Genomic DNA, 59,196 nt, shown 5'->3' on the forward strand with positions numbered 1-59,196 from the left:
AATGTATGGATGATATGAGGATAACAATAGTGTGGGGAAATGTGAGTGGTAGATGAGGTTGTAACAAGTAGAGGGTGCACATAGTGTATGTATGCATATTGTGGAAGATAGAAGCAACTGGGGATTTTGCTGTAGGTGGGTATACTGAACTCAAGACCTAATTTATTGCTTCTATAAGTTGTGTTGGAACAACTGTAGCTGCCATTCTCAAGGGCAAGATTCTAGTTGGGCTTGAAGACTGGAATCACCTAAGCCAGTTTGTATTTGTACTCATCTATTTTGAGTTTTGTGTTTGAGCATAAGATGTTCCCCTGTAGCTTTTATACTAGCCAGCGACAAAGCTAGGACTACTGGAATCTTAGCGTGCGACTGTGAAGGAGATGCAGGGTGGCTATTGGTGAAAAAATGAATGAAGTGGGAATGCACGGGTGCAAAGATGGAGTGGTTGCATGGTTGCATGTGCTCCTAACTCAGACTCAGTTGTTCTAGATATTGTGGAAGGGGAACAAATGGAGATAAATGAACCAGGTGATTTTCTCGAACCACAAAATGATCACACTCTTCAGTTGGTCCCTGGGGCAAAGGAAGAAACAGTTTTAGGGGATGACAACCCAGACTTTAAAAAAAAATGATTCTGAAATTCTCCTAATGTTAGAAACAAATGATGGAGTTGTATGCATGGGGATTACAAGGGATGTTGAAAGTTACTGTAATGCAAAGGGGTGAATGATATGCAAGGGGCTAACCATGCGATATACAACAGTGCAGGTAAGTTGCAACATATGTGTTGTTTATGAAAGTGTAACAACTATGGAAACTAGCTGTTGTGAAAGAAGCGTGAAGTGCAACAGTAATAGCATATAGTGGATATGTGCAACAGTGAAGTGTGTGCAAAGTGTAGTGAGTTAGAGTGAGTGTTGGGATTGACAGAAAATAGAGATAGTGAGGATTGCAAATGTGTTTTGCAAAGGAGTGTGTGTGAGGATTGGAATGAAAAATAAGATGTCCTCCGAGAAGGATTACACAAGTTTTGAACTGTCCAGGAATAACATGAGCAGTTGCAGAAGTTGCCTCAAGAGCCAAAGCACCAGGCCACTGAAATAGGAAGCCAAGTGTAGCTGATAATAATATAGCAAACGTGTTAGGGAAACTCCAATCAAAGAACAACGCCCCGAGGGGTCAAACCAAGGCATCAAAGCCACCAAGAACAACAATGTAATTGGTGTTGCCTTCCACATCAAACACCATTGCAGTCTAGTTTTCATGTTGCTGCAATCAGGACTAGAGAATCTTGTTGACTGCATTAGGGATTATCTATGCTAATGCTATACAAGCCCCAAAGAGATGGGATTGTGAATCTGTAACAGTTTACCACAGCCATGCACGTACATTACACAGTCAGTGTCATTACCTTTGAGCAGAAAACTTGTTTGCTAAACAGCCAAAATTTAGCCAATACAATAGTTGGAGTAACTGCAGTCTTAGTCATCTGATAGAATCCCACACTATTGCACTTTAGGCTGACATTAGCAAGGCTATTGAAGAGAGACATGACAATTCCTAGAGCAAATAAAGAAGAGAATGGAGTACATTTTGCAGAAGGGGCCACAGGGAGAAGTGACAATACCTTTAAGGTCACCATAAAGAACCGGCTCACTAAATAGTGAATGAACGTAAGAAAAATGGGATGATTGAATCCAACCTTGCTGAGTACCATTTTGTTCACCATAATATTCCCAACTGAAACCAAGAAATTGAATGTGAGTGCCACCTTAGGTCCACATATCCTTTGTTGTTAACATTTTGCACCTTCTGATGTGTGGAGCCCACTAAAAAGTGAAGACCATAACTCTTCAAGAGCACGACCTCTTTCACCAGCATCAGTGTCTTTACGCTTGAGGATCTTCCTCACATCTTTCCTTATAAAGAAATTGACCATCCTCGTGCTTCAAAGCATATGCAGGTGAATGAAGGATGTTGGTTGGCTCCAGTGTATTACCTTGATACTAATGGCAGAGGTATATCGGATGGCAAAATCACAGAAATAAGGAAACCAAAAGGAAGATGGGCAATACATTAAGTCTTGCAAAACAGAGAATAGAAATATGAAATCGCAGATGTACAAAAAATGATGCCTGTGAAAGGCCAATGGTAGGTTTGCAACCAATCTTTTTTTTTTTTAAATGACGTTGGCTTAATGGGTACAGGGTAATAGACCAGATGAGGCTTCACATCAGTTGCATATTGGCAATCAATGAAACCAAAGATCATACCAGAAGGAAACCTCAAGTATGATGAACAATCAAAATGCAATTAAAGAAGGAATACAATACAGGGAACACAAGGAAAATATATATCCAAAAGATCAATCAGGTGAAAGGAGCAAACCTACAGCCAAATCAATGATCGCATATCAACCCCAACTTACAGGAGAATGTTGGACGATCGTGGAAAATTGCAGATGAGTTGATGGGTGGATAAAATACAGAACATATAACACAACACTCAGACACCTATGAATAATATGCAGAATTATCATCAAAATGAAGAAACGAAAATGCTATCAAAATTAGGTATCAAATATAAATTGGGACCTGAAATATAAACTAAACATGCTAAAAAGAAAAATCAAAAGATCTAACGAGATGTAGGGGGGTAATCGAAAGCACAAAAGAAAGAAAAAAAAACAAAAAAGGAAAAAAAAAATAGAAACCAAACATTAAATGGGAGCTTAAAGGTTAAAGCAGGAAATCAAAGTCCCTGTGACCATCTGGATCGATTGGTCATTCGACTAAAAATGAAAATTCGATAATCAACAAGTAACAGAAAGGAATTAAGAATGCAAAATAGAAAAGGAAAGCACGAAAATCATGTAAAAATAAAACTGGAAAAAGATGTTGGAGTTCTAAGACTCCCTTGATATCGCACGGAGGTAGATCGACATCGCCATAGGCAATTCGATGCTACCGAATGTGCTTTAAGGGGATAAAAGTAGGAAAATTAGATAAAAAAATCAAAATAAAAGGAAGAAGGTTACTTACTTGACTGATGGATTTCTGAAGGAGGGAGGTGTGCGAAGAACACCTTTTCAGAGTGTTGCTGTAAGAGAAAGCTCCTTCGTGAGGCCAAAAGAAGGAGGTAGTGGAGAGAAGGGGAAAGGGAGAAGGAGAAGGATCATGAAATGGTGAGGCAGAGAATGGATGATCCGAGAAGGTGCCCTGCAGTTTTCTTTTATAAGAGAAACCGTTGGGAATTTTATGAATTGGGTATGAAATTTTTTGAAAAAAATCATAAGGGCGGCTCCTTTTCAAAGATTTTCTAAAAGGGGTTTTTAGCAAAAATCCATTTTCAAAGAGGGGTTTCTAAAACTATCTTTTATGTTTTTTCTCTTTTTTCTATTTTTATTTTTTATTTTTTCTTTGTATTTTTTATATGTATATATTTTTTTGTGTTTTTGAAATAAAAACTCTAAAACTGTGGAGAAATAAAGGGTTTTAAACTATTTTTGCTAAAAATTTTAAAAATATTTACAGAAGAAGGGTTTTATGAGAATTTAGGGTTATTCTTTGGAAATTTCTTCAGAAAATGGGTTTAGATCCGAATTTTGAGGAGATGTTCGAGTTCTGAACCTCAAATTGGGAAATATAGAGTAGTGAATCCAAATAGATAATGGATGAACTGTCTGAGCCTTTCAAAAATTATTTTTGGGTTTTTTATAAATTCAGTTTGAAGATTAGATAAAGAGGCTCAGATTCAGGTTTTGACACTGGATCCGGACCCAAAATTGAGTTAGATATAGAAAATGATTTTTGATTCCAATGAATTTGAGAAATAACTTGAATTTTAGCTCAAAATTGACTCAATTACTCATAAAATTGGGGTCAGGGGAAAAAAGAGAATATTTACAAATTTTTGAAAAATATGGAGTGTTCACAAACAGCGAGCTACGAATCTTGCCATTATAGCCTATAACGGTGAGAGTATCTCCCGTTAAAACAACCTTGATGTTAAAGATTGTGACACCGTTATTAGTATTTTTAGTTCCGGCAAGATTCTTCATTGGTGTTCGTTTACCCTTTTACAATGAGCTATAAATGTCATCGTTATTACTTAACAAAGGTCAATTCTTTTCGACAACTTATCAGTGAGAATTCTCACTGTTATAGATCTATAACTGCATGAAATAGGTCAATAGAAGTAAGATATGTCGCCACTATTAACTTGCATCCTTGTCGAGTGCGGCAATCTGGCGTTGTTTTGTCTCATGTTGTGGAGAATCATCTAGTTACAGCAAAACAATAGAAGACTTTTAAAGACCCAATGTGACCTCGCTAGCATCGCCAATGCAGCAAAACGAGAATTGATCATCAGACTTAGCTTCAAGCAAATGAACGTTCCTATATTTCTTTCTCAGGCCTCTTTCCTTACCTAGTGATATCTCATCACTCCCTCAAAATTGATGCAACTCTTTCTGTACATCAATAAAATTACTTGTTTTTTCCTTAAAAAAAAAACCATTAAGGTGCGTCTTGCAACTCTCCAAGCCCCAGGTTGCATGATGAGTTTCAGGTCTTCGTCTGTGGCGACGACTCTTATAAAAAAAAGGTCATTTTTAAGAGAGGAGAACCTGAGGTTTTGGATCGTTGGTCATAAGGCAGTAAGTCTATCACAGACAAACTAGAAATCCAGTCGTCTAGTAGACAAGCCAGCAGAAAACCCTACTAACAACATAGTCTGTAAAGGAGATACCATGAAGTTTTGAGTGGATTGCGGAACAAAGAGTTCACCCTAAGAGGTTGAACGTGAGAAGCAGGGGAAGAAGACACTTCTTCAATGATATCAGCCCATGTTTTTCTTGGTGGAGAGGGAAGGTCGGTGGTAGGAGGAAGGTTTATCCATAGTCATTTTTTAGATAATTAATGTTGCTATATATAGGGTTCTTTGAAAGGAAGTCCTTGCGTTAGGTCACAAAGATATATACGTGCACGACCCGACACATGAAGACGTGAGTACTTTTTGAAAATAAGACATACTAGGGGGTAAGGAATTTTTAATTTTTAATCAATACAAAATATTTCTGATATTTAATATGTAAAAATACATTTTTATTGAAATGTTACTAAAAATCACGAAAAAGCATTAGACATGTCCGTGTCCGTGTCAACGTATCAAAGCGTTTCTGGTCTTGTCACCAGGAACACGCAGCCTAAATGACGGGTCAGTGTGAGATAGCCTTGCATGAAAAGAGTGTTTTAGGGTTCATGTTCTTCTGAACTTGTCTCTGCACTCGTCCAACATATGAAGAGTGATAACTTCATTTGGGCATGGGGTTGTAGAACTCGTAGTGGGTTAGACGAGGTTGCTTTTTTTTCATACTCTTTCCTTCTTATATTTCAGATACTTCCAATCATATGTTGAAGTATTGGGGTGTAATATTTTAAAAGAGAAAAGATTTAGGCTATGTTTGGGAGCATTGCAATGGGATGAATACACGGTTTCAGTGTTGTCAAAATATTGTTTTGCAATGACGCTTCGCAGTTGTGTGGCCTTTGGGCTAGTGCTGCGATGTTTATGAGGGATGAACCAACGAAGGGCTCCCCATGGTTGGTAGGAGCTGTTAGTGCAGGTCTCCCTTGTGGTGGGACGTTGCAGGTTCAAAACCCCAGTTGTACTTTGAATAGTAGCTGGTGGGGTCTCCCTTACCCCAGCTTGCCAATGTATGATGTTAAGAGATGGAGTTGATAAAAATATTCTTTCTTAAAAAGTTGTTGAAATGTGGTGTTGGAATTGCCAACACCATTCTCAATGCATTGTTTCAGCGACGCCACTGGTCCCAAACGAGTATGAGAACACGGCCGAAACCACAACATAACTACCAATTCAAGGCTCCCAAATTAACATAGCCTCAATGCATATGGATTGTTTTCTATTACTTGTTATTGCATCATTTCCGTTATAACCACCAATTCAAGGCTTCCAAACATAGCCTTAATGCATATGGGTTTTCTATTACTTGTTATTGCATCATTTCCGTGGTTTTATTGAATAAATATGATTCACTGATGGGCGCTGTAATGGCGCAGGTGCACCTGGAGATTACCTGCTTCGCTGGGAACTTTAAAAAACTTGTTAAGAAAGCACACACAGTGCTCATCTTGCCGGCCACGGATGGTTAACTTTTCCTTTTTGCTTTTGCTTTTGATACGCATTTCTTTACCTTCATTTAGGAGGAAAGAAGCCTTTAACCCAACCAATAGGTTTAGGAATAGGAACTGCAGTGATTGCTTAATCATGCCCACAAAACTCTCCTTTTTATTTGGACCCATGCTGCCTGCCTGCCTGCACAGGTATCTCTCAAAGGCATTGGTAGAGAGACATTGTGTTTGAAGGTGAGGGAAGGTGTTAGCCATGGGCGTCCTTGCAGCACTTGCTCGAAATCTAGATACTCTATTAGGGTAAGAATGCAACTGAAACCTGGACTCTCTCTCTCTCTCCTTATATGTATATTTGGTTTATTTATTTGGTACCATCGGTAATACGATACCGTCTGCTAGATTTCTTGCACAAACTCATATATGAAGGTGTCTTTTGCTTAATCTAGACCTGTTGGTCTATTTATCATTACCTGTTTAGTGGAAAAACATGCTTTCAATCAAATTATTTCAAACAAAAATTGATTCTTTTTTTATTGGAGATTTTATTGCAACATGGGCAGTAGATTTTTAATCGATTTTAGAAAGATATGCATAAAAAGCTATTAATCCGAATGCTTTCACTAAATAAACTTTAGAGATTGCATGTTTAAGGTTTGACCTATAAAAAAACAATAAAATATTAAGAACTAATGTGCTAAGTATTATGGTAAGAACGACAGTACCATATATAGCCACAAATATCTGGTATTTTGAAAATATCATGATATTAACATCAAAATATCAGTTATATTAATTGTAAATATTAACTATGAAATATTGCAAACATTTCAAAATACCGCTTATAGCATAAATATTGTTATATTATCAGAATGATATAGTTAAATTTTGAAACAGTACATACTTTACATATTGTAAGTATATATTTTCCTTTTTTTTGTTTATTTTATTTTTGTGAACTTTTCTAACTGTTTCTTTATATTTTCAAAAGGATAATTCTATCAAAACCTATTATTTCTTATCTTTCTAAAATTTCCTTTTACATATTTAAAAATTTTAAACATCCGAGATTTTCTGAGATTTTTCTCAAGAAAAGACTGGTTGAAAATTTGTTGGGAATGATATATGTGTGTGTGTGTGTGTGTGTGTGTGTGTGTGTGTGTGTTATTTGAACACAGCAGCGTCTCACGGTTCATTCTGTGCATTTGGTTTATTATTGACAGGCCGTTGGTGATGCTCATTTATCCATTGTAAGTCTCTATGATCCCTCCTGTTCGTTCTTGTTTCCACCTTTCTTCAGATGAAACAAACACAGCATATGCCTTATACATTTTTTTAATAACCTATGCATTTGTTTATTCTTACGATTCACAAAAACTTTGAAAAGTCTAAGCTCGACTTTTGTGGAGCTTGGCGTGTGCCACATGGATTCGACCATCCATGGACTGCTCTAAGCCTCTGCGTGTGAGTCCTGCATGGGATGAAAACATTTTCCATGTGTTGCCAAAATATTACTGTCAATTTTTGCTAAAACATATACATATATTTGTTTAGTGAGAAATGAGTTTTGAATCATATAATTTTGACAAATTAATAAGAATGTTTTTTAAGGGCTTAAAATATGAATGGTCTGCAATAAAATTTCATGACTCAAAAAATCATATTTTTGGATCAAAATAACACAATTCAAGGCTTGATCCTTAGCAAGCAAACCTTCATTTAGACTTCTATGTGGTTAGATTGAGTTGCTAAAGCTTTAACCTATGATTTTTAGCTCAATAGTTTCATATAATTTGATGCCATCAAAGGCACCAAATATATTTAACCTTATAATATATATGAGTAATGATAGGGTTCACCCGGAGCACCTACTCCCACCTAATAGAAGCTTCAATAATTTTTAAAAAAATTGAGTTTTTTTTTCATTGATCAGACGCTATAGATATGATATACAATCATTATTTAGTGGAAAACATGTTTTAAATCATGTGATTATGGCATTCATGTAGGTATTTTAAGATCTTCAAAAAATCAATGGCTCACAATTTACCAAAATTTTATGCCTTAAAAAACCTAATTTTATGTCTAAAAAACATGATTCTTATCAAATAAACTATGTTAAGTACATCTATAAGGTCTGATGGATAAGTTGTAGCCTACAATTATGATTTTTAGTATGTGAAAGTAAGTGCTCCCGGCGCACCATAGAATTACCATTCTGTCCTCTTTTTTTCATTCTGCCCCCATAGACCCCACAATTTGAAGTGTTTTATGATAGATCTGAACCGTTAGATGTGTTTAGCATGCTCGATTTAGTGGGAATCGACCCTTGCATCATATTTTTGAAGAAAAATGTATTTTTATGAGTCAAGAAAAATTGATACCTTCATAGCCATTTATTTTGGATCACCATAAAAACCTGTATACAGGTCAGATTTTGGCGATCCAAAAGCCGGTTCACACTAAACAAAACCTATAGATCACACATCTATGTGTTAGTTGTGAAAAAAAATAACGAAAACTATGATTTTTATGGAGCCTAACAGGGCAGAACGGGCGCATTACTCGTGTATATATATTGGCAGAGCCAGAGATCTAAATTATGGTGGGCACAGGTGACGTGCCGAGCCCAAACAAGTCAATCTCGCTGGTTTGGCTTGTTTACCAGCCCTAGTGTCTGTGTGTGTCTGGCAATGGACCGGCTGGCAGAGAGTGGGTGGGTGGGCACTGCCCACCCTAACCCTAGCCCCCTTATTTGGAATTTCTGGCTCAGCCCACCTTGGCTCATAGGTAGCTCTGCCCATATATATATATATATATATATATATATATATATATATATATATATATATATATATATATATATATATATATATATATATATATAACGTTGGGTTTAGAGTTGTCCAAAACATCGTTTTGAGAATGGTGTCGATTCTTTAAAAAAATAAAAAATGGTTTTTAAATATTTCTTTGAGATACACAGAGAGAGAGAGAGAGAACGGTCTTGAGGTTGCCACCTACACTAACAGTACAGTGTTTTGGCATGACACCATCGCTCCCGAACAACGGAGTGTTTGGGAAGCCACAACACACTGCTCCCAAACAGCAGAGGCTGTTCGGAAAACCACAACGATCCTAAGTTACCCAAGCCTTTTCTCTTAGCTCATCCAGGCTCACCATATGCAAAGAGGTTGGATCCTGGTTGAATATCAACTGGGTACATGTCCTCATCAGAACTATAGATGGCTAAACTAGATCTTGGTATGGATGTCTAATTCTTATCTTATGGATCCTGGTTTAACAAAAAAGGATTGGTGTCATTAACTCGTAAATATGCCACTTTTTTGAGTTTTGGGGCCTAATAGTGCTTACATCCACAGGGATACTAATCTTAATTAATTCGTTGACCCTGGATCGATATCCACTCATCCCCACTTGCACCATATTTGGTCAGATCATACTTGTCAATGTATAGGAAAATTTGATATGGCTGATTTCAACCTAAGATCCAACCCATTGAAAGATCTATTGGACCATATTGTAGAAGAAAAATGATTTACTGACAGTGAGAGACTAGTTTGGGGGGGGAAATATCACCAGGAACATGTTCTGCCACCTGTTTTAGACTAGATTTTTACCAAAATCTGGTGAAGGAACATACTTGTTTGGAGTCTGGAGAGTCCTAACATATTAACTTAATATGATTAATAAAAAACCTAATATGATTAATAAAATAATTATCTTCGTTAAATTTAAAAACTAATGAATTTGGTTTTACTTCCAAAACCAGTAACCAAAAGCACAGTTCAGATGAAAAGCAGTAGACTAGCTAAATAAATAAATGACATGATCAGTTGTCAGATAATAGAGAATTGCGGACAGATTAGTCTCATGCAATTCTACTTTTACGTTGCTTTTCCATAATTAAGATTGCCAATGTTATAGTTTTTATGTTTTGTTGATTAATTTGCAATCAGGTACTCGTCGATTCGAGCAATCGAGACCCCGTCGGCCCTAGATGATCAACAGTGGCTCACATATTGGGTGCTGTACTCATTAATAACATTGTTTGAGCTTTCATGCTGGAAATTCCTAGTTTGGTAAGTAAAATATTATGTAAATTTTGTGAGACTGCTGTTCATTAAAATGTAAAGGACAAAGTAGATAACTAGTGATGAATTTGTTAATGTAGTTTCAGTTTGCGATAGTGGCCCATACAAGAGTTGGGACTTTTGTTGGTGTAAATGAGCAAGTGTGAGTTGTGTCTTAACTCTAAAATCCTTCTGACAGGTTCCCTCTTTGGCCTTACATGAAGCTACTAATGTCCTTATGGTTAGTGTTGCCCATATTCAATGGAGCAGCTTACATATATGAGAATGTTGTGAGGAAGTATTGGAAGATTATGGATCACCCAAGCTCCAACATTACAGACGGACAAAGGAAGGTGTTGCAGATGATGACCCTCGATGGAAGGAGATCAGTTGAACAATACATTCATAAATATGGACCTGAAGCCTTTGAAAGGGTCGTCAGAGCGGTAATGACCAACAAAAATATATGCTAATGAAAATATAAACAAAAAAGCAAGCTTGCACAAGGCACACAACACACACATGCACGTGAATCGGTGGGGGTCGCCCGCGGGGTGGTTGTGAACGCACTGGATCAAACCCCGCTGGTTCACAGGTGCGTCCGTAGCTTTCAAAGGTGCGCCACATAAGCCATGGCCCCACCCGCGGTTTGCCTCACTGGAGAGCATTAAGTGGCCTGGTTCTAGGCAAGAGCTCCTCGTCGTAAAAAAAAAATACCTTGAATAAAACTTCACAGTTAGATATACATACTATCTAGCAGAAATATAATTATAATTCACTTTCTTTTGAGCTTTTTTTTGGGGTGGTTGTGACCCTAGATGTGATCTACATGGTTGTTTAGTAGAAAACAACTTTTAGATCATGATACCATAACATGTATGCCGTTTTTTCAAGATCTTCAGAAAATCAATGGCCCACAATGTACCAAAATTTCCTAATTAAAAAAGGTCATATGTTTACATTAAAAAAATACGATGCAAGGCAAATCCTAAAAAAAAAACCATGTTGAAGACATCTGTAGGATCAGATTGATTCAATACAACATGCACCTATATTTTTTTATAGTGCAGACAGTCGATTGTACAAAATATGTATCCATCCAAGCGGACCTAAGCTACACCTTTAGAAACATCCTCTAACCCATACATTAAAATGGCCTCACATATAACATTGCCCAACTGAGTCATTAAGTTTCGACTCAAAACTGAGGTCCAGTTAGCTCGACTCACTAGTACATTCAATCCAACTTGTCTGCCAAAAGATAAATGATTTTGCATTCTTTGAATTGTTATCTTTTTTCCTTGCAGGCCGAGAAGGAAGCGAGGAAACGATAGCCCTGATGCCAAGATTTGAAGATTCCATGCTACATATTGTATCTATTTTCTCATTTTCCTTTTACATTGTAATATTCTTTTCTTCTGTTTCCAACTCCTTCCTACGTCTAAAAAAGTATTAATACCTCTCTCTCTCTCTCTCTCTCTCTCTCTCTCTCTCTCTCTCTCTCCAGTTTGTTGCCCCCGTGTGTAGGGGTGGCAATCGGGTCGGGTTGGCGGGTCAGCATACCTCAACATGAACCCCACCCGTTTATTAAATGGGTCGGCTGTGGCAAACACGAACCCAACCCATTTATTAAACGGGTAACCCAACACGACACCGTTAACCCGTTTAATAAACGGGTCGGCGGGTCGGGTTCGGGTAAACATGTTGGTGGGTCAGGTTCGGGTAAACGGGTTGACCCGCCCACCTAACCCATTTATTAAACAGGTCAGGCGGGTTGGCGGGTCAGGTTTGAGTAAACGGGTTGGGGGGCGGGTCGGAGTCGGGTAAACGGGTTGGCGGGCGGGTTGGCGGGTCAGATTCGGGTAAACGGGTTGACCTGCCCACCTAACCCATTTATTAAACAGGTCAGCCGGGTTGGCGGGTTGGCGGGTTGGCATACCCCTAACATGACCTGACCGGCCCGTTTAATAAACGGGTTAGGCGGGTCAACCCATTTACGACACGAACCCATTTAAGCCAAACCCGAACCCGGCTAAGAAGCGGGTTGGCGGGTCGGGTTGGTGGGTCGTCGTGTCAGATTTTGCCACCCCTACCCGTGTGCAACTGCAATGCAGAATTTGAGAAAATTTTGGAGGGATCTCTGTTAGATAGGATGTACATGTCGACTGTAGCAAAAAGTATAAATAAACACACAGAACCCAGCCAGACATAGGGCTGGGAAATCAACCGAGCAACTCGTGCCTCAGCTTGATTTGGCTTGACCTATATCTGCTTGTGATCAGGTTATAATTAAGCATAAACAAGTTGAGCCTCAACACAAGATGTTTGGCTCGGCAAGACTCGACTAATACAAAGCTCGTGAGAAAACAATATCTATAGTAGAGTTACCGGAAGCGCCATAGGGAGTGCGGAAAAAATGGGAAGTGTGCTCACTTTTCCCTCGCTTTCTCTTTTTTTTCATTTTTTTTGTATTTTTATTACTTTTTTCCTTTTTTTGCTTTTCCCTCGCTTCTTAGGTCGCTTTCGGTTCGCTTTTGAAACAATTCCTGATTTGCTTCTAAGTCGTCCCACGTTTCCCGCTTTTTAAAATTTTGAAAGTGCCTCGCTTCCGCTTCCCGCTCTCAATTCCTCGACTGGCAACTCTAATCTATAGCATATATAAGTGTAATGTGTCACGAAAACCATGTTTTTAAGTTGGTAAGAGTGTGACAAGCAAGAGAGTTTTTTTTTTTAGTCTCACCATTTTAGACTTTGGCAGGTTTGCAATGCCCTGTGATTCTTGGATTTTCTCAAGACCATGTGATTGTAAATCACAATCCCAACACTTTCTTAAGATAATGAAACATGAAAAAAAGTACAACTTGTGATTGTGATTGCCAGCTATGATCACTCTCCTTGAGTCTTGTGAAAGTTTGTCACAAGATTGACCATTGCCCTTGTAACCAACAATCACAGCTTCTACTTTCTCAGCTGTGATTGTTCATCGCCACTTGTGACCAATGCAAACATGCCCTAAAAAGTCATGTAAAATTTTCATATGAGTCAGCTCAAGCTTGGCTCAGGTGGACATGAGCCCGAACCTGAGCTGGGCCCTGTAGTAAATGAGCCAAGCCCAAACACAAGGTGAGTGAATTGAGCACGGACGCACACCTGTCTTGGGGCTGTCCCTTTGTCCAATATCTTTTTTCTTACACATGGAAGGACAAGGGACTCTATTGGGGGCCTAACACTCCGTTAAGGTCATTGATTGTGGCGCAGGAAATCATGAGAATGGGCTTAAAATGGCTGCTTGTGGAGGTGTGTGTGGATGGAGAGGAACAACATGATTTTTCATCGGTTGCAGGTTCCCTTACAAGGCCTGTTACTATCCATTAAGGAGTTGTTGCGGGAGCGTGCTCAGCTGAAATGGATTGGATCAGATTTACTTAGGGTCAGGGAATGTGGTCTTGGTCACGTACCAGGGAATGAACGATCTCATTGCTCTCTTGACAGCATGGGACGTTTCCAGAGGTCTACACTCAGATGTCCCTGTTTTTCTGTAGCAGTACTCTGTTTTTTCTGCAGCAACTGTCTTTCTATGGAATGGGTTGTATCTGTTCCTGTTTTGGTTCTCTGTTTTTTCTGTGGCAGCAAGTGATACCTCATCTATAACACAATTCTTCCTATATGTGAATGAAATCCCATTTATTTCTTTAAAAAAAAAATTTGTACAAGCACACAAACACACCTCAGCAGACATAACTAAGCACAATCCAGTATATTAATATGCATACCATAAGTACAAATAAAGTAGAGAGAGGTAAATATCTAAAACGATAAAACAAGCCTATTTGTCTTTTCACGAAATTATTTTTCCAACATCCACACGTGAAAATCTCCAAAATAGGACAACAAAAGGATGGGAAGAATGTGAACTGTCCAAAAAAGTTTCACATGCTCATTTGATGCTTCTTACTTGTTTCGCTTAGTCATTGTCGTATTATTGATTAAAACAGACGCATACAATTCAAATGTGAAAGTACAAAGAGGAATTGCATTTACTGGAAACAGTAGAGAATATAATCAACCACCTAATCATGATCATATCCATGAGATAGATGGCAAGGAACTACATGGTTTCCCTTCTGATAAGAACTACTTAATTTCTTTTTCTTTTCTTTTGATGATAAGAACTACTTGATTTCCTGCTTAAAGATAAGGATGTACCTCTAGGGTTCCACTCATTTGGTAAGGGTGGCTTGTGAATGTCACCAAATTCATAGGATGTCACAAATTCGAAACCCATGGGAGCATCTCTTGCTGCAAGGTTAAAACTGGGCGCATGATTCCTAGGCCAGAGGTAACTCAAGGGTTTTACTAATCAGAGGCCCGCTAATGCACTGTTGTTTGGGGGAGGGAGAGGAGTTGCTTTGACCTAGCAAAAAAATAGACCAAACCTTGACATGTTGTGTGTTGCTATTATCATTAGTAGCCTTAATCAAGTTTCCTTTAAGAACAGTACTTTTTAAAAAATGCAGTCATTTTTTATCTTGGTAGTAAATATTTGCAAATGGTCAAATATGAGGACTAATATAGCAGAGCAGTAATATCTGATTTGCCTTTCTCTCAAAAAAATATAGCATAGCAGTAATATCTAAACCAAAGGGGAAGTACAGGCATAGTTACAAATATTGGTAATTGGATTTGCTCAGCATGCAAAAGAAAGTCTGGTGATAAATTGAAACTTTTTTTGGAGAAAAATATCAAGTTTTTTCATGATTAAATTATGGAAAATTCAGGATGTAAATTTGAAACCATGAAAATTATGTACTGCAGATAAGTATTTTGAATTCATCAGGATGCTACAAGGATTTTACATTTTTGTGAAAATATCCCAACAAATACAATAAACTCAAATTATCAGGAATATTCCTGACATAGGTCACACATTTTATATTAGCAGGGCGGCCATTGCTTCGTTTGCTTATCCTAAAAAGGAAAAAGCAAACAGTTAGTGAACAAAATCACAACTAATGTCGTACTTAGACAGTTTATTGGTAAGATAGACGCAACAAATTCTCATCTCATATAAAGAAATCATTGACTCTAAAATTTAGTACATTGCCTTTTAACTTTCTTAAATAACTAGCCCACAATGTTTACCTCGCATGCAAGGTGCGGGCCCATTAAGTGACCCCATTCTCAGTGAGGTTCCTCGTCATAAAAAAAAAAAAGGCTAGTTCACGATGTAGATCTGTACATTTTCCATAATCTCCCATTTCGAGTATTATTTGAGTGTCCCTTTAGCACCAACCCTTATAACGAAAATAACTTGCTGTGATAAACAGTTGTACTGGACTAAACATCATGTAAATGGACAAAGAGAGCTCTATAAATGGATGTTAGTTATGCTAATTGAAAATTTGTCTTCTTTCACACCTGAAAATGTTTCTTTATTTTCTTATTTCCACTTCTTTTTTTTTTGGTGGCCACCTATTCATGGTTCTATTCTCCTTTTTGCTCAGTGGTCTAACAAAAAAGACAATGACTGTTAGTCTGTTTCTAAAGAAAGATCATGATTCCTTATTTTTCCAAATTATGTTTGGCATAACATCAGCTTTTAGCTTCTTTTAATCAAGAAAATGGCTTGTTTACCAAGTTGACAGGACATCACAAGTTAGAACCCCTCGAAAGCCGTCTATCGCTGCAAGGTTCAATTTGGGCATTCGCCCCGCGGGCAGGGGACCTCAAGGGTTTTACCAACCAAAAGCTTGCCACTGTGCAGCCAAAACATCAAGAAAATATAACCCCACATTGAAATTTAGACAAGCAGGCAGAGTTGATGACCCCAGGAGCCTCTTGGTTAAAACAGCACAATGGTACAGCCTCAGATCGCAGTTTCATCTCATTATGTTTCTATCAATCAGCATTATGTATTTTCCACCGAGGCCATGCGAAGTGGGGGATCACATGAATCATGACACCTAATGAACAGGGTCCCACTTGGGGATTCCTACTGCAAGGACCCTCACAGGATCAAAGTAACTTCTCTGCTATTTTTTTGGGTGATATGGGCACATTACACCATATATAGCAACCAATCATAGCCAGACATTGAGATCCATGATTCATGCATGTCCTCGTTCAGAGATGGATCAGATGTTATTTTGGAGGCACCCATGGTCAATATCTTTATCTGTACTTTGCTTAACTATTTCACTGAATTATTCAGGCGCTTTTTTCCTCAAAAAAGTGAATAGAAAAATAAGGATGACGGCGACTAAAATGCTCGTAAACGAGCCCAACGAACATGGCATGTTCGGGCTCGGCTCGTTTACTAGTGAGTTGAGCTCGTGGCTCGGCTCATGTTCGTGTTTAGCCGAGCCAGCAGAACACGAGCTGGGTGGTGCAAAAACATTCCATATTATGTTATTTATATTTTATGCATTCTTCTTTTTTTATATTACACAAAATACATATTATGCATAAAAATATATATTTTATCTATTTGAGCACTACCGAGCCCAGCCGAGCTGAACACCATGCGTTCGGGCTCGATTCATTTAAGCTAAAGGAGCTGCCCGTGGCTCAGCTCACCAACTATATGAACTGATCATGGACAAGTTCGTGATGAGCCGAACCTAGCCGAGTCACGAGCTGCTCTGTTCGTTTACCAGACCTAAATACAGTAAAAAAATGGCTAAATCGGCAAATATAAATAGCTAAACCGACCTGACAACAACGCCCAAAGTGAAACCCTCAACCTGACGGGAGCTATCAAGACAGGTAACAACTATTTACGGACGGGACTGACCTATGAATGTCAATAGTAAAAGCGCATGAGGAAAAAGTAACAGTGGAATGAAAAGACAGAAATCCAAGACTGATTGACGCAACAATAAGGACAAGTTTAGGGGCCCAAAACAGTACATCCAACAGTCTATTAAACGAGGTTTAAGTGCTGTTAAACATGATCAGACACTACAGAAAATCGGACCTTGGAAATGGGTGACCGATTTTAGTGATCTAATCAGTCCGACAACTGCCTACAATGTGCTGCCTAAAATGTTGTCAAATATGCAAAGATTCAAACAACAAATTATCAAAAGAAAGGAGAAAGAACGACCATGAATCTGTCCCAAAACTGGTTCAGCTGGGCATTTGAGACGTTTAATCAAACAGTTGGTGGGCGTCTTACGAACAGCCTTGAAGCAACGTTTTGGCTTAAGACCCCAACGTGAAATGCAAAATAACATGTCCTAAACATATTACTGCTAAGTCATTTAATAAAATATAAATCAGTTTTAACTCAAAACTACAGTCGGTTAACAGGGATAACTCAGTTTAGGCACCCAACAATGCATAACAGTCCTCGAATGCGGATTTAGAACCTAAATTCCACACAAAAACGTGAACAAAAATTTTTGTCCTAAACAATAACACTACGTATTCATTGAACCAATCATAGAAATCAGATTCCTTGTTTAAAATCAAACTAGAACAATCCAATATCACAAGGAATCAGTTTATGGTGATTAACAATGTATAACAGTCTAATTAAATATAAACAAAAATCAACAATAAGATGTCCTTAGCTCCAACAATGACGACTCTGGGCAAGAGATTCATCATGTTTCTTAGCTCCAATATACCTCTTGGAAGGACCAACAACTGGTCGACGTCCGACCGTCTTTCTACAGGCGGTCCACGTGCATGGTAACTTCCGGTGAGACGAATTCGAAGGGGCAGCACACCACCACACGATCGAAAATGAGTTCAGCAAAATGCCAAGACATTGAAGATCACTTGCGCGTTTTGGGGCTTTGGGATGCCGCCCCCTTGATCCCATAAGAGAAATCCATGGTCCAGTAGCTAAAAAGTTGCCCAATTGCATTCCTGGGTTCCCAACAGCGTAGATTTGGGAATCCAATGAGTTCCAAAATTCAAATTCAAATTCAAAGGACAAGACCCAGATCCAAAATAAAAACGAACCAAAACGTATTACACCCTCCAATAGCCTAAATGGATCTTAACAAACTACTGGACGAAGATCCGGGTCTACAAGAGAAATTTGAAAAAACAAAAATGTTAGAAAGTTTTTTATAAAAAATATCATAAATCCTAGATATTTTTTAGATACTAAAAAAATAGTTTTTGAGCAAAAATAACATTTAGAATTGCCAAAATAAATTTTGGAAGCTCAAAATTATCGTTTTTGTCCTGCAAGGCTGATTTAAACTTGGTGTGAGCTTGGCTTGCGCATCCGAGTTCAATAGTGCTTATTTTCTTAACGTATCTTCATCATGTCCCTCCGACGATGAAGCTTTTTGAGCCCAGGAGAACTGATGCAGTGCATCTGAATGTGGGTTGAGGAGTGTATATTTGAAGTATAATGTTGTTTTTGTTGAATGTATATTTCAGTTGTTAATTTTAGTATATTTGAAGTTTTTGTTGAAGTGTATATATTTGAATATAAAAAAAATTAAACTAATTGGTAGTTTTTTATTTGTAGATTTATATCCTATAATGACGACATTACTTTCTCGTCGTTATAGGCAAGATCTCTTTCTTACTATTTTAGCTAGCTGATAATGTCAAGTTAATTATACCTATTATAGCTTACAACAACGAGTTAATTCTCACCTCTATACGCTATAATGGTGATACATGAATGTTATAATTTATAGGTAGCCTATAAGGGCGATACATAGATTTCATCGTTATATGGTATCTCATCATTATAGGCTCTATTAGTATTCTCAGTTTTGGCAAGTAATCTCACTGGTATTGGGTCACCTTTAACGATGACCTATAAATGTCACCATTATTGGTCAACAAAGGTCATTTTTTTATGGTGACTTAACGACGAGAATTTTTACCATTATAGGCCAATAGCGGTGAGAAAAATTATCGCTATTGACCCTCATCCTTCTAGTGGGTGATGGGCTTCTAAGTAATTGGATTTTTCATCCAAACCATGAACTCTAAAATGAGTTGACCTTCCCTTCCTTGCATTTGGCAACCCAATAGAGTGTTGAGAATAAGTCTCTTAAGCACTTTAGAGGGAGATCCCTTACATGACAACCAAAGAGGGTAGTTGCAACATTGAAAAAAAAATATGGTTGATGAGCACTGATTTCAAGAGAAAGCATTCTCAACTCTAAACCAAATTCAAGATTCAAAACCAACTATCGTTTTCTTTTTATTTAAATTTTTTTCCATATATAGTCCATTTACAAAATCTAATAAACTACAAATATGCATATATAAAATGTCAAAATTTAAAATACATGAAAGTTCCAAAACATGTAATGTTCTCAAGACTACAAGGGTCCATAATCCAGCTCCAGAGATATTCGATCTTCACATCCATCACCACCAAGCATACCTACACGTGAGTACCTTAAAAAAGAAAAGTAAGCAGGGGTGAGACCAACCACTGTCTCAGAAGGTAACTCAACCTCCCATCTCGCAATAGTGAACACAACAAGATCATGATTGTACTCAAAAGTACAGTGCCAAATTATCTCTGGTTACATGATCTAATAGTTTCACCAATTGAAGTCAATTCATTAAGAATTGAGGAAGCGAAACAATTCTGAGTGTTATTTTTTTCACCAAAGTGGAACGATAATGACTCTATTATGTTTTGTCTCTTGAATTACAATAATATCTGAAAAGATATTCAATAATAAATATTTCAGATATATTGTAATGAAATGACAAATTCAACCTTTAAATATTTCTAGTAATTTCAAAGGAAATAATATAATGACTAACGAATTTTCAACACTTACCAAAAGGTACTCTCTCTTATCAAAATAACAAGATCACTAGGTTCAGAGATTACCTTTCACCACCTTTAATCAAAATACATGTGGACATCCCTGTGTACATACGACCAAAAATATGTAAAAAAGACAAGTTGATAGGTTTTATTCCTACTCAAATGATCTTCTCTTTGTACTTATGTAATAAGACTAAAATGCAAAGGACAACCTGTAATATGCAAAAGATTTTTTCTACACATAATTCCATCAAAAAAATAATATTGATCAATTTTACCTTTAGATAATGCTAACATAAACTTAGAAAAGTATAGATCATCATCAGGTAATGAAAAGAGCATATCAACTTCTCATACAAAAACTAGTATAACAAATAAAAGAAATGATTTCCTACTAAGAACATTATATGATAATTCAAAACAAAGAAATGCAAGGAAAGAAGTAAAACACAATCTAAAAATGAACAATTCAAAAGATTTTATAGTTCTTAGGATCTACTGAAAAGTGAATTTAGTAAGTGATGTTGCCACGTTACCGAAATAAAAATTAAAGTGATAATTAAATGAAACTAAATCATAAAAACTACCAATAGATATAAGAAATGTGAGAGTAGGTGAATCTTGAGGGGATCCTACTTTTATTGGACCTACATAAATACTCTTATTTGAAAGAGTATATTCTAGAAATAGAATTCCATTAACTAGGAACAAATATTTTTTTGGTGTAATATCAACATGTTCTTTGTTCAAAACAACAAATACAACTTGTAAATACAACAGATGATCTGAAACCAAATTTAAATAGCATACAAACACTTCAAATAAGGGTTCTTTTATTTTATGCCTAGCTAAAAGTGCAGTAGGTTGTTTAGCTGAGCTGGGCTTTGGTTTGGATGACTTAGTGAGTAGGTCTCTAAAGAGTTGTAACATAATTTTTCTACCTTCATACTTGAATTAGTATTGTTAGTTTGACCATTAGGTGTACCATAATTCATGGAGGAAAGATGTTGTATCACCCATGAGAGGCTCAACATCCATGAGAGCGACATATGAGCCTTCCCCCTCTTCCTCACCATTTTCGATTTCATCAAAGATTGGGTCACCTTGGATATTGCAGAGAGGTTCATCATGAGATTCCTCCAGGAAAACCGTATAGGCATAAGCAACATTTTCCCCCTTTGAGATATCATGCTTACCCTCTAATTTGGTGTAGTGTCCTAGCACAACAATATGCCATGTTATATTTTTTACTCTCCTACGTGACACACGAGATTGCAATATGTCCATCTTCCACATCAAGACATTGATCTGACGGTGAAGGTCATGGTTTTGTTGATGAAGATCTTGAACAGTTTTAGGAAACTCCAAATTCGTGTCTAGGTCACTTTCTCTTCGAGATATTGTTGGCAACTATGGGACCATACCGAATTAGAAAACTCGATAAACTACACTCTAATACCAAACTGATGGTGACTAAAATGTAGAGACAAGACCTAAGAGATGCCTATGACTACAATGGGCAGAAAAAAATAATATGCATCACAAAGACAGATAAATCATTAAGTAGAACTAGCTAGACTGACCTGACACCAAAACTAAACCCCTCAACCTAACGAGAGTTACCAAAACTAAAAATGACTATTTACGGATGTGAATGATGTATGAATGCCAATAGTAGAAGCGCACAAGGAGCAAGTAATAGCAGAATGAAAAGATAGAAATCCAAGACTAATAGACACAATAATAGGGACTGATTTATATATGCCATTTCAGGGGCCCAAAATAGTACATCCAACAGTCTATTAAATGAGGTTTAAATGCTATTAAATATGAGCCGACACTATAGAAAATCAAATCTTAGAAATGGGTAATAGGTGGCCAATTTTAGGGACCTAATTAGTTTGACAACTGCCCACAATATCCTCCCTAAAATGCTATCTAATATGTAAAGATTTGAGCAATATATAATAAAAAAAGGAGAAAGAACGACCATGAATCTGACCCAAAAGTGGTCCAGTTGGGTCATTAGGATGTTTCATTAAGCAGTTGGTGGGCATCTTACGAACAACCTTGAAACAACATTTTGGCTTAAGACCCAATGCGAAAATTCATGAAATGCAAAATAACCTGTCCTAAACAGATTACTACTAAATCATTTAATAAAATATAAATAAGTTTTAACTCAAAACTACATATAACTGTCAGTTAACAAAGATAACTCAGTTTAGGCACTCAACAACACATAACAGTCCTCAAATGCGGATTTAGAACCTAAATTCCATAAAAAAATGTGAACAAAAATGTATCCTAAATAATAACACTACATATTTATTCAACTAATCATAGAAATCAGATTCCTCGTTTAAAATCAAACTAGAATAGTTGAATATCATAGGGAATCAGTCTATGGTGATTAACAATGCATAACAGTCTAAATAAAAACAAAAATCAACAATAACAATATCGACCAAGATGGAAGACATCCTTAACTTCGATGATGATGATGCTAGCCAAGAAATTCTTGTGTTTCTTTGCTCCAACAGAACTCTCTGGTTGACCAGCAACTGATCAACATCTGGCCATCTTCTCATGGGTAGTCCATGCACATGGTGACTTTCGGTTTGGTGAATCTGAAGGGACATCACACCACCCCATGATCGAAAACGAGTTCTGCAAAATGCAAAGACGTTGAAGAAGAATATCACTTTCATGTTTTTGGGGGTTGCTTCTTATAAGAACCAAAAAGAGAAGAAGAGACCCGAACATCTCTTAACTTGGGATTTGGGTTGCCAATGTAATACCTATGATTTTTTATGGATTTTTTGTGATTATTTTCATAAATAATAATTGGATAATGATAATAGGACTTATGAAATAAATGTATTATATTTGAGAAAAAAATCAAAACGACTATGTGTCCTGTCGACCTTAGTGGAAATCGCTTTTGAAATTCATTTTTAGTGAAAATGGTATTTTTGAGAAAGGAATTTAGATAATTATGGAAAATTAGTAATTAAAAGAATCTCATGTGCATTTGAAATAATTTGGATTACATATAGAGCCATTTCATTTAAAGTTTAAATGTGGTTTCCAAAATTTTGAAATCCAAAATATTAAATAAAGTTAATTAATAAAATAAAAAAACAATGGAATAAAAAAAATGGATTTAACTAAAATCAATAAAAGAGTAGACGTCCATAGGTGGGTTGTCCCCTATGGGGCCCATCCTATGTGGCACCTCAAGGTTTAATTGAAAATGCAATTTAAAACTTTAAATTTCAAAGCCTTTCAAAAAGTTACCAAAAATCAATTTCTGGAAAACTAAGTCAAAACTTACGAAATCTAGGGGAGACTCTCCCGAAGGGGAGCCATCCCATCCTAGAAGAATCTAGGATGGGTTGTATATTAAAGAAGCAAAGAAAAAAAATAAGGAAAGAAAGGAAGAAGGAAAGAAAAAAAGAAAAGAAAAAAATACTAAGTCAACTTGCTTGCCAAGCAAGCAAGTTTGACTAGTTTTGGAATTAGAAAAGAAAACTAAATATGGGGGTGATGTCTAGACTTGAATGACTATAATTCATATAATGTACATCATAGTATATTATATGAATTCATAACTTAGGCTAACTAAGTAGAAAAAAAATAATAAGGCAAATAGAAAAAATATATATAGAAAACACATGTTTAGAAAATTTAGAAAAAAAAACAAGAAGAAAGAAAAAAAATGGAAAGATCTAGATCAAGGGTTGAGATTTTCTCTATCCCCTTGATCTAGCTCAGGTGTTATAAAAAGGGAGGAGGGGCTCACGCCCCCCTATTTGAAACTTTATGATTTTTTTTTCTTTCTCCCTATTTTCCCTCTTCTCCTTCTTCTCCTTCTTCTCCTTCTTTATTCTTTTTTCTTCTTCCTCTTTTTCTTTTTTCCTGGTTTTTCCTCCTTCACACAACCAAGAGTACTACACCACACGTTAGAGGGGGTTGAGCATCGAGCTGCATACACCACATGAAGCAGATGAGGCAGTTCATGTAGAAAAATCTAGCTTTTTCGACTAGAGGATGCATTTTTCTCGAAAAATGTAGGGGGTTTTATTCTTTACATGTAGATCAAAACTCATATGCATGAGTTTATTTCAATTTTCAAATAGATGTATCCTATACCGAACCTCCCATGAGAGGATTCAACATCAGATTCATCATATTTAGTGTATAGACGATTTTCAAAATGAAAACCCTCTCAAAAATTGGTTTTGGGTCAAATCAATTTTATGGACTTTAATTAAAATTAGAGTGTGTCACACATATGCATGTATACACTCTAAACTAGAGGTGTATACATGCATATACGTGTGAGGAAGGCTCTGGTCTTGAGTCTTAGCAAAACGAAAATATAGGGCATTGCATTGTATTCGAATACGGGCAAATCGGGCATAGGCGATTAGCCTAGGTTTGAAGCATGAAGGATTTTTTAACGAAACCCCTTTGTAAATCCTAAAACATATTAATGAAGAAGGGACTAATCAGATTTCTCAGAAGGGAGTCAGGTCAATCTCTAGAAAATATTTTGTTTAAATTAAAAACCTAAGATTTTATGTCAACCATGTATAAAGGCTTTTCTCAAAAATAAAATCAGTTTTTTAAATACAATAGGGAGATATATATGTGATTCTTTGTAAAAAATTCAGTTAAATTGCTTGATTTAATGTTCTTATTCATGTTGTATGTTGTCAATTGAAAATATATCATTGTTGATATAGAAAAAAATATAAATCTATACATGAATCTAAGAAAAATACCAAAAACATTTCTGAGAAAATAGTTTTTCATTAGACGAATCAATTGTCCAGCGTAATGGCTATGGGAATGAGATTTTTTTGTAGGAAAATATATAGTATCAGGATTTAAGATTTTTAAGATAATATTTATAGTGATATTGTTGAAAATTTTTTAATATTGCTCTTCGAGTGGCCTATTTTTGCTCACCAAATGCATGTTTCTCGTTATTTCATATTTTTGGTATGACACTTAATCGATAAATCATTTGTATCTCTCTCGTCTGAAGGAGTTTTTATGAATAATTTACTGCATTGTAAAGCTAACAAAATTTCACACAATTTTGGGCTCTATTTTCATAATGAGCACTGAACAATGACAGTTGAAACAAAAAAATACAAGCATGCACTAAACTAGTTGTATCTCCCTCATACAGGGTATTTTTTATGAACGGTTTGTGGCATAGAAAAGCTGATAGAATTTTTAATAATCTGTCAAAAATTTAGCTTTGTTCGCAGAATGTATATTGCTTTGTGACAGTCAGAGAGATTAGGGATCTAATGGATACCGAACCGACTAAGGACCCAATTAGCAATACATGTGATATTTTATAAAGCATTTGAACTTGCTTTTATGTGAATTGAATATTATTGCATATGTATTGTTAAAAGATTTTTTTTGCACGCATTGGGGCACAAACTGAATGAAGTGCTTAGGTACTACTCGGCTTTTATCATCATTTGCTATCGAACTGAACTAAATAAGCATGAAATATATTTGAATATGGATGCTTTAATTATTTATGACCACTGTATATTATAGAATAAATGTTAAAGTTAAAAATATATACAATTGATTAATGCATTGTTATTAACTCACATTTAAAACATGTGCATCCATGAGCCCTGAAGAGGCTTGATTCTTTTAAATTGATTTGAATTGTGTATTTCATGGAATCAACGAATTAAAAAGAGTTAAACATGTAATACTAAATACTAATGCTTATAAAGAGAGGATAAGAGGTACTTCTGGCTTTGTGGATATTGTTTTTTAGTACGAAAGGTTGCTCCTCCCTAGCCACGAGGATAGGGAAACCCTTCATATTATACTGTACCGTGGATGATAGAATCTCATGAGTCATGGCCCTGATCTAGGTTACTACCTGTGTTAGTACCCACATGATTAAAAACTGAAACCTACATTAACTGTGCATTTAGTTAGGTATGACATGCATCATTTAAAAAAAAAATTTAATTGAAGATGTTAAAGCTACTCATGCATAAATGGTTGATCGTTTTGTAATGGTAAGTGCATGCATTATTAATTGTTCATGCATGTTTAAATGTTTATAAATATATAACTGCTTCTAATTGAAAGAATTATGAAAGTGTGAATGATTGAAAAGCCTATAAAGCATTGTACCGTATGTATTCTTAAAGTGTTAATTGATACCTACATGTGTGAGTATTGGAATATGTTTTTTCATGTTCATTTTAATTTATGTATATTGAATAACGTTTTTTCTATTGAGGACTTGTTAAGTCTCATCTTATTATGAAAATCTTTTTCAGGTAGCGTATAAAGGACCAATGCAATGGCGGGAGGTTGCGGCGGGAACCAAGCTAATTTTTTTTTCTTTTTACTAGTGTTTTGGATTGTGAACATTTACATTTGTTTTAAGGACTTTAATTAAGACTCTGATATTATTAATTAAAATTTTGTAATAAACTTTTATTAAATGTGAATGTTAAATTTTAAATTTATGTGTGAGTGATATGATGGATTTGTAATACACTAAAGCTTTTATCTTGTTTTGAATTTTTATTGTGATTTCTAAAACCATGTAAAAAAAATTCTATGATTTTTTAGATAAAAATTTTGGAGTGTTACAACCACCCCCCTTAGATCCAATAAGAGGGATCCAAGGTCCAATAGCTAAAAAATTGGCACAATTGCATTCCTAGGTTCTCAGCAGCTAGATTTGGGAACCCAATGAGTTCCAAAATTCAAATGACAAGACCCAGATCCAAAATAAAAATTATTCAAAAACCCATTACATCCTCCAATAGCTTAAATGAATCCTAACAGGCTACTAGACCTAGATCCAGGTCCACAAAAAAAAATATGAATAAATAAAAAAATTGAAATATTTTCCTACAAAAAGTATCACAAATCTTAAATATTTTCTAGATACTCAAAAAATAATTTTGGACAAAAATAACATCTAGAATTGCCAAAATAAATTCTGGAAGCTCAAAATTATCATGTTTGTCCTGTGGGGCTGATTTAAACTTGGTGTGAGCTGGGCTTGCGCATCCGGGTTTGATGCTACTTCTTTTCCGAGCCGTCATCACGTCTTCCATTTTCGTCCAGATGCACTGCATCAAAGGAAGACATATTAAGGCATTTTATAACAATTTTCATCGTATCTTAAAACTACTAAGACAAATTTGAGACCCAATTTTTGCACCATAAACTTAAAAGTCCAACGAGGAGGCACTCTGTAGAGGGCTTAACCTTCATGTTGGTTGTTATCAACTGGTTTTTGAGCTTCTTGTTGACAAGAAACAGCAAGGACTCTATTTTATTTATTATGCTTTGCTATCATTATCCTTATCATTAACTTTTTCCCTTTTTTCAGTCAAAAAAGAGAAAAATCCTCTATTAGTTACAAGCAGTATGAAGTATGAATATTGGTGATGTAAAAGAGAAGACCCACATACTTTACTGTCCAAACGAGTACTGGACTCTCTTTTTTTCCATTAGTAAAACCTAACAAGTTACCCTCAATCTACTACAATTGAATGACATCTTACTAGTAAAGACCCACTTTACTTACATTAGTACTGTTTCTTTGATATGGTATCCTTTCTCTTTCTCTTTTCTTTTTTGCTACTATTATTACAGACCCACTTTACTTGCACTAGATGGCCATCATAAAAATGGCCATGTGAATTGTGGAGGCACTCATTAAATGGGCAAGTTAATGGCACTAGTTCATGTGCAGTAGCAGGAAGGCCACCACCAAACTGTCTTCTGGCTTCCATGTTTGTGTTACGTTGGAAAATATTCCACCAAACATATTTAACAAACGCAGAAAGGAGAAGAAAGAACGTACACTAGGTGACTTACATGAAGAAAGAAACCACAATAAAAAAAAGGGGGTAATTTCTCAGGCCTACATTTCATTTGAAATTCCATGTGAGATATCACCTTTTCTGAAATTCATGGCAATCCTATGTTTTCTGACAATGGTCAAATAAGTACCTGTTGTAGACCCTCACCTAGGTAAACTGAGATATATATATATATTTTGAATATCAAAAAACACCCTTCTACTTTGTTGTCAACTAGTTAATATTAGTTAAATAATTTTAAAATGTTTTAGTTAAATATATTTATCTTGGATCTGACCCCAAATTCAGATATATGCCATCCAAACCAAAACCATGGGTAACATCTATTTCGGATCAGGGTCAGAACTTTGATCTGTTTTGGTTATTTGTAAATCTATAATATTTAACGCTGGCAATTATATAAGTTTATTGAATAAGAGTAAACTAGTAATTTTAGAACACTTTAAAATGTTCTCTACCGTTTTGCGTGAGGGACGTTAACTCAATGCCCTCATTTGACATATCAGAAAAAAACTAGGATTATTTCAGGAATTTCAGAAAAAGTGATACCTGGTATGAAATTTGAGTTAAAAACAGTCATCATCAGGAAATTTGAAAGAAAAAAAATACTAGTAGAGAAGATGGTATAGAGGAAAAATAGGAAAGGTGTGAATTAGTAGAAAAGTGTAAATAACGTAAACTAGAGTAACTTGAAGAAGAAAAGTAGGAGCCAAAATGACAGTGAGCAAAAATAAGAAGGTGCATTAAAAGAGTGCAGAGTTTTAGGGTCAGATGGTGGTCTCCAACCTTCCCAAACTTGGGATACAAGCAGTACAAGAACCCCATGCTCTATACTAGGGGCTTCCCTTTGTCATTAACTCATTTCTGGTCTTCACATGCATAGGGATTCGGAAGCAACTTGTCTTGTTAAAAGTGAAGATAACTTCATCCGTCTTTCACGCTGTTCACTCACCAAACGGCATCATCTTCACTTTTTGAATAACGAATCAGAAAGAATGAGGGGGGGTAGGACATGAGGTTTGCTCTTGTACGGGGTTAGGTCTGGCTCATGATCCGCTGCCATACTTGGTAGCTCGCTAGATTAAAAGAGTAGCCGTTAGATTAAGATATTGACCATTAGATTGACACTGTCATTTCTAGAATTATCCAATCTCTCTCTCTCTCTCTCTCTCTCTCTCTATATATATATATATATATATATATATATATATATATATACTGGTGACATGAGGTACGAATACTTCTAGATCACATAATGGCAGGTTATTTTGGTCTAATTAAACCTCACAAATGGATTCAACATGATCCAAATGCTTGGAATCTGTTTTTGGATCATGCTTTCTTGAACTAAAAGCATGATTTAAGGTGTCATTAAAATATTGCACATTTTGTGCCATTGAATTAAAAAATTATGCTGGAATGTCGTAATAGGAGCTTCTTCTAGATGTACATACTAGTGACCCTTCTTCTGAATGTAAATCTATTGGACAAAGGTTTTCAAAGCATTAATAACAATAATCATTTATCACTCTCATACTAATGTTTGGCTTTGTTCACTTTCATGTCATGAACTATGTTGCTGCCGTTCTTGTTAATGTTAGCCTTAATTCATATATATATATATATATATATATATATATATATATATATATATATATATATATATATATATAGGGTAACTAAAATGTTTACCAACCAAATATGTTTTTTGGTATGAACTAAGATTTTTGTAGTTTTTTTTTTTATCAAAAATTTCACGGCACGGATGTGATCTAAACGCTTGGTTTTATAGAAACAAACATATATAAGAACGATCTTTTAAGGGTTGAAAATCAATGGCTTAAATTTTTTATAAATATTAAAGTATAAAACATTGCATTTCTTGATCTGGTTACGATGATCCAACAGTTAATTTCTAGCAAATGGATCACGCCAAATGCATCTACAAGGTTAGATTTGCAAAAACACCTATGAAAATCTCAATTCATACCAACAAATATATTTAGTTGGTAAACATATTCCAGTTTCCATATATATATATATATATATATATATATATATATATATATATATATATATATATATATTGTGAATTTGTACAGTAAATCAGACAAGGAATGCTAAAGAGGCTAGGGTTAGATAGAGAAATACGGCTAATTTGATAAAGATCAGAAAGCGATTGAAAACAAGAAAGTGAGAGACCCTTGGTGGTGATGGGGAAAAGCAAAACCTCGTGGAAGCTTTGTATGTGAAGGGGACCATCGAGAAGATTGATGCTGCTTTTCTAGGTGGGGACCCACCAGGTTGTTGTCCGAGACACTGAAAGAAAACCACCGCGGACCACACAAAATCAGGATCTCACTTGTCCTAGGAATTTGGGATAATGAATAAAGGACTCACTTTACCACAATATTTTGAATGAATCAGTTGGGTCAGAACCAAGCACTCATGGAATGCCTGGACCTTGGATCCAAGATTTGCTAGGCCAGCCTTGCAGAATTCGAATCCTACTTGGACCCGAAGCAGGTTTGGATATTTCTAACATGGATGGATCCAAGATCTCCATGGAAGTAGGTCAGGCTGTTGGGTGCACTTGAAAGGGGTTTCACATGATATTGGATCCTTGTTCGATCCATTAATAGACTTGGTTGCAACTGGACAATGATAGGATGCTGTCCTCTCAAGATGAATTGGATCCTGGGCTGGCCAAAGTTCCATCCATTGCATCCTCGCAGCGCTGTATCAAAGCATTCCATTATGGTGTTGAAATTGAAAATCGTGGAGTCATGGCCAATAATTAAAATTACCATTCAAGTGCAAAGTGGGTGGTCCACAGGAATAAAGGATACATGGATCGCTTAAGTGCTTGCCTATATGACAGTCCGATCACATGACCTCATTCTGAGTAGGGCTGGCGTTCTGTTTCTGTGGGGCCTAAAGTAATGCTGTCATGTGATTGACTTGTAATACATCAGCAGGCAGGCACTTAAGCGATATGTTGCTGTGGGGCCTACGAAATGCTGTCATGTGATTATTTATTTTTTTAATTGATATTTATAGGGAAACCACCCCTCAGGATCAGACCTAACCGTGCTGACTTTGCCTGCAGTCCTTACGGTCACTGTCCTGACAGTGTAAAACTACGTGGGCTTACCCTTTGCCCCCTTTGAGTTGCCATGCTTTGGCTTGCTTAATGGGTGACACCCATGGAATTTGAACCTAGATCACCTGCCTAGGTTCCATCCCACTACGCCAAACACCTTTGGGGCGTCATGTGATTAGCCTACTTAAGTGATCCCTTGATCTCTCTCTCTCTCATGGTCTATAGTCACAAATATTGAAAAGATGTATTTCTCAACCTTTTGTAACAAGAAATTCGCATGTCTTAACAATTTAATTAGATAAAGTCACATGAAAGTCAAATTCTTGTCTACTTCAATGTACTCCCATTTCATCGAAGTGTTAATATTTTCTATAGTTTTTTTTTCTCATTAATATACCAAGTTTCTTTTATATTTTAACACAACTTTTTTAAATCTATCATGAGATTTTTCTTTATGAAAATTGTGATAATGAGATTAGTGACTATGGTTAAGTCTGTCAATGGGGGGTCTGAGAGGGACGGAACAGCTAACCAATCCAAATAAGAATGTAGTGCTTACACAAGAAACAACCTTTTGTTTAGGGAGCTTCACCTCCCCACCTTGGCATAGCTAAGTCCATCCATGGTAGTTCAAGGTTTCACACCTGAGCTTCATTCTGCATCGTTAAAACAGGCCATGTAATTTTTTGATTCACTTTTATAGTGACACATATTCTAGTCTTGCTTTTAAAAAACACATTAAAAGCATGGATAATTGTGCTTTAAACTCGATATGTCATCCGCTCCATAAAAATGGAATACTCATGGTAATGTAATGGCCTCCTTGTTGGACATAATGGATCTGGGTTCAACCCATTTGAGTGACCCGGTTTGACATCATTAGTGAGCCACATTAGTGGACCACATAATGGGGAGATAGTGGGTGGAAGATACGTACATAACTACCTCTTTCCCCATTATATAAGAAGGTTGGCTGCTACGAAGATGATGAGAGATTCATGGCAATAGCCTACCCAAATTTCACATTCGGGTTTATGTAGTATAGGGTCATGTTCACCGTCGACCTAAGGCCTGGGCTCATCGTGGGCATCGACTGAGTGAAGAGAACGCTGAGCACCCAAACACACACTATGTGACATCAACAGTTACACTTGCATGTATGCTTTCTATGTATGTTGATGCAGGAAATGCCAACATTGGGTTATGGGCCCATGTCCACATATACCGCTACACATGGGTGCGTGTGGGCCTGCTAGCGTTTACTGCGACTGTCGCAGTTGGGCGAGGTGAGTCGCATGTTGACAGTGTCTGTCGCTTTGGGGCGATTATAACAAATTGAGTCTGTTGTTGTGGGGCAACGTGACTCATCTGTATTCGGCATACAAGTCGCCTGAACTCTGGCAACTGTTGCTATGGGGCGACAACGTTTTCGGACAGACCCCATCCATTTTTTCTCTTTTGTTTGTCGTTGAAATGTCTTTTAAAAACCAGTAGACCGTTGATGATTTTTTCGGTGGCACTGGATGCAGTAGGCCAACAGCTGGTTGTCGAGTTGAAGGTTATCGACCGAACATCACTGTGGGGCGATGTGGTTCATCGATTACAGGCCGACCATCACCGGCATCAATAAAAAAAACACAGTCGGCTTAAGGGTTACCTGTGGCCGTCGGGCTGCAGGGGAATTTGCCGGTGCTGGTGTTGCCGCGGAACGTCGTCGGTAGGGGTATGTGGTCACCGGATTTCCAGTGACTACAGATCCATAAAGTCATTTTCAGAAAGGGGTTGGAAAATCCCCTTTTCTCCTTTTTTGGTTCCCACGGTCGTTGGGCTGCAGGGGGATCTGTTGGCAATGTTGGGTTTCACCGAATTGTCGATCCTCCCCCCACCCCTTTTCCCAGTCGTCGGGCTGGGGTTTCAGAGACAATAATCATCACCAGAAGGGGGGAGTTTTTAGCCGAATCGCCGACAACAGGAGCCTGCCACCGCACGTCGTCATGGCGCAACGTGGGTCTCTAGGAGCATTTTCCTTTACTCGTCACCATCGCCGACGATTATTGATCGGGATGAGATCATCGCCGGTGTTCATCGTCGGGGGGCGACACAGGTCACCGACAATGGCAGGCAGCTCTGGCGACAGAGGGTAAATTCAGTAACCTTACCTATTTTCTGGTTGTCGGCAACGGAGTTGACACCTGGAGCATCGCCGTAGACATTGCCAGCGGGGTTGCCGGATTGCCGATGTCCGTCTGGCGACGCATGGCATCCGGGGTTTGAAAACCCCCTTTCTCTGCTATGCTTCTTCGGCCGTCGGACTGGGTTTTCGGTCAATGGAGGTTCCACCATGAGTAGGCCGTTGGCATGGGTTGTCGACAAGCGGCATAAGTCATCGTTGGGCGACGTGGGTCGTTATTGGTGTCGTGCCCCTTCCTTTGCACAGTCAATCATCAGACTGCTAGTGAAATCATTGTCGCCAAATCAGATTTGAGTCACCGACGATCTTTCTGTCAGAAGCCAGTGCCTACAACTGCACGTCATCGTGGGGCGACGTGGGTCATCGATGGGAGGAGCTTCGTCGAAGAAGCTTCAGAAGCCCTTCATCTAGTTGTAGGAGTGTGTCACTGAAGGAAGAGAACAGAGAGCCTATCACGGTGGAGCCGCAGCCCAGGTCACCAGCAGGCAACGTGGGTCATCGGCAGGCGACGTGGGTCACCGATAGGCAACGTGGGTCATCGACAGGCGACGTGGGTCACCGACAGACGACATGGGTCGCCGGGAAATCTGGAGGAAAGAAACTGATTTGGTTTCTCAGGTTGTGTAAACAGAAACTCCCAGGTTTCTGTTTTAATGCCTGCTAACTAGATCGAGTCTGATTTTTTTGATCCATGTCAAACCGGGTACTCCGACCCGGTGGAGACCTAATCTTACCCATTTGGGTGGATCAGGTCTACCCAGATCCACCTTGGATCTGGTCTGCAATTTTGTCCCAGTTTGATCATGTGGACTCAAACCCATTAAGTATCGGGTTTGGGTATGGGTTTGGGTCAAAACCAACATTTTTGATCGAGCTTAGGATCCGATCTCCTAGAAGGACCTAAATCAATTTGGGGTTTGGGTCGGTGATCGGATTCGACCCGGTTGGATCGAAGCCAAACCCATTTGGTTTGGGGTCTGGTCCAATCCGATTGAACAGGGTCAAGATCCAAAACATTTTAGACTGGGTTATGATCCAGACCCATCAGGTATTCAGGTCTGAGTCTAATTCAGAATCCTCAAATTCAGTTTTGGATCGGGTTATTGTCCAGACCCATTTGGTTCTGGGTCTAGTCTGATCAGGCTTGTACCGAGTTAGACCCGGATCCGGTTTGTACCAGGTCAGACCCGGATCCAGTTTATACTGGGTCAGACCCAGATCTAATATGAGTTGAATCAGGATCTTGACACTATTTGAAACTGAATCAAATCTGTGACTGATTTGGCCCTTTTCAGAACCGGTTCAGAGCCATTTCTGATTGGTTTCTTTCAGTTTTTCACTGGTTCTGAGGAGCTAAGATCCTAGTTTCATAAATATGTGAAGATACAAGGATTTTGGCATACAGTTATAGGATTTTATAAACTTTTGTTCATACTTGGTACCGATTCATAAGGTTTAGAACCATTTTGGACCCTTGCATGACCGATTCAGGGTCATTTTAAACCAGTTTACAGTGTTTTTAGAACTGTTCGTCATCGTATAAGATTGATTCCTGCTTTAGGGCTCTAGGTTTTACCCATATAAGCTTGCTTTAGTTATTTTTCATGTTTTATAAAGTGTTTATTGTATAGAAAGCATGACTTATACATATTAATTTATGTGTTTCATGTTAATTAAGTCATGCATGATGGTTTTAAGCATTAAGCATGAATTATGACTAAATTCATAATATTTTATCATCAAAATTAGTTTATACATATAAGTGAAAGCATGAACTTATATTTTTGATGATATAAAGTATATCTTGTCATGAATATACAAGCATTAATATGTGTGAATGGGCATGCTCCATAATACAAATATATTTTTGGTAAAACATTTTAATTGACCGATTCATATTATCACCAAAGTGATCTGAGTTATGTTGATTAAGGATTCTTTGGATAGTATTAAGATTCGTTATTATGATTGTGTGTGAGTTGATGAAACATCGATTCTACCCAAATGTAGGTCGTTATGTTCCAAATTCACATAGGGTGTTATAGTAGGTGTGTTTTCTAGCCCATGAAGCATGTTCGTATCTAGAGGTATAATGCTGAATTGTCTCATGGTTACATGATCAACTAGTTTCACCAAGTGAAGTCAATTCCTTGAGAATTGAAGAGACGGAGCAACTATCAGTATTGTCATTTTCACCAAAGTAAAATGATAATGACTCAACTATGCTTGTCTAAAAAAAAGTGAATAATAAGGGGTCTCATATTTACCTTTTCAATATAAATCTCATATAGAACAATTTATCTTCCACTCATATAGAGAATATAACAGCCGTTTTGAAGGTTGTCTATGAGAAGTGGGAGTGCTCAAAATGATGTCCATGAGAAGTGAGAGTATTTGAATATTCTTAGCATGTTGCTTTTTGCAATCATGAGTGACTTAGAATATTGAAGTGTCATCTCTCACTGCAGAACAGTGAAAGAATTTCTGAAATCCATTGAGATAGAAATTATTGTTTTTATACAAGATTTTGTCACAGGCCATTTAGATAAGAAACTTCATTATGGGTCCTGATATTGTGGACTCTATTGAGAGACCACTAAAGATCTTTTTGTGATAATGAAGCAGTTGTGTCCTTTTTAAATAACAACAAGAGCTCAATCTTGTGTCGACACATAGAGTTAAAATACTTTGTTATTAAAGAAAGGACTGAGAATCATTTGGTATGTATTGATACAATTGTGATAAAGGAAATGAGCCTAGATCCCCTTACAAAAGGGCCATCACTGGGATTGTATTCCCAACATTTAAAGAAGATGATTCTTTTTTATTCCTTCTTATGTATGACAATACATTATGTGATCATATTTGATTCTCTATGGTTTTGTAAATTGTTGATTTTGCATAAAGGATCTCTTATATGAGTTAGAGAGAATAGCAGAATAACAATATTAAAGGACCAACAGAATAGGTAAGAGACCAACCTATTCATAAAGGTAATTTCAACATGCTAAAGCACTAAAGGTGAATTATGGTGTAGTACATGGGAATATGACATTTGATAAAGGAGTGTTCATCTCCATGACTCATATGATTCATCATTGTGATAAAAGGTAGCATGTGAACCCACATGAAGAATTAAATCAAGATAATGATTTAAACCTCGATTTAGTGCACTTTTGGTGTCAATGGGTCAAGTGGGAGAATGTTGGATATAACGGATCTGGGTCTAACCCATTTGGGTGACTCGGTTTGACACTATTAGTGGATCACATAATGGGGAGATAGTGGGTGAAAGTTACGTACGTAACTGCCTCTTTCCCCATTATATAAAGGCGTTGACTGCTACGAAGATGATGAGAGATTCATGGCAATAACCTACCCAAATTTCATATTCGGGTTTATGTGGTATAGAGTCTTGCTCACCATCGACCTAAGACCCGGGCTCATCGTGGGCGCCGACCAGATGAAGAGAACGCCGAGCACACGTATGCACACTCTGTGGCGTCAGCAGATACACTTGCAGGTATGCTTTATGTGTATGTTGATGCAGGAAACGCCAACACTCCTCTCTCTCTTGCTGGTTTAGCCAGAGGGAGTCTAGAGTAGAAGAATAAAAAACAAGAAAAGTAAAGGCTTCTTGTCTCATCTTAAGCCCAATTAACTAGTCTTGCTTTGGCCGTTATAGACATGAAACCAACCCACTTTGCCCAAATGTTTTATAGTGGGTCTAATAGGCTTATCGAACTGGGTTTTAAGGAACTGAAAACCCAACCAAAGCTTGGTCTACTTTTGGAACTTCCAACATGTATGGTACTTAACTCACTCAAAATATAAACACATTAATCAGGAAAATCAATAACTGTACTAGAACCTCATGATGAATGGAAATAGACTACAGCATGTTTCGGCTCGAACCACTGCCATTCGGGTTCAAACACGAATCCAACAATGGATCCAAGAGTTTTGCCTTGTTGAGTTCATCAACTGCTAAGGGCATGCCAAGGCAGAGTTGGATGCAATGCTCAATCATGAAAATCGCATCTTGGGGCAAGCATGAATTCCTAGTGAGTTGAAGACAATTCATAAACATACTGACCCATGATTTTTTTTTTGCAGTTTAATATTGCTGGGTCCATGAATGATCATCATTGGTACTGGGTCTACTAAATAAGTGGCTCTCAATACCAAGTGGGTAGTTGTCAAGTCACAATGACTTATCCATATGAGGAAAAAGATGTCACGTACACGTACCAATATAATTGGCAGCTGACAAATAGTGGGCTAGGAGCAACTTATCTCATGCTTTGTGGGTCTATCTATCAATGGGCCCACGGTCACCAAGCCACAATAATGTGGCTGGTCAAAGTCCAAAGCAATTGTTAGAGGCTACTGGTATGTTTTGTTGCATCTACATGCACTTCTAAGAAACAAATAGTCAAGAAACATGTAACAAGTTCCTATAATATGTTTGCTGCAAGAGGTTTTTAACCATAGATTTTAGGAATCATCATCCTATATGCATTCTTGTATGGATCTTAAAGCCACAATGAAAAATTTTCAACCCAAGTTATTGGACTGGTAGGGCTGAAACTAGGGATGGACGTCGCCCGGTCTGACCAGATCCTGATCTGGGGACTTATTGAGCTGGGTTCAGGTCAAGTCGTGTTCAACCCTTTGAAACCCGAATATCATTGGGCCAGGCCATGCTGAGCACCGGTGAAGTGCCTCTTTACCACTATCTTGAACCCACCCCATTGTCGGGTTAGGCCCGATAATTATTGCACTGGGCAGATGCATGTGGGTCAAGTACCTCACCCAGTGTTGCTCAAACTCAGCTCATCTCAAGGTCGGTATGGACTACCCACCGGGTACCTGATCTGATGTGCGGACTCACCCCTAGTTGAAACCGCTCATGTAAGCAGTTGGTCAAGAAGAATCGGACCATGTCCATTTTGTACGATGCACACATGAAAGCGGGTCATGTATGGATGCGCCATGTAATATCTGGTAAATAATTATATGTGCATGGATATGGTTTGCATAAATACTCTAGTGGGTTCTAAACCTCCTAGTTGAAACTCATGGGAAGAGGCCCTTTTTGAAGGAAATATGATCCAAAAGCTGGTTTCGGATAAACCAAACATGTAAATCATCGGACCGTTCCGGTGTGTAAAAAAATAAAAAAATGAAAGTTTTTCGCTAGGGAATTGAAACCCATGGGGGCAGCACGAGTGCACACACACACACGTGTGTGTGTGTGTGTGTATATATATATATATATATATATAACCATTTGTATGTACAATCTAGTTGAGATCTCATAGTGCAAGTCTTCCTGACTCAATGTATATAGCATTATAGATGTATTGTATATGATTGATTTTGTAGGTATCGACCCTTCTTGGATCATATTTTCTAATGAACAAAGAGGTTTTTATGAGTCAAGAAATTTTTTGAAACGTTTATAATTCATTGATTTTTGAATCGCTAAAAAAAGCCACACACATCAGAATATGGCAATCCAAATGTTATCCACACAAAACCAATCACCAATCATGTAGATCATATCTATAGGATCAGCTTTATTTTTTTTTTCAGAAAAAAGGCAAATGATCTGATTTTATTTAGCTCAAAGTTTGCATCCAGCGAAAACAATAAAACCCCTTAGCATGTCTGAACCGAATGACAAGATGTCATCCATCAGCCAAAAACAAAACCCTTAGAACATAGCGTGTTATGTTGGGAAAAATCGTGTGGGCCTACATATGATAAGTCACACGTTATATGTTGTCTATGGTTTAGGCCCTATTTATGTGATCTAATTCGGTTGGGCCATGCGATATCTCATATGGTATAGTGTTATTATGTGAAGAGACGCTTTCTATCTTTTTTTGTCAATTTTTAATTCTATGATGGGCTGAACTGAAAACAGACTCACAGGTGGTTATAATTAAGTTATAGTTTTCAAACCTTATATAGTGGTCCTTTCTTCAGAATCACCATCTACAACAATGTGATATCTCATATGGTATAATGTTATTATGTGAAAGAGATGTTGTATGCCCTTTTTTATCAGTTTTCAATTCTATGATAGACTGAACTGGAAATAGACTCACAGGTGGTTATAATTAAGTTATGGTTTTCAAACCTTATATAGTGGTCTTTTCTTCAGAATCACCATCTATAACAAAAGCATTCGGTCTAACTCTTTCATAAGGCTTAGAGAAAGGCAAGGGCCACGTATACAGGTTCTGGAAGATCATACCTGTCAAAGATCTTTTGAAGCACCAATAGATTCAGGTATGCTTCTGCATTAAGATTTGGTTTTAGTCTTGCTTTCAACAATTTAGCATGAACATGTTTGATGATCTTTTTAGTTTTTTGATGGATTTAGCATCCAACAATTGGTATCAGAGCAACTTGTTCCTAATGAATCGTTGAGATGTTCGATTTCAATATATATATATATATATATATATATATATATATATATATATATATATTTATTGATGGAGATGATCTATCATGATCGGTTTTGGGGCGCAAGCAAAGGAGGGCCAATCCATTTTTTTTCTTTTCTTGCACCATTCAGTTTTGGCCGAATGTAGGGCGGGCCAATTGGCACTTCCCTTAGGCTTTTGTAGACGGGCGGGAGGGTCAATTGGCCCTCCATCATTTGTTTGTCAGATCGTTGTTGGCAGGCGGGAGTGGGGGGGGGGGGGTCTTCCCCTTTTCAGAAAACTAGACGGGAAATGACTGATCGACCCTTTCCCCATCAAAAGATCGAGAGGAGGACACCATCTATACCACTGTCCGAACAACAAAAAGGGTTTTATCCTTTTCTTGGCATACCGAACGGGGGTGTCGTCCAACCATCTTGTCAATCAAACTCAATTTGCTCTGATTGTCGAGCAGCGGGAGGCTGGACACCTATCTAGACTTGAGTTTGACAGCATTCGGGGTTGATTTTGGCCATCGTTGGTGGAACTCGATTCGCCGGCCACCCTGGGACATTCATGAAAGCCATCAATCTTGGTTTTGGCCATTCATCGGATAAAGTGTGTTCACTGGCATCCTAGGTCGGTTTCCACCATCATCGGTGTCATCCGAGGACCGACGACAATTACGGTCTGATATGGACCTTCATCGCCAGACATCGGCATCGATGGTCTGCGAGATTGAGCATCAGACTCGGCCTTTAGGTGATGCACTGATACTCGAGACCAATTCGACCTTCGATCGGTCCGGAAACCCAGGCAATTCATTTTAGGTTTTGAATCGTAGTGCAAGGTTGATCCAGGCTTTTGACCAACTCGGTAACCCGAGTCGGTTCGACATTTGGTTTAAGGCTAGTTAGGCCATCTGGTTCTGGCCGATTTTTCCCTTGTGCACAGGACCGGTTTGGTCCTATGTTTGCTAGGTTCTAGTCTCACCAGTGACCTGAGCCAGTTCAGAGCTGCATCAGATGGATGTAAAGACTACATTCTTTTATGGTGACATCGATGAGATAATATATATGATGCAACCAAAACATTTTGTCTTAGGCGATGCCAAGAAAATTGTTTGCAAATTAAAAAAATCCATTTATGAAATTAAGCAAGCTTTCCGTTAGTAGTATCATAAATTTCATCAAGTTGTCCTTTTATTTGGTTTTGAGATGAATGTAGTTAATGAATGCATATACCATAAGTTCAGTGAGAGTAAATATATTTTCCTAGTTTTATATGTTGATGACATATTGCTTGCCAGTAATAATATAGGTATAGTGCAGGAAACCGAGAGATTTCTGACAAAAAAAATTGAAATGAAAGATTTTGGTGCCTCTTTTGTATTAGGGATCCAAATACATCGAGACTGTTCTCGAGGTATTCTTGGATTATCGCAAAAGAGCTATATCAAAAAAATTCTAGATAGATATGGCATGAAGAATTGTAAACCAGGTGATACTCCTGTTGCTAAGAGAGACACGTTTAGACTTGCTCAGTGCCCGAAACACCAGTCTGAAATTAAAGATATAGAATACATTTCCTATGCATCTGTTGTGGGGAGCCTTATATATGCTCAAGTGTGTACACATCCAGATTTAGCATACATTGTTAGGATGTTAGGCAGATATCTTAATAACCCAGGTATAGATTATTAGAAAATAGCTAAATAGATTATGTGATATTTGCAAAGAACAAAAGGTTACATGCTCACATACAGAAAGTCTGATCAGTTGGAAATCATTGAGTATTCTGATTTTGACTTTGTTGGATGTCAAAACCGTCACAGATCCACATCAAGTTATATTTTTCTGTTGACCGAGAGAGTTATTTCCTGGAGGAGTGCCAAGTAGACATTCATTGCTTCTTCCACCATGGCAGCAGAATTCATAGCCTATTATGAGGCATCCAATCATGGAATATGGTTACATAATTTTGTCACAGGGTTGTAGATTTTGGATAATATTGAAAGACTGCTAAAATTATTTTTTGACAATAACTCGACAGTGCTATATTTCAATAACAACAGGAGTTCATCGAAGTCAAAGAATATTGACATTAAGTTCCTTGTTAAAAAAAGAGTGAATAATGGTCAGATATCGATAGAACATGTTGGCACGAACTCCATGATTGTGAATCATGTTACTAAAGGTTTGCCACCCAAGGTCTTTCATGAGCATACTGCTCGAATGGGTGTTTTATCATTTTATGATATGCAGGTTTAGTGAAAATTTGTATTTGGACATTCTATGATATAATAAAGTTTCTTTTACCACTTCAGAATAAAGTTAAAGTTTCGGTTTTAATCTGTACTCATATGTTGTGATCTCACTAAAGTTTAAAAAAGGACCAATTGGAAATAAGAATGTTTAGATCACATTACATGTAATTTAGATGTTTCGCATCCATACTTGATTCATGTCATTTGCTTATATCAATATACGTGATCATTGATGGGTTCAATTACGATATTTGTAATGAAGACTGTTTTGATTCTATGTTGACATGATCAATGGACCAGATTGGTAAAGATATCAATTGATAAGACAATGTTTTTAAGCTCATAAGGTTATAATGTGTGATTATAAGGTTACATATGTTGCCTAAGTGAGAGATTGTTAGGAAAAATCATATAGGCCTACATATGATAAGTCATACGATGTCTATGGTTTAGGCTCTATTTATGTGATCTAATTCGGTTGGGCCATGTGATATCTCATATGGTGTGTTGTTATTATGTGAAGAGACCTCTTATGCCCTTTTCTATCAATTTTTAATTTTATGATGTGTTGAATTGGAAATAGACTCCCAAGTGGTTACAATTAGGTTATAGTCCCCAAACCTTATATAGTGACCTTTTATTCAAGTTTTTCACCTACAACAAGAGAAATTAGTCACTATCTCATAAGGTTTAGAGAAATGTAAGGGCCATCTATACAAGTTATAGAAGATCATACCTATCAAAGATATGTCAGAGCTTTACGCTTTTGTATTAAGATTTGATTTCAGTCTTGCTTTCAATGATTTAGTGTGAATTGATGGTCCTTCTAATTTTTTAGTGTATTTAACATCCGATATGTTATGGTTGCAGTTACAATGTCCCCTTTCTTCCCAAATTTTTAGTTCCTTCACCTCTCTGAATTCCCTACAAATTTTGATCTGTAGAGAATCCAGGTTTGGGATAGCATCATCGAAGATGATTTCATTTTGATGTTGTCAAATCTGTGTCCATGCTATCAGAACCCAACATCTCCACTCGAAGTCGTTGTTGCCATGTCCTGTTTTCTGTCAGTGGGATATAAATACATAGCGAGGGCAAAGATTTTGTTCTGGTAGTCGTCTTCCAGAATGTGTAGTGCAGCTCCTTGAACCAACTACACTCAGCAAATAGGTGAGTTGTGGTCTGAGTGGCCCTTTAGCACAATTTGCATCTGCTTGCAAGATAGAATCTTGTGTGTTGGAGGTTGATGTCCATTTTCGTTTTACCATGGATCACCAACCACCCAAACATCACTGACCTTGGTGGTAAATCAGCCCTCCAAAGGCTTTGATCAAGAAGCCATATGACTGACCTTGTACCCTGCACCCTGTAACATAACGCCATGATTAAGTACCCATCTTTTACATGCTTCCACCATAGTCGGTCCTCCATGTTCGCGGGTTACACCTCTGTCACGTGAGTTCCATTTGCTTTCAGGCAATGATGTTGCTATGACGTCGGCCCATCTTGATCGACCATTGGTGCTTATTCGATCAACTACTCCCCCTCGTTTCACTCGCTCCCTTTCATATATGGAAAAGCTCTGGAAACTTGTCTCCAAGAGGAACCTCCACAAGCCAAGCGTCCCTCCAAAAACTAGTTTTTCATCCATCTCTCACCTTCACACTCACACCGAAGCAGGTTACATGTCCCCCCCCCCCCCCCCCCCCTGAACACACAGGTGCGTCTTTGGGGATCCGAATGAGTGTCATGTATATAAGCATATAGGGCTCATATCCTCGTGTGTGTCAGCATCAGTTAGCATCGGAGTCTGGTGCGATTGCAAAGACTTAAGTATCCTTTCTCATCATTTCTGCCATAAAATGATGATTCTAGAAATGGACAAAAATGTCCTCCATCTGGAAAAGGGAGGATGATCTTAACACTTTAAAGTCCAAACGTTCTGTTTTCGCCCTAAGTAGTAAACTCCTCTACTGTAACAGGAGCTCCTCGTAATATTTCACCCTAAACATCCTGGATTACTCTTTAACAACGCACTATCTATTGTAACAGGAGCGCCCTTTGTTAATGCACCATTTACCGTTGTCTGCTACCGCCGGAGCATCCTTTGTCGTTGTTTGCTGCCGCTGAAGCACCCTTTGTCATCGTCTATTACTGTTGGAGCACCCTTTAACATTGTCTGCTCGTGAAAATTAGTTGAACTACCAGAGGAATCGACATTTTTGTCTATTGTTCATCATGATACCAGGGTGCAAGCGTCGAACTTAATAGGCAGAGAATAACAATTTATAGAAAAGATAATGGTGACAACGTCGAACTGAGTAGACAAAGAGCAACAATTTACAACAGAGATCAGATCAGAGAGTAACAATTTATAGTAGAAATCAGATCAAAGAGTAACAATTTATAGTAGAAATTAGATCAGAGAGTAGCGATTTACAGTAAAAATCAGATTAGAAAGTAGCGATTTACAATAAAAATCTGATAAGAGAGTAGCGATTTACAATAGAAATCTGATATGAGAGTAGCGATTTACAGTAGAAATCAGATCCAAATACATTGAGACTCTTCTCGAGGTATTCTTGGATTTCTGCACTTGCTTCCTTCCCCCACATCTTTTTCCCAGGGTTGTAACAAGATTTCTGATGAGAAGCCATTACCTTTGTTTTGTTCCCCCATCTCATTGGGCATCAACCCCATAGCGCAGCCGTTCATGCCTATCCATACCCCCTTGGTTAAGAGGTCCTCTTTCAACGTTTTATGCCCTGCAACATCCACCCATAACAGACCTATTCCTCATCCCATCGAATCTGTAGACATCTTGTGCATGCTTCTGATCATCTGTCGTCTTCCTATACCTATCATTGCAGACTATAAGGTTTGGGTTGTTAGCCTTCCAAGGTAGGGCACGCCTCGCACAATTATGGCACCTTCTAAAGTTTAAGAAACGACAGCTCTCACACATCCAACCCCCCTTATCTCAATGACAGTTTGTGAAGCGTCGCCAGGGTGTTATATGCTCTGAGAAACTTCTTGGACTGTTCCACCTTCCAACCATCTCCTTTGTCATCGGAGCCACCATTTTTGTTTTCCTTCCTACTTCCAATGTCTTTTGCTCGATGAAGTAGGGGAAAGCAAGCGATCTTCCCACCCCACAGACCTCGAGTACATTCAGTGGGATTGTATAAACAATTTCATTCACCTCCCGAGCTTCGATAGAATTCACATCTATTGTTACAAACTCCCATTGTTTGTATGGATGCTTTTCCTCCGGCATATCCCCTGTACCTCCTTGTCAGCCAGTGACAATTGACCATTTACCAGCCTATCTCCCACACCATCCGACCTTATTTTCATCATCGTGTTGGTGTTTAGACCTATCGGTGCCTGAAAGCGCTGCTGGCATGCTCCAGGCCCATTGCTGAGCTCCGGTAGTCTTACCTTCCATGGCACTCGTTTTTTCATCTGCTCCATGATCAGACCCCGTGCAAATCCCGTAGCTACTGATGATAATTAACTGGAGATGGGTTATATATATAGGGGTGGATGTGCACTGATTTATCTACATTCTGCCAAAAAAAATTTCTCCTTTTTATATAATCTGATTATATAGACGTGTTCTACATTATTGATTTAGTGGAAATAGGGCTGTTGGATTATCAAATTTCAGAAGTCCACAAATTTTAAAATCTCAGACATTGAAAGGTTTTTGGTTGAAAAAACATAATTCAATGGTTGATTCTTAACAAATGGACCATGTTGAACACGTCCACTTTGTGCAATGAACCCACATCTTTCTCACGGCTTTTGTTGGCCGGTGGAACTCTTCAATTTGTATAGTGCATTCTCGTGTATGGATGCAAATGGGTCAGATCCAGGATAAGGGTTTTGTAAGTTTTGGCTGATCTGTATCTTACTTCTCCATGTATTTAGCTGTTTTGGATCCAAACCGACTCATATGAGAGGGAAAGTCACAATTCTATGCCATTTCTATCAATTGACTCCTCTCTTTCCTTCCCATCCATTACTTTCACATAATATTCATGACATATTTTTATTTATTTGTTATTTGCAGCCATTAAGCTAAAACAGGATTCACAATTATTTAGCTCAATAAAAAGTCAGTAATATAGATTGAACTAAATATGGTTTTACATAAAAGTGGTAATGTTTGACATCAATGGTTCACAATACAAGCGCAAACTTGATTGGAAAAGTATAAACATCACATTTCTTCTAACTACTAGGTGTATTTCTTATTGTAGTAAGGCTTCTTTTGGGGCAGTTGTGGACCATAACCAGATAGATAGGTTAGATTGGCGTAGAATCCTTAAAGATTAGATTAAGAAAAAGAAGCAATTATGAGTTGATGTAATTTCCAAGATACATGTAACTTTTATGTCACACTTATTTTGCCAATTTTAGTAAAAGATGAAAATGGTGTTTTGCTAAAGAGTTCGACAAAGATCTTTTTTGTTTTAATTTAACATAGAAAAACCATCCTATAATTTCTTTGCCCCATTATAGGCCGAGAAGTGAACATTGACTGTAGATCTAAGTCAGTGTCAGCAGTGTAAAACTTCGCGAGTAGTCCCCCTGCCCACCAGGGATAGTTTCCCATTTGGCATTGGCATTGTAGCAAAGGACTCACACGCCGCATATCAAATTCTCTCTCTCTCTCTCTCTCCTTCAACTTGAAAGCCTTAAACTGACCCACCTAGCCAGTTGTGTAGATCCCTTGTGGCAACAAAGGGAGTTTAGTTTATTCATACAAAATGAGCTTATAGAAATATTCTCAAAATGATGTTACATCTTCGGATAGTAGTGGACTAGTCAGAAAATGGTTCATGCTAGGACAGTCAATAAATCGGGTCAGGGCTAGGTTAGGGTTGAGCCGGACCCACCCATATAACTAATAACCAAGTTCTGGTTCAGGTCATGGTTTTTTCGGGTCATGAAAATAGAATTCCAAACCTGGAACTATATATATATACCTGAAAATCATGACCCAAACCTAGCCCACATATTGCTTGGGTCGACCCGAACATTATTCTGGTTGGCACTTTCCATGCCCATATCCATGCACTCGGGTTTGGGTCGGGTCAGGTACCCCATAGAAACCAGACCCGTTGGCAGCCCTAGTTCGTTTGCTATATGTCAAACAATATAGAACTTGGCTTGGCTAGGCATTACTTTTCTCAACATATGGTATCCGGCAATTACTTTATTTCAAGTTTTCTTGTTATCCTTAAATCTAGTACAACCTTTTAAAATGAAATTTGAGAAGAGATGACAAGGAGTTGACAACTTTGAGGAACTGAACCCAATTCCCCTTCTTTGCTGAGTCTTTTGTCTAATGAAATGGAAGGGAAATTACTGGCACTATCCAAATCCACACCAATCCCCAATTTCCCATATTTCTCAAATACAAGCATATGGGGCAACTCGAAGATAATGCTTCAACATTGAATTTGCACATTTCTTTGATGTATTATGATAAACTCTTATATCACTCTCTTCCCCAAACCCATAGTTTGCTTGACATCCCTATTGGCTTTTCCCCTTTCTCCAGCTCTCCTTCCCATTTTTCTCTTCCAAGCATACCCAGGGATAGTGGAAGTAATTTTATATGATTCTTGATTATATCCATGGAAGATGGAAATGACTTATAGTAAATGCAACAATGAATATGAAGGTAATTAATTGATCAAAGCATAAACCAAGTGGTCCTTTCTTTTTTTCCTCTCTCTCTCTCTCTCTCTCTCTCACACACACACACACACACACACTTTAGCATGACCTCACATATTCTTTTCCGTACGCAAGTGGGATGGCTTGTAGATAGCCTATTTTTTCACTCACATGTTTATAATTTTGGATGGGCATGGTTGGAAGAATAAGTTTCACCTTTAGCTTAGCTACCTACAATTATGTCTCCGTCAATTTGAAGTCCATTTCTACTCTCCCATACCCAACTTGGTTAGCAGAGGAACTTTACTTAGCATGAAATATTTTCTTTTGTGTTTGGCACCTCTTAGAGCACATGGAGAAGACATGATCAATCATGTGATTGAGACCTCACAGTAACCCAAAGGAGCTTCCGTTACTTGTAGTTGACCCTACTATGGGAGAAGGCACCACATATGCAAAAATGATAAACAGTCATGTATATTTATAGCAATTTAGTTGAACTTTTTTTCTTAGTTGTCAGCAAGAATAGCCCTTATGTGACTAGAACTAAAGAACCCTCAATTAATGTGGAGGGATATTATTTATCATCCAACAATCACAGTCAATCCCCACGTTAAGATCTCCAATGAAATTAGGGATAGCAACCCTCAACATTGAAATTCCAAAGGAAATAGTAGAATACATGGCGAGGCTTGGGAAGAAATAGGTTTGTCAATGGGTCGGGTTTGTATCGGATACCTGACCCAACTCGAATACGAATTCCTGGGTATGGGCTGTTGGAATTTGAAAATCCACTGAAATAACTAAAAAGACCGATTTACATGTTCTCGCTAAACCGTTGAAATCAAAACTGAAACATAACTTAATGCGAAAGCGTACCTGAATTCATAAGTGCTATGGTAGATCATTAACGGGTATGATCTTCCAGAACCTGCATACGTAGCTCTATTTCTTTCTCTAAACCTTATGAGAGGTATTGAATCTCTTAATGCTTATGTGAAACTAACAACCTAGACAAAACCCAAATTGAATTGAATTGAAATAAAATAAAAGCCTAATCTAAAAAGAAAGAGGAAAAGTCTTCAGTGCTTCGAGTCTTTAGTCCCTCCCTTGAGGTTATGCTTGTTTTCTTGAACTTTTGCTCTCTGAGAGCTCTTTGAGGGGCCTGAAGGGCCTTTTGAGGAGACCTTTTGAGGACCTCAGAGGGCTCTTCGAAGGTGCTTTTGAGGGCTCACCACACGTCTAAATGCTTTCCTGCAAGAATCACAAAACAAAACACAAAATAGAGAAAGAAAACTATGAGAAAATCACATGTTTGTTCTAAGAAAAATTATAAAAACACTAAACAAACTATAAAATAACACTACACTACAACACAAAATAGTATAACTAATTTTATAACTAACATGAAACTAAGTTATGAGTCTAATTAACTTAAAAGACAAATTAACATAACTAATTAACTAACAAACAAGAAACAAACTACGGAATAAACTAAGAACAAATACAAAGAAATAAACTAAACTAATTAATTAACAATAAAATATGAACAATATTTAGCATAAAATAACTAATCTAACTAACCAAATTTTAATTAACTAATTAATAAAGCAAATAACAAATTGATCTATTTAACAAAATTTGATAATTTAATTGCAAGAAAATAAAATCAACTAATGTAATTAAATCAAATAACTGAAATCTAATTATTCTAATGACATAAAACTAAACCTAAATTAATTTAATTGATAAGAAAAATAGATTTAATATTGAATTTAAATAAACTAATTAACAAAAAAAATAAAATTGCCTAAATCGGCTAAGAGGATTTCCACCTAAAAATGATAATTAATTAACTAAATTATGATCTAAATATTGAAATTAAAATTTTAAAATAAACTTAATTAACTAACAAAACCCTAAACAATTTTAAACTACTCAGCTGAATATTAAAACAACAAACAAAAACTACTTACTTACTTATATTGTCTATCGATTTCTACTATAATAAAATAACTGATTAAAATTAATTAACCTAAACTAACTAATCTAACATGTTGAAAATAATAAAAGACATGATTAAATAAATGAATAAACTAGCTTATAACTAAAAACACACAGGAACAATTAAATCTAAATATCAAAAATCATAAACTAGTGAAAAAATAAACTCTAATTAGCTAAACTAGAAAGATTTAATTAATTAATTTAATGAATATCGAATATAAAAATAATCACTCTAGACTAGATCTACCCTATATCTAACATAAACTAAATTACCCTAACAAAAATATCAGAAACTCTAATGTTAAAACTATCGATTGGAATAAAATAATATTATCATATACGCAAATCAAGAAAAATGGCTAAACTATACTAATATATATATATATATATATATATATATATATATATATATATATATATATATATATATATATATATTTCTTTTTATATTTTCAGATGCAGAATTTAAAACAAATTTAATCTAAATATGATGAATATGCAATGATATGATTTATGATACGTAAAAACGTAACCCTACGAAACTATGGAGAAAAAAGGAAAGAAGAAGTAAACCGTGCGATTTACCTCTGACGGATGGGTTGAGAATAAAGAAACAGCATGTCTACTTGTCACAAACACCTCCCGATGAAAAAGAAAGAAGGACCGGCAAAGATAGAGGCAAGAAGAAGAAGAAGAAGAAGTCGGTATGGAAGAAGAGGGAGGAGAGAGAGAGAGCAGGGGGCATCAACTTCAAGAAGGGAAAATGTGTTTCTCTCTCAAAAACACTATTTATATTATGAGAATTAGGGTAACATATTTTTTTTCAGAAAACTCCAATATATTTTTAAAAATTTTAAAATAGTGTTTTTGAAAAACGTGTTTCACAAAGCTACCTCTCCTAAACCAAATAGACTATGACTTAGACACTTCTACGCTAATTAAAACACTAATCAAAATGTCCTAAACAAAAGTAAACATTGAAAAATGCATGGAAGTATTTAAAAACATGATTTTTCCTTTATTTTCAATTTAAATGCAGTTTCTCAAAAATACAGATAAGACTGGGTTTTTAACATAATTTTTTAATTGATCATGCATATACTAATATGAATAAAATACAAAATATATGCATGATCAATATCAAAACTAAGCACATGAGTAAGTACTCAGACAACTCTAACTTTAGTGCCTCAAGTTTTGAAGCAAGATGGGACATCTCCATAATATTTCTTTTACTCTTATACCTCATTGAGACAAGACTCAAAATAAGAGTACTTGTCTTAGCCTTTTCATTTTTCACAAAATGCTTTTCAATTTCTTCAAGAAAACATTTAGCATTTACCTCTTCGGACATGGTGCTCTTGAAGGATTCATAATTACATGTTTCATGATCATAAGACTCATGCAATTAGATCAATCCCACAGCTCAAAGTTTCTTTTATCCTCAGTGAAACTTCTATCCATAAGAGAAGGTGATTGATCTTTTCGTAGTGCAAGATCCAAATCTATACATCCAATAACAATCATGACATTCTCTTTTCAGATCTGAAAATTAAAACCGCTCAAAACATGAATAAAATTAATATTTGTAGATATCGTAGAAGCAGAGGTATTAACTGAATCTAGAACAAACAAGCTCACAATTAACATATATTTTTACATATAATAACACAAAATAACATATTTAAACAATGGTGAATCTCATAACAAGATACCCAGCACAACATTGACACTTAGTCTTTGGACATAAGTGTCAACTTGTAAGTGGTATTCTCAATACAATAATCAAAACATGGACAATTAGTCATGTCAAACAACGAGTGTTTCTTTGGACCAACTCATTATTCACATGAAAAATTGAATAATTGTCCTATATTTGTTATTGAAAATATATATTTGGGTTCGGTCAAATAGTAACCTTCTTTTGGGCCAATCATTATTCGCATGGATCACAAATATATGTACATCACAACATCCTAAAATGAACTAATCTACACAATAGGGGTTACTTTGGCAATGTATTGATTCAACTAATTTAATTTGGAATATTGGACCCAAAAATAATAATAAAAATATCAACTTTCAAATATGTCAACACATGCATATGATCATAAATAAAGCATAATCAATAAAGTGCATGAGCCAAAAAGTAATTAAAAATAGGTTCGCCAAAATGACTCATAATGCATGCCAAATAGCCTTATAATCCTTACTTTTTTTTATAAGGCATAATACACGGGTCCGACCAATCGGGCCCTGCTCGGAGCCACCTGCGAGTCCCGAAGTAGGTCTGACCCGAATCGAGTCAGGCCCTGTGAACCTTGCCCGTGTGCAGGCCTGTACAATGGGTCAGGTCAAACTAGGCCTGACCCGCACATGGGCTCACTAGACTCAGTTTAGCCTTCATAACTGAATGAGGTTGAACCGAGTTACATGTCTTCACCCTCCGAATGCAACCTTAATCAATTCAGACTCTGACTAGGAACTGAACTAGCTCGAGTTGCCAGTGAAATAAGCATCCACCACATACTAGACTGAATTGGTCTAGTGTGTTAGGGCCAACTCGGCCAAAAAACAAAAATACCTAAATGATCTGTTTCAGATGGTCAATTTGGTTCTGCATATGGTCAAACTACACTGGTCCCATAGGCAAAAGGTCGAATCAGCATGCAGAAAAAACTAAACCGGCCTAACCAACTGAATCGGATAAAACATATTGTCGAACTGTCCCCTGTGCAGGTAATCGAACCGCTTCAGTCACTCCCAAACCATCTTGTACCAAAAGCTGAACTGACCTGCATAGAGATATATATCACCGTATCACCCGAGTTGTTGGTTCGGCTTAAGGCCAAACTGGTCTTGAGTTATTCTATAACGCTTGATGGTTAAGCGAACCCGAATGACTCACCTAATGGTGAAGTGTGGAACCAAATGCCGACTTTTATCGGCCTTCACACAATGTTTCCTTCATAGTGTTTAATAAAAAGGGACGTGTCTTCGCATAGAGGTTGGTAATGGTGCCTCGACCCTTTTTTGGCAGAATATTTGGCAAAATGATGGTAGGCTATAAGACACTTTTTCTATCCTTTATGTGGATGCGAGAGGTAAATTCTTGAATATAAATCAGGTCTAGTTGGCACACAATGGCTCTTGGGATATTGTATGGAGACAGGAACCAACAAAACTTATTTTTCAATAATAGTGTTAGAATGAGAATATCTTAATCACAATAATTTCTAGCATGATTGAGATAAGGATAAACACTGGGATAACAATAACGTTATCTCCACGTATTTTTGTGACTGAGATATACAAAGTATTTGTATATAAATAGGTCATGTGTATTTGTGTTTTGTATTTAAGGAAAATCTCATTCTATTTTTCCCAGTCTGTGTTAATGTTTCTTCTCAAACACATTCTTCGAACTACATGACCATAATTTAATATGGTATCAAAGCAGGTTTGGTTTTAATCGAAGGTAAAGCTTTATCATTAATGGCATTGAGCGATCACTCGTAGTGAGCGAATGTGTTTTGGATCCTGTCTTGCTACTATAGTAGTGAGTTGTCCCACCTATGTATTTAGGTGAAGCTTCATCAGCTCACATGATGCTTTGTTGCCACTGACCTAATAGGTCCAGCTGCTCGGTTCCCAGACAGTGCCAGCTTCTTCAATTCTGTACAGAATTTGGATATCTGGTTTAGAATGTCCCATCCAGCGAAGAGATTCTTGGCTGAAAGTATGATGCTTCTTTGTTTTCTGTGCACCCTGTAAGCTCACTGCTTGGGTTTTTGCGCAACCTTCAGTAGCCTACTGCTCAGGATTCTTCATAACCTTCAGCAGCCCACTACTTGGGTTCACTTTTTAACCCCGACCTCTACAGATTCTGGAAAGGGTTTATATAAAGTTTTTTTTTTTGTTTTGCTGGTGAAATAACCACAAGCTTCATCAGACCTGCACACCTGCGAGCAACTTAAGCGGCAAGCACATCACCTACAGAGAACAGACCCGCTACTCTTGCAATTTTTTTTGGGCCATTCCCGCTACAATCAGCCCTCCCTACGTGGACACCTTTCTCTACGCCAAAGCCTGCACAACCCTACATGCTTACTTCTTTTGTCTGGTTAGGCATTCTAGGCAGATCGATCTGTTGTTTTCTATCCAGATCATATCCATAATCAGTGCATTTTAATTTGTGTACTCCTTGTCACCTAAACTGACTTCTTCATAATTTGTAATGGCTAAATGCTACCAACTTCATGGTTACCCAAATTTAAGCAACTCAAGCGCAAGGGTGAATTCAACGATGCCAAAAGAGGAGGTTGTTCTACCATAGATCACACCTGAACAATATAAACATCTCATAATCCTCATGACACAAGGTAAACCGGAACCCAAGCCAAATTAGCAGGTAAAACTCTATCTTTTTTTATCTTATTCTTCCTGTTGAATAATATATACTAGGCTACTGACCACATAACTTCTAGTCTGGATTTATTACATTCTTCACAAACCATCGTTTGTCCACTAATAGGATTACCCACCGGACTATCTACTCCAGTCACTCACATTGGAAGTGCAAACATAAATCTATAAATATATATTATTAATGTCTTATGTGTTCTTAGTTTTAAGTATAATTTGATATTTGTTAGCAAGTTGACCAAAAATTTATAGTGTGATGTCATTTTCACTAATGAATATTATACTTTTCAGAACCATCGCTCGAAGAAGATGATTAGAGTGGATAAGATGCAAAATGGACTTTATATGATTGAAATCCAGAGTGGAGTTGCTCTTTCTAATTTTAGCCCTGCTTATCTTTGGCATTATCAACTTAGGCATATTTAAAGTTTTTGTTTTCAATATCTTGTTAATTCTAATAAATTAAATTCTTGCAAATTTGATGGAATATACTCAATTTGTTCGTTAGCTAAACAATCACATTTTCTTTTCTAAACAGTTTCATTGATTCAACATCAATTTTCTAACTCATCTATATTGATTTATGGGGGAGGATATCAAACCCCATCCCTATCTGGTGCATATTATTTTCTAACCATTGTAGATAATTACTCTCGCTCTACTTGGGTATACCTAATGTGTTATAAATCTGAAACATTTTCTCTTATCCAAGATTTTTTTTCTATGATCAAAACCCAATTTAAAACTCAAATCCAAAAGGTTTGAAGTGATAATGGGAGTAAATGTTTTTTCAACCGATATACAGACATTCTTTCAAAATTAGGGTATACTTCATCAACACAGTTGTATATATATCCCTCAACAAAATGGAGTGGTGAAATGCAAGCACCGAGATCTTCTTAACATGGCTTCAGCCTTGCACTTTCAACCCAATCTTTCTATAAAATTCTGGGAGAAATGTATTATGATTGCCGCATATCTCATAAATCATGTTCCTAGCACAACCCTTAATGGAAAAACTCCACACGATATTTTATTCCCTAAAAGTCCTAATTACCAACACCTCAAAGTTTTCGAATGCTTGTATTATGCTCACAACATTCATTACTCCCACAAATTTGATAGTAGAGCAAGAAAATGTGTCTTTCTTGGATACTCATATGGCCAAGATGCTTATTGTTTATATGATTTTGAGTCCCATGCTATTTTCACTAGCAGAAACGTGATTTTTCATGAACACATTTTTCTTTTCCAATTTGCTTCATGTGCGCCATCTAACTCTGGAGACGTTGTCTTACCCATCTCATCTTCTGATTTGCCATCAGATGTCTCCCATTCACTCTAAACAATTGATATTCAAGATAATATACTGATTTTCCAAAATTGTCCAAGTCCATCACCACCTATTTCTATCCCTCCAGCTTCTCCAAGTCCTCCCTTGACACTTCCTGATTCTGCTATCCCTGTTCATCGTTCCTCCAGAACAAAAGCTTCACATGCTCATCTTCAGGATTATAAATGCTACACTACATTTTGCTTGCCTCAATCAGATGCTCTGAGTGCTCACCAGAAAGGTACAAGGTATCCTCTTTCTCATTACTTTACTTATAATGATTTTTCTCTATCTCACTGTGCCTTCTTAGTAACTCTTAATAAAAACCTTGAACCCCAAACCTTTGCCTAAGCCATAGGGTGTGATTATTGGAGGGAAGCCATAGTGGCTAAAATCCGCACACTTGAAGACAACCATACATGAATGGTTACACACCTTCCACCAGGTAAGTGACCCATCGATTGCAAATGGGTCTACAAAATGAAGTACAAATCAGATGGGTCAGTTGAGCATTACAAAGCATGCCTCTTTGTGAAAGGTTATACACAGGTTGAAGGTCTTGATTATCACAAAACATTTGCACCCATCTCTAAGCTCGTCATTGTTCGGTGCCTCTTGGCCGTAGCTGCTGTCAAACATTGGGACCTCCATCAATTTGATGTCAACAATGTGTTTTTACATGGTGACCTTAATAAAGAAATCTATATGACACCACCCCATGATTTTCGCCGACAGGGAGAGCAATGAGTTTGTCACCTCAACAATCCATCTATGGACTCAAACAATCATCTTGAAATTAGTTTGCAAAATTTTCAAACTTTCTTAAATGGATTGGCTTTACTCACTCTAGGGTGGATTATTCATTGTTTTCTTTCTTTGCAAAACATGGATGCATATTTGTCCTTGTATATATTAATGATATCATTATTGCTGGAGATGACATTTCAATAATCAGTCAACTAAAGGTACTTCTAAATAATGCTTTTTTCATCAAGGATGTAGGAGTACTCAAATATTTCTTAGGAATCAAAGTCATAAGATCTAGTAAGGGTATTTTCTTATCACAATACAAATACGTGTTGGACATTATTGGAGATCATAGGTACTTGGGGCCAAAGTCGTCAGATTTTCCCATGAAATAATACAAAAAACTTAATTCAGAGGAAGGAGAGCCATTGAATAATCCAACTTATTATCGAAGACTAGTGGGTCGATTGATATACCTCACCATTACAATGTATGACATAGCCTATTGTGTCAATATTTTAAGCCAATTTATGCATACACCTAGGAGGCCACATCTTGATGTTGCATAGAGGTTCTTGTGATATCTTAGGTCCATCTTAGGTCAGAACATACTGTTGTCATCTGATAGCAAACTTCAACTTTTTGTCTAATGTGATTCAAATTGGGCATCATGTTCAAAAACTCGAAGATCTACCTTAAGTTATTATACCATGTTGGGAAATAGTCCAATATCTTGAAAAACAAAGAATCATATAACAATATCAAGATCATTACCTAAAGAAGAGTATAGATTGATGGCACTTGCAAGCTGTGAATTAACATGATTAAAATATTTATTGATAGATTTAGGAATCAAACATCCCCATCCTATGTTGATGTTCTTTGACAACTAGGCAACAATGCATATTGCGGCAAATCTGGTGTTCCACCAATGTACTAAACACATAGAGATCGATTGTCATGTTATAAGAGAAAAAATTCAAAGCAATTTAATCATAACTTAATTTGTTCTGACAAACTTACACTGCGCAGATATGTTTACCAAGCCATTGGGACGATATCAGTTTCTTCAACTCAAGAGCAAGTTGGGCGTCATCAATCCCCATGCTCTTACTTGAGGGGGAGCATGTTAGAATGAGATTATCTCAATCACAATAATTTCTATCATGTTTGAGATAAGGATAATTAAACACTGGGATAACGCCAACTATTTTTGTGATTGAGATATACACAATGTTTGTATATAAATAGGTCTTGTGTATTTGCGTTTTGTATCTAAGGAAAATCTAATTTTATTTTTCCCAGTATGTGTTACCGTTTCTTCATAGATGCATTCTTCGACCTACATGACCATAATTTAATAAATAGTCAGTGCTTTTGAATATGCTGGAACATCATCCGAATGCATCACGTTAATATGCATGATGCATGGTGCATTTTGTCAGGGGAGGGCATCTTCACCACCTCGCTATTCTACCGTGCACTCGATCAATGCAATGGCTCCCAAGCAAGGCATTATGGGGAGGGGCCTCTCATACAAGGTTCCCTCATGGAGTGGCAGATCCTGCTTGGGCGGGTTAATACTGAGTTGAAGCTTAAGCGTGGTTTTCACTTAGCAAGTAGATGTTCTCTCTGCCTATGTTGTGAGGAATCTACTTCTCATCTTTTTGGGGGAATGCGCCTTTATGCTAAGCTTATTGGAACAAGCTTGGGGGGATTTTAATATGGACTGGAGCAACTTCTCCTTTTTCAGAAAGATACCTACTGCAATGCACCTAAAAGCAGCGAGAAAACGATGGATGTTCATCTGGAGAGTCTGGATCCTCTCAGCATGGAAGCTTGTTTGGCAAGACAAGAACAATCTGATTTTCAGGGGTACATGGCCCAGTTATGCAGTTGTGTTTGAAGTGCTGTGTTGATCAGTCACAGACAGGGCAAGAAGGAAGTGGCCTGGTACCCAGCTTGATTGGATTGGCAGTCGCCGGGTGGTTCCTTAATTAGCTCCGGCTTGCCCATTGTTGGTTTTGTATCTCTGTTTCTCTTCTCTCTTCGCTGCACTGTTCTGACAACAAAATGATATCTCATCGTTTGGTTGCCTTTTATTGTTTCAATAATATTACTTTAAAAAAAAAAGAGATGTGTCAACTTTTGAACTCATAAAACAAAGACGTACACGATCAATTTCTAATCCGTTAAACCATTTTTAGGGCATATAAAACATGTTTCAGCTTGCTTTCATAATAAGGAAATTGCTTATTTTCAAACCTTAAAAGTTGAACCATATACACTTCCTCTTTAAAAAATCTACGTAGAAAGACATGTTTATATAAAGTTGATGAACGAACCATCCTTGGCTAACTGCTACAAAAAAATTGGCATGATTTAAACTTTTAGAAATAGTCAATTCCCTTTTTTGTTGGTTATCTCCTTTCACAAGGAGACAAACTTTATACTTGGCTATGCACCCATCAATATGTCTCTTAATTTTATAAACCGACTTATATTTTGTGTTGAACTGGCTACAGTAAGAATCCAAGTGTTGTTTCTCGTAAATGCATAGTGTTTTACCACTTTCCTTGTTGACCGGCTTAGTCTTTAGGTTCAATTTCTTGTGTTAGCTTACTCACTAAAGCCATACAAATAGTATGTCAATCAAATCGTGTTCAATTCTTGACTTTTATCCAGCTTGAGACTTCACTACGTTTAGCTCCATCATATAAAAAGATTGACTCATCAAATATTACATGCATGGAGATAAACACTTTGGTAGAAATAGGACGAATTGAAGACACATATAACCCTTATAATTTGTGTCACATCCCATAAACAAGCATGCTTTTGATTTGGACTCTAAAATAACAGTTTCAGGCTAACAACAATACAACAGTCCCGAGACAGCCTAAAAACCATTAACAACAAACTGCACTATTAACAACAATTCACCAAACTAATTAACACTTTGGAATCGTTAACGATAACCTAGACCAACATTAAGTGTTCTGAATTGTTGTTAAGATATTTGAGCTTATTTTCACAGTACTTTCTGTCCGAATATTTTGGATTTAAGTGATTCTTGT

At 37.1% G+C, this 59,196-nt stretch overlaps 1 protein-coding gene and 1 pseudogene across 1 annotated transcript; one reads left to right on the top strand and one right to left on the bottom strand.

Moving 5' to 3' along the window:
- Nucleotides 1–741: 741 nt before the first annotated feature.
- On the bottom strand, nt 742–6,326 carry LOC149836932 (nucleotide-sugar uncharacterized transporter 2 pseudogene; annotated as a pseudogene).
- Nucleotides 6,327–6,408: 82 nt separating this feature from the next.
- On the top strand, nt 6,409–11,580 carry LOC149836933 (HVA22-like protein f). Its single transcript, XM_090007935.1, has 5 exons — nt 6,409–6,455; nt 7,376–7,402; nt 10,133–10,255; nt 10,446–10,692; nt 11,554–11,580. The coding sequence occupies exons 1-5, from the start codon at nt 6,409–6,411 to the stop codon at nt 11,578–11,580; spliced, it is 471 nt and encodes a 156-aa protein (XP_089864061.1).
- The last annotated feature ends 47,616 nt before the right edge of the window (nt 11,581–59,196 follow it).

This window comes from Nuphar pumila, chromosome 5, assembly GCF_984573655.1.
Source record: "Nuphar pumila chromosome 5, dmNupPumi1.hap1.1, whole genome shotgun sequence".
Taxonomy (NCBI): Eukaryota; Viridiplantae; Streptophyta; class Magnoliopsida; order Nymphaeales; family Nymphaeaceae; genus Nuphar; species Nuphar pumila.

What these genes read in the sequence shown, in the direction of transcription:
- LOC149836933 (XM_090007935.1), top strand. Translation starts at nt 6,409, where the DNA reads ATGGGCGTCCTTGCAGCACTTGCTCGAAATCTAGATACTCTATTAGG. An exon ending in AATCTAGATACTCTATTAGG is followed by an intron (nt 6,456 to 7,375) that starts GTAAGAATGCAA and finishes TATTATTGACAG; the next exon opens with GCCGTTGGTGATGCTCATTT. An exon ending in TGCTGGAAATTCCTAGTTTG is followed by an intron (nt 10,256 to 10,445) that starts GTAAGTAAAATA and finishes TCCTTCTGACAG; the next exon opens with GTTCCCTCTTTGGCCTTACA.